The 72,089-nt window shown below is 41.4% G+C and overlaps 2 protein-coding genes and 1 pseudogene across 2 annotated transcripts; 2 read left to right on the forward strand and 1 right to left on the reverse strand.

The window, feature by feature from the left end:
* Positions 1-18,338: 18,338 nt before the first annotated feature.
* On the reverse strand, positions 18,339-29,154 carry LOC134473732 (HLA class II histocompatibility antigen, DP beta 1 chain-like). Its single transcript, XM_063239082.1, has 6 exons — positions 28,988-29,154; positions 25,566-25,829; positions 19,875-20,156; positions 19,301-19,411; positions 18,988-19,011; positions 18,339-18,587 (listed from the first exon to the last, which is right to left on the reverse strand). Exons 1-5 carry the CDS (start codon positions 29,082-29,084, stop codon positions 18,992-18,994), a joined length of 774 nt encoding a protein of 257 aa, XP_063095152.1. The 5' UTR covers positions 29,085-29,154; the 3' UTR covers positions 18,339-18,587; positions 18,988-18,991.
* A 129-nt stretch (positions 29,155-29,283) lies between these two features.
* LOC134473778 (L-lactate dehydrogenase A chain-like) lies at positions 29,284-31,368 on the forward strand (annotated as a pseudogene).
* A 4,733-nt stretch (positions 31,369-36,101) lies between these two features.
* LOC134473733 (HLA class II histocompatibility antigen, DP alpha 1 chain-like) lies at positions 36,102-48,408 on the forward strand. The gene is made up of 4 exons (XM_063239083.1): positions 36,102-36,244; positions 39,922-40,167; positions 40,452-40,733; positions 40,910-48,408. Exons 1-4 carry the CDS (start codon positions 36,163-36,165, stop codon positions 41,062-41,064), a joined length of 765 nt encoding a protein of 254 aa, XP_063095153.1. The 5' UTR covers positions 36,102-36,162; the 3' UTR covers positions 41,065-48,408.
* Positions 48,409-72,089: the final 23,681 nt, after the last annotated feature.

Genomic DNA, 72,089 nt, shown 5'->3' on the forward strand with positions numbered 1-72,089 from the left:
GTCTTGGAGTCCCAAATGCCACTGCTAAAAGGTCAGTTTGTTATTTTTCCTCCTTTTTAGTTTTATCTCTGTTGTTGAAAACATGAAAAGCCATATTAAGAAGGCCTCCCTGTGAGGCTTGAGGGCCAAGTTTAGCCTTTTGTCTTGGGATCTGGCTCACAATGGGAAGTATCTGTCTCCTCCACAGTCACAAGATATCTGGTCCTCTGTGCTGGCCCCTTTGAGGGCCTTGCCCTGTCTGACTACCTATAATATTTTAAAATGACTCAGCTACCCTTACCATTTTTCCTTCTGAAGAAGTAACCCCAACTGCCATGAGGGCTGATGGGCAATGACTGATGTGGCTTCTTCAGACTCAGTGGGGTTGAAGTTGTTGAATGACAGTCAGGGATGATCTGCAGTTTTTAACTAGTGGCCCTCAGTAGATAGCAGGCATTTTCATCTTGGGTAGATGTACAGCTTTAGTCTAGAGGGGACAAAGGCAAAGACTCGACTGAGTATGCATGGGCAAACAGTAGAATCAATGGGATAACTATGAGTACAGTTCTGGCAATGGTTTCCCATAAGGAGGATAAAGATGAAGTCCAGGGAATTTTAGAAACTGACATGTGATTGATTTCTCCTTCACACATTTAGTTTTTACAATTGCATAAGTACTTTCTGTGCTGTTAAAATGTCTAATCCCATCTGATTTTTGGAGGATGGCCTGTTTTAGTAATTTTACGTTTTTTATTTAGCAGAGACATCAGCTGTGGGGTCATTTAAGGCCTGCTGGGTATAGTTAATTATGACCCCAATATCATATAATCTTTTTCTGGAAAAGATCTGGTGGATTCCAGTAAATGAAATCTAAAAGGAATATATAATTATCTACAAATTTTAGTTGTTGGGCATCCAGAAGAAAAGCTTGATAACAATACATGTCTTAGTTACTTTTTACTCATCACTGAGACAAAATACCTGAAGCCCAAAGTTGGGAAAGGAAAGGTTTATTTCTTACAGTTTTTGGAGGTTTCAATCACACTCAGTTGGCTCCAAGGCAGGTGGGCATGGCTGGGCCGCAATTCATGGTGGCTGCAAAGAGCAAACAGGAACCAGCAAAGAGCAAGACACACCTTCTTCCTGCCATTACATCATATCCTGGCTCCATCCCTTTGTGGGTGCAGCACTGACACCATCAACCCAAGCACTAGACAATGAACCAATCACAAATGCACAATGCAAACTCATGAGGCCTGGGGGACACAGACAAACCATGACAATACAGTATAGAACAGACAGTAAGCTTAACATAGAACATTAAAGGAATTGCTATTTTTGTTAACCTTGGGTGTTTTAACATTTGAGATGAAATTTTGTAACACATTTGCTTTTTTAGTATGTTGTTGAAGAAATTTGTGACACTGCTTGAATTGCTCAATATCTAAGCATCTCTAAGTATAGTAGCATATATGTACATACACACACCCACACACCCACACACCCACACACCCACACCCACACCCACCCACACACACACACACACACACACACACACACACACACATATATATATAACATATACATTACATAAATTTTTGTTTAAGAATTATTATTTGACTGGTGACCTCATGTTGGTTTTACTTGAATCTCCTGTCTGGAGCACAAGAAAAAGGCAGATTGTGTGGATCTGAAAGAAAATGTTTAAAATAATAAACAATCCAATTTTATATTTGAAGCTGTGAATATACCATCAGCAACAATGGATTTTCTTAACCATATGAACTTTAGTTGGGGTGTCTCCCATAAGGCTATGGAGATTATTGGTGCCTCCAATTAATGATAAGAACTGGTTAAAGTCACCAGGTGATCACTTTCTTATTGATCAATTGAAGTCTTGTCCAATCTCTGTTCACCCCAAAAGATTTTGTTTAACCAGTTTTAGCAACATTTTGACCAGCTGGCAACCTAGGTAGAAGCATGCTTTTCAATCTATAAGCCAAATAAATCTTGATTAAATGATCTGAAATGCAAAAGGAAAAGGAACAGAGAAAAAATTGTTGAGCTAAATAAAAAAGGAGAGCTATTTACAGAGCTGACAAATGGACAAACATGGATAGGTGATCTGCACAGTATAAGCTGGACAAACAGAAAACAGATATACAGAGTGACAAACATCTTACAAAATCAGAGTACACTTAAACATATTTGGCCAATTTGAACTATAATAAATAAACTAGTGTAAACCTTTTTGGAGGTCAGTCAGCAGAGATTTCTTGAAATAAGAACGGCAGGCCCATGGTCATTTTTAGTAGTATTTGCTTTATGCATATGATCAGCTTTTTTTAAACTACTTGCTATAGCTAAGGCCACTCTTGTGAGCTGAAGGTGGTGTTTAGAATCACATAAACGTCCTTGAAATGTAAACCACAACACTTAGTTATAAATTTAAACTATCTAAAATAATTTTGTGGGTCAACAGAAAAGGAATCTAATTTATCATTAATCTGAGAGAGGTTGGTGAGGGGAAAAGGGACATGAATATAAACTAGTCCCTCAGAATCAGCCTGTTTCTGAAGGGGAAAAGGGACTGAGGCTGAGAAGGCTGTAGAATGGGAAGTGTAGATGGCCACTGAGCAGCCAACCACCCAGTAGGCATCTGTGGCAGTTACAGGGTGATGCACCATAAAATGACTGCTTGTCACCATGTGACAGGAGAGCACAAGATGGTGACTGGTTACCATGAGACCCATAACAAGATGGCTGCTGCCAGTTACATGGTGAGCAAGCACAAGATAGCGACTGGTCATCACGTGACCAGCAACAAGACGGCTGTTGCTGATCCCATGATGAGGGACTGCAAGATTACAGCCATTTATCCAGTGACCTATCCCAAGATGGTGGTACACTGTTACATGACAGAGGACCGCAAGATAGTAGCTGTCCTCTATGTGAGCTGCAGCAAGATGGCTGACGACCATGTGGTATGGGATTGCAAGATGGCAGTTGAATACTATGTGGCCTACTGGTGGTTGAAGTGCATGAGACCAAATGTGGTAAGCAGGCAGGGAGAATGGCAACACAGGAGCAGAGGGGAAAGAAGATGAGAGACCTTCTGATGGATAAATGGCTTGGGTTGGGGAGTCTAAGATTGTGGAGAGGAAGTAAAGGAAGCATTAGAGACTGCTGGGTGTGAAAAAAAGAAAAAGAATGAAACAGGGGGCTCAGAGACCTGTGGCTGAAATGGACGAGGGGTTTGGATTAGGAAGGAACAGTAAAGACAGGAGGTACATCATCTAAGGGATCTTGTGGGGAGGAAGGGAGAGTTCCTGGTGGAACAGACATAGAATAATGTTATCAACTTCCCAGCTGCTACTGCAGTTTCAAAAAAAAAACCCCAAAGTGTACATACACTTTAAGACACACTCTAGGTTCCTCACGGTCCTTGATTCACTAGCATCTTATCATCCCTGTGCCTTGGAAAATTGCTTCAGTAAAACCAGCCTATCAGATGCTTCAGGTGTTAATTTTAATCCATTTTGTATTGTTTTGTGTGGATGGAATGAGATTAAATTTTTTCTTTTTCTGCTTATAGAGATAGTGGTTCTATTGAAGAGACTGCCTTTTCTCTATCATTCATTTTTGGTATTGTTAGAAAACAAGTGACTGTAAATGAGTGGATTTATTTCTAGGCTCTCTATTGTATTCCAATGGTTGACATGAAAGTTTCTATACAGTACCATTCTGTTTGGGTAATGATAGATTTGTAGCATATTTAGAAGTTGGTGGTATTATCCTGATAGCTTTTTTTATTGCTCAAGATTGTTTTGCTATATAAGAACTTTTGTGGTTCTCTATGATTTTTTGGGAAATTTTATTTCTTTGAAAACTGTCATTAGAATTTTGACAGAGAATCTGCAGATCACTGTGGGAGCTGGAACTGAATATATATATATATATATATATATATATATATATATATATAAACATTATTCTATGTCTGCAGAGCCTGGACAGTTTGTGAAACCTTTTTCACCTCTTCTGTAATTTGTTAACTTGTGGGGAACTATAGAGATAACTCTCCCTGGAAAGAAGAGCAACTATCTCCATTTTGGATAAACTTGGCCCTCTCTCCATGTATTGATATGCACAGAGCTGGCCGGGCTATTTCTTTGTCCTGTCAACTGATTTTAAGCAATGTAATTTGGGCTGGCGGAAGAGCTGATCTGTAATCTCTGAAGCAAAGTGACAGGTCACTGTTAACCCACCCAGTGACTCCCCAAATATGTGATTGAGTCTGGTGGGCTGGAGAGACATGCTCCACACCTTGAGAAAGAAGCTATGATTTCCCAGGGCAAAAAGGATTACTCTATATCAGAACTGAAGTACCAGCCCAGTATTATCACAGTTGTTATGCATATTTCTGTCTCTGAATTTCTTGCCCTCTGGTTATCACTGAGGTGAACTCAGACCTGTTACCTAGCCCAGCTCACGGTAGTCATGGCAGTCGTTTATTTCGTGCCACTCTATCACTCATCCCTGAGCCAAACCATTCATGAAGAATTAATGAAACCCTGGTTGGGCTATGGTTTATGGCCTTTGTTCTGGTGAATGTCCATCTTGTCTGGACTTAGGATCCCATGGCTCCCCATAGCTGCATATATGTTTTAGTATCTTTCTTCTTGCCATGGGTTACAGTGGAAGTGGTAGATTAGAATTAACTAATTATAGTTCAAATAAGTTCTTCTTGGGATTATAATTATAAACCTTACTGGACTGTGATGAGGATGGGAAACCATTCTCTATATTAACTTGATTGTGGACCAATGTGCTTTTGTGATGCTTAAAGCTAATCATCAGTGACTGGACAGTTAATGTCTATTCATCCTGGCTTCTCAAAATCTTTTTGCTTTCTATGTTTTTTCCAAATCTTTTTCACTATTTCAGTTTTCTAGCACTTTCTCTTGCAGGCATTGGGCCTCTTAAAATATAATCAGAGAAAGCCTGCATATTTTTAAAGACAAATTTGTAATTTCTGCCCATGTAATATGGTAACCACAAATCACATGTGGCTCCAATTGCTTAAATTTAAATAATTTAAAATAGTGCTAAAGTAATGCTTCAGTCTTTTAGTTGCAGCAACCATAGACCAGTAAGGGCCCAAGAGTCACTTAAGATCAGCAGCTGCTCTACTGGACAGCCTGATAGAATGTTTCCATGACAGCAGGAATTTCTGTTGGACAGCAGCTAGCAGAACTGGCAGTCACACTCCCTGTATAGAGACCAGACTCTTACCTGCAGATTCTTCTTAGGTATCACAGTATATTTCATTATCTGTACAATGGTTGTTCTTTCAATCATGTATATCAAAATAAAATGAAATACAGAACATTATAGAACTTATCAAAACAGAATATTGAATAGAGCAGTACCATTAATCAGAATAAAGAAAAACCGTAATAAAAATATTTGCCTTCAAAGAGATGGCAGAAGGAAATCCCCCTTATTTGCCATAGTCAACCTCCCAAGACATGCTCAGATTTCTGGTTCCCATTTGAAGTGGGGGGACAGAGGAAGAGGGGTACGGGAATTGGATGATTGACCTAAGCCTTGGACAAGTAGGCTCACTATTTCTTAGCAGGGAGGCTGGCTGGTTGCTTGGTTTCCCAGTGTCCTAAATTCCAACATGGTGGAGATCTCAGAAGACAGTGATGGTTCTCCCCCTAGAAGGGCTGCAGTCTGCCACACTGCCACTGCTTATGAGGAAAGCAAGCTGCTTGCTTGGTTTCCCAGGGTCCTATGTTCCAACATGGTGTGGATCTCAGGAGACACTGGTGGTTCTCCCCCTGGAAGGGCCGCAGTTTACCTGCAGATTCTTACCCACAGTGATATTTATCCGCTGAATGTCTGTCTGCTAGTGCACTTTTTAATGGTTTTATTTTATTAAATAAGATAAAATTTCATAGTCAATAATAAAAGAATAACTTTAGTTACTGCACCATGTATCATTATCTTCAAAGTAGTTACTCAGAGTAGAATACAGAAGCCAGAAAAGATTCTTATAAAAATGAAATAAACAGATGATAATGCAAATCTTTCTTTTTAGCAAATGAACTTAAACTAGAAGTATAAATGAAATCAATTAGTATTATGTTGAAGTTCTTTTAAAAGAATGGAAGTTGTAATTTGGGAAAATATAACATTTGATCTTTTCTCTACTTTATATTTAATCCTCTACTGTTTGCCTCTACTGTTTGGTACAAATACATGTTGTGTTTCTTGAATTGTAAAAGCTATTTTAATGCAGAGAAATATTTAAAACTTATATTTCTAATACTAAACAGATTTCTAACAGTGCTCAAAGATGAGACTGGGAGTCACTGCCCATTCCCATCATTGGAGGCTACAAATGTGATGAGCTTTGACACTGGGTGTCAACTGCAGAATAAGAGATGCTCAGCCAGAAAGAAATGTTTTTCTTGTTTCTGAGTCCCAGAGAGCTGTTTCTCTTGCTTCTGAATCCCAGAGAGCTATCCCTGGAAGGACCTCTCTGCCCAGTCTCAAACAACGATGGGTTTTTTTCTATGTTGTTTGATAGTAACCTCACTTACTTGATTTACTGTAAGAGTGAATTCTGCTCAGCAATTAACGACAAAGACATGTGCAACCAACCAACTGTAGGATATTATGTCATTTGCCTTTTGTACTTCCTTTTGGGAACATACACAAATGATTGGAAATCTCCAATCAATGCTGATGATTTGGAACTGAGATTTGCATCACCCCACTAGGTACCTTCTGAAGTCCCTCATGTACCCTGTCTCCATTTGGTCTGGTCCTAAATTCCACACCAATATGACAGGAATAATGTGACGCTTGAGCTTGTGTATCAGACTCATCTCACTAACATTATGTTCTCAATTTGCATTTACCTATGATGCTTCAAGTTTATCTTTCCTTATGTCAGTGTAGTACTCTATTGGGAGATACTCTATGTATCTCCCTTATTCATTCAGCTGTTGATGGATAGATATGTTTCCAAGATGTAGCTATTATAATATGTGCTGCTGTAAACATGGGAATGTATGTATCCTTAAAATGTAATGGTTTCATCATTTTTGGGGATATCCAAGTAATGGGATAACTTGGTGAAATGGAATTTCTGGGTCAAATTGTTTTGAAGAATCCTTACACTGCTTTCTAAAGTGGTTGTCTTATATTACACTGTTACTCACAGTGGATCAGAGTTACATTTTCCCAACATTCCACCAGGATTTATTTTGATCAGATTTTTTTCAAAATAGTTATTCTTTCTGGAGTAAAATGATACCCAGATGTAGTTTTAGTTTGTATTTCTCTGATGGCCAGAGATGGTGAGCACTTTCTCATGTATTTATTGTCCATTTGTACTTCTTCTTCTGAGATGTATCTATTAATTTTTGTTGCCCATTTTTAAATGTTTCTTTTATTATGAGTGTCTAATTTTTTAAAATTCTTTGTGTATTTTTTATATTAAAAACAAAAACTAATATAAATGATGATACAGAATTTCAAAGGAAAATAATGAGAAACTAACACTTAATATAAAAATAATTGTCTATCTCATTAGATATTATAAAGTTGAACAAAACAGAAACAAGAGACATTGTTGATAACCATTGTTGATAACCTTGTACTCTGTTTTACATCATGTGCTATCTCTATCTTTGGTTTTGACTAACAGCTTTGTTTTGCCATATTTGACTTTATTCTCTCCCCCCCCCAAATGTAATAAGAACTAAGGAGTAATATAACCCAAAATGTGTAAATTTTGTTGTAAAAAAGAGAGAAAAAAAAAGAGCTCTAAACGATACAACATCAAGTGTGTTTAGGGGTGTTAAATAGCTGACCATATTAATGTTTTTGGTTGGATCATTGAACACAACTGGTTGCGTTCTCACTGTTTGAATGTCCACTTTGTTTGCTTTGATACTGTGATTTGAGCAACTATCTCTAAGATGATAATATGTAATCTATTAACTGGTGATTTCTTACTGTTTTTTTTTTTGTAGTTCTGTATTACTTGTACCCTTACACTGCTTTGTTTTGTTTTGTTTTTTCTCTTTCCTTTTAAATAATATTTTAAAAAACACTTAATATATTGTGTATTATAGTAACTTCTTTGTATGTTCTTGATGTTACTCATCTTTTCAAGGAGTAGCTGGTGTATTTTTCCATTGCTTTTCCCATTCCTGTTGCTTGTCTTTTCCCTCTGTTGGTGTTTTTTCTGTACAGAAACCTTTTAATTTGATGAGATCCCATTTGTTGATTCTCAGTGTTATTTCTTGTGCCCTTAGGGTTCTGTTCATAAAGTTTTTGCCTGTGCCTATGTTTTCAAGAGTTGCAGATTTTATCCTCTAGTAGCTTAAGTGTTTGTTTTAACATGTAGATCTTTGGTCATTTGATTTTTATGTTAGCACGTGATGAGACATGGGTTTAGTCTCATTCTTTGGCATGTGGATATTTTTTGTGCATTTTGGTGTGAGCCTGGATTGCTGTTGTTTATCAGGTATGTTTTGGATTCTCATCAGGTTAATCTTTTGTATTCACTCTGTTTTCTTAATGTAATCATGGATTGCAGTGAACTTCCTGCTTAGGCCTGTTTTCTTTGTTCACGAAGTTCTAATGAACTGCACAAACTTCCAGAAATTGAAAAATTTCTTTTCTTGATTTCTTCTGTGACCCACTTGTTGGTTAGGAATGTATTATTAATTTTTCAGGTGCTTCTACATTTTTCAAAGTTTCTTCTGTAATCAATTGCTAATTTCATTGCACAGTGGTCTGGCATGAGGTCATTTTGATTTTGATATTTATGTAGACTTTGTGAACTGTATTGGCTCTGTTTTGGAGAAAGTACGATTTACTACAGAAAACAATGTATGTTCTGTTGCAGTAAGGTGGATAATTCTGTGGCAATCTATTAAATTCACATGTTCCAGAATGTGATTCACTTCTGATATTTCTTTGTTGAGTTTTTGTTCAGTTGTTCTATTGCTTTGCAAAAGTGTGGTGTTCAGATGCTCCATTATTATTGGGTTAATATTTTTAATGTAGCAAAGTTTTGTTAAAGGAGGAAAGGAAGCATGTTTTGCAGAAGGTGTTTGGGCCAAGTAAAATTAGAAAAACTGGTATACCTTATAGCATGAGGGCTGGCTATCCTGCAAAAGCAAGCAAACTGGCCTGCATTAGCACTTATTTGATTTTTATGTTCAGGATTATTTTGTGAGTATAGACGCTCCAGTATTTGCACATGAAAGTTTATAAGTGTTATCTCTTCTTGTTGGATTTTTCCCTTAACTAGTATGCAGTGAAATTCTTTGTCTCTTCTAATCTATTTTAACATGAAGTTTACATTGTCTGAAAATAAAGTTGTTACTCTTCCTTGTTTTATGGGCCCTGGTACTTGAAATATTGCTTTATATCTTTTCATTTTTAATGTGTGAAAATCTTTTGGTATCAGCTGAATTTCTTGAATGCAACAGATTGTTGGATTCTGTAATTTTGATCCAGTTTGCAGTCTTTGTCTTTAATCAGAGAGTTGAGCCACTTATACTGAGTGATACTGCTAGGGTGTGTTGAGAATTTACTATTATTGTGATCTTTCTCTGTTGATGACTCCTTTATTTTCCTTTTCTTGTACCTTTCCTTCTTGTATATGCATTGACCTTGTTTAGTGTTTTAATGTTGTCTGAATTTTTAGCTTTATTGGTTTTTTTGTTTCTGTCTGGGATATCCTTGAATATTTTCTGGAGTGCTGGTTTCATAGCAACATATCAGCTGCATTGGTCTTTTCCATGAAATGTCCTCATTTCCACATCTATATTGAAGGAAATCTTTCCTAGGTTTGTTAATCTGGGTTGGAAGTTGTTTGCTTTTATGGATTGAAATACTTCACTCCAAGCTGCTTGGACTGTAATGTTTGTGTTGAGAAGCCTGTGTAACTCCAATGGGTGTACTGAATATGTGGTTTTGTGTTTTTCTCTGACTGCTCTTCAAATTCTGGCTCTTTTGATACCTGGTAATTTAATAAGGATGTCTTGGTGATCTTTTCTCCTCATAGTCATTTGGTATTCTGATAGTCTTGCTTCTTTGAATGTTCAACTCTTTTCCTATATTTGAGAAAGTTCCTGCTTTGATTTCTGTAAATATGTTAATAATTCCATTTGTGTATCTTCTAGTTTTTTTTCTAACTCCAATTAAACTTAGGTGGATCTTTTTAGTGTCATCTATTAGCTGCTAGATAGTTTTTTCTTTTTTTCACTCTTTTTCTGTGGCTTCTCTGAGTACTTCTTAAGAATTGACCATTTTGTTCTCAGTTTCAGACATTGTTTCTTGTTGATCATTCCTGCAATTTCTCAATCTTTTTTTTTGTCCTTTTGGCACAGGGACTTGCCATGCAGTTCAGGCTGATCTTGAGCTCACGTTGTAGCCTAGGCTGGCCTCAAACTCACAGAAATCCTCCTGCCTCAGCCTCCTGAGTGCTGGGATTAGAGGCTACCATGAGCTACCATGCCTACTTGCAGTTTTTTAATACTATATAGCTTTTTACTTCAGGTAATTCTTTGTACCATCCTCTTGAGGATTTTAATCTTTCATAAATTTGTTATGTTTTGAAGATATTTTGTCAGTTCTTCCTGTTCTTTATTTTCTTAGTGTCGTGATTTATGTCAGTGGCCCCCCAGCCTCATGCAATTATGTGTTCATGATTGGTTCATTGTTTAGCCTCAGATTGGTGGTGTGAGTACTACACCTGCCTAGGTTGGAGCCAGGATATGATGAAATGGTGAGAATTAGATCTCTCTCTCTGTCTGTCTGCCTGTCTCTGTCTGTCTCTTTCTCTCTGTCTCTTTGTCTCGCTCTCTTTCTCTCTCCTCCCTGGTTTCTGCCTTGCTGTTTGCAGCTGCCACAAACTGCAGCCCTGCCACATCACTCTGCCTTTTAGCCAACTAAATATGGACTAAAATTTCCATAACTGTAAGAAATACACCTTTCCTTCCTTAATTTTGGGTGTCAGATATTTTGTCTCAGTGCTGAGTAAAAAGTAACCAAGACAAAATTTGGTACCAGAGGAATGGGGTTGTTGCTGTGACTATGCCTGACCATGTGGTTTGAGAGGCTTTGGAAATGGCTCATTGGCAGAGTTTGGAAAGGTTCAGAGATGTTGCCTGAATGCATAGAGCTGCAACATCTTAGGATGTTCTGTAGAGGAGATTCTGGTCAGAGCTGAGGAGACCAGAAGGCAGATAAAAAGCCTGCCAGTAAAGACCAGGCTTGGGACATTTCTCCTGAGAAGGACTGCATGAGTTGTTTGACTCCAGACCATATGTGTCATGGCTTGCCAGAAAGTCTGCATTTTGCTCAGGCCCTGAGACCTTGCCTGAGAGTAAGGTTAAGGGTGGTGGACTGATTAATCAAAGCAGCCAAATGTTGACTGTCGAACGCCTATTGTTGGGGCTTTTAGCCAGATTTATTTTGTAAATCAAGAGCAAAGAGCCCAGCAGGATAGTTTGAAAGCTGTGAGTTTGGCCAGAAGAAAAACTCTAGTAAAGCTGTGGATTGTAAAGATAGAGCTGGGAGTTGGATTGCTGAGAAGGAACAGAGAAATAAAAAACATGGCCAGGAGGCATCCCAGGAAACAATGGGTCTCTGTCCTTTGTAGCCTCAAAACTGCAAAAGTGAAAGTCTTTGCTCAGAGTAGAAAACTGCAGAGTACCATGTTCCAGAATGGCAGCAGAGGCCATTTAAGGTTCCAAAATGGTGGCAACCATATTAGATTCCAAAATGGTGGCAGCCACACCAGGTTCCAGAATGGCGGCAACATAGAGAAGATTTTCCTCACAATCAGGTTCACAGAGCTCTGTGATCCAGGCACTCATCCCATATATCCAAGAGAGAGAAAAGCCTGGCTACTGCTCCAGCTGTCAGCAAACCTCGGTGGCATCCACATGGCACTGATTTTAGATGCAAGGGCAATGTACAAATTCTGAGAGTTAGACAGCTTCCACCCTAATTGCAAAAGGCCTAGCAGGCCAAGCAGTGTGCCCCTGAAAGGGCAATTTGTAAAGATGTAAGGGTGAATCCAAAGGTGTGGTGGAGACCCCAGAAGTTTAGAAAAGCCAGGAACATTGGATCATCGAAGGAAAGCTTCAAAAACCGAGCCTAAGGGTCTTATGAAAGAAGTTGCAGGAGTTGAAATCCTTGGATGTGCCATGGGGGTGGAATCATCCAAGCCTTTTGGAGCTTGCATCCAGATTGCTTCAAATGTTGAGCATGGAACTCTAGGATTTAATGTTCACCCTGATGGATGTTGAACTTGCCTTGTTTCCAATGGCTTTATATTCCCCTATTTGTAACTTTTGGAAATTTAATGTTTATCTTGTCCCTTTGCATTTTGGAAATGTTTAACATTGTTTTATTTGTACCAGCATTTATAGTTAAGGGTTTGCCATGGAGCTGGAGGAGACTTGGGACTTGGACTTTCCAGCAATGCTGAAATCATTAGGACTTTGGTAACTCTTGGAGATGGACTAAATGTCTTTTGTATAAAGGTTGTGCATGAGTCTTTGGGGGCCAGTTGTGAAATGTCCTGGTTTATGTGGTGGCCCCCAGGCCTCATGCAATTATATGTTTGTGATTGGTTCAATGCCTAGTGCTTAGATTGGTGGTGTGAGTGCTACACCCATGTATTGATGGAACCAGGATGTAATATAATAGCAGGAAGAAGGTTTCTGTCTCTCTCTCTCTCTCTCTCTCTCTCTCTCTCTCTCTCTCTCTCTCTCTCTCTTGCCTGTTTCACCTTGCTGTTGTCAGCTGCCATGAACTGTGGCCCCACCATGCCACCCTGCCTGGAGCCAACTGAGTATAGACTGAAACCTTCAGAACTGTAAGAAACAAACCTTTCCTTTCCTAACCTTGCACATTAGGTATTTTGTCTCAGTGATGAGTAAAAAGAAACTAAGACACCTACTATCCACTTTGGGCAGTTTGAGTGATGTTTATTTTTGGTTTATTTCCTTTCGAAGCTCATCTTGTTTCTTCACCTTTTTAAATAACCTTTCTGTAACATTGTACAGGCTGATAATGCTTTCCTCCCACTTTGTGCCCCTTTGATCTGCCTTGGGAGAGTTGGGAGACGTGATGGAGTTTCTCCTGTTGTCCTGCTTTTCCATGTTCCTGTGTGTGTGCTTATCAACTTTTTATCATGTATGATTTCCCAGGAAATCCAGATATTGCATAGAGGGGAAACCAATTGTCATCCTCTACTGTGTAACTTTGGCTGCAGTAGTAAGTTCAGTGATATCAATAACATTAGATGTCAACAAACCCAACAAAGAAATATCAGAAGTGAACCACATTCTTAAATATGTGAACTTAATAGATAGCTACAGAATAATCCATCTTACTACAGCTCATCCAAAGTGATGCTCAACTTTAGCATTGGCCACAACTTGTAGTGACAAAAGTGAAAATTGTATCATCCTTTTTTTTTTTTTGGGTACTGGGGATCGAACTCATGACCATGCACTTGCTAGATAGATGCTTATGCCACTCAGCAAAATCCCCAGCACCCTCCCTTCTCTTTATTACAAACATTACTAAATGTAGTGGTTCTTTAATTGGCTGTTTCTTTTACCTTCTAGTAATTATTATCCTCCTTATTTATCTTTTCCATGAGTTCTATTATGAATTAGAGGATTTTTGCAAGAAATACATGAAACAATGTAATGTGCAATAGAATACACAGCCAGGGAGATCAAAGGTAAACTCCATGTAACTTGTACCTGGTTCAGGAAATGGAACATGAGTCACCAGCATCCCTGAGCCCATGGGCCAACAGGTATTCTCAAAACTTTTCTAGATCAAACACTTCTGTTACTTACAACTCAAATAGTTCCTGTTAAATGGTAGCACTGATAAATGTGTATTTTATTTTGTATTTCTTATGCATTCATTGAACTTTCCACCTTTAGTGATTCCAACTGGTCACATTTGATGCCTTTTCTCTAATTTGGGACCTTTCCTTATCTCCTACGCTCTCAGTTTTCCAGACACATGTATCCCTGCATCTGGGGAATAGAAACATTAGTTCCTGAATTTTTAAAAGCATGGTCCAGAGAAGATTCTCTCCTTTTTGGTTACTGACCAGCCCATAACCTGAGGCCCAATGGTGAGGAGGGTTGAGAAAGTCTGGTAAGATATCTTTTCCAATTTTCAGTGCTTCATGGCTCTGAGGATGTAATTTATGTGCTCTGTGTCTATGGATTCAAGATTTCTCATGTTTTTTAGTCTGAATAAACAAGAACAAAGAGAAAAATGAAAAATACACTTTATAATATTCTTATGACCTCCCAACACCTGAAATAATGATACAAAACAAGGCAGCAACATTTTTACTGTCACATTTAATGGGAAAGATGCTGATCAGGAATGGAGGCATTTGCCCTGAAAAGCGTCATGTCTCCTGTGGGAGGACACAGCACAGTTTGGAGTGGAACCAAGGTGGAGAGCTTTATTGGCTCTCACTGAGTAGCAGCCAGAGCTGCCTGGCTGTGCCAGAGGAGGCTGCAGAGAAGACCATGCACCTGGGTGCCAAAGCTGGGCAACGCGCAGCTTTCTGAAGAGGCAGGATGCTGATCTAGATGTGGAAAAACCACATCAAGCTAGAAGCTACCTCTGCAGAGGAAGGAAAAACACAAGTGGAGGGCTGGAGTGCTACATGCTCACTGAGACCCATCTGCACTGTGCTGGGAGTGCTGTGCAGTCAGGCAATTCAAGGTTGAGATGAAGCCACAGCCACTGAAATTGGAATTGGTGGGTTCCAAACCCTTGGTGGGAGGATGTAGTGCAGCGTGGAGTGAAGCCAAAATGGAGAACTGCATTGGTTTGCAGTGAGTGCTGGGGATTGTGTCCAATGGCTGCTGTCACTGGCTGGAGGACATCTTGGAGTTGGGCAGAATCTGGCACTGTGGTGGCATCAGTCAGCCCCTCCTGGTGCAGAGAGGACTGGTGGGCTCTGCTGCTGCTGAGCTATGCCTCTGGTTGGGACCCGGGAGACAGGGACAAAATTGTCATGACTCTGTGATGTCCACAAGGTACAACATAAGTCCCTGAAGGAAAATGTGGGTCAACTGGCTCAAAGGCTCAAGGCTAGCCTGCACCATCCCTGTGTCCCTGAGTGTTCCTCAGATAACAGCAAATTGGGGAGGGCAGCAAAATCCCATTCAGCACGCTTTGGAAAGACTCTAATCAACACAAAGAGGGCCAGAGACCCCCCCCCAGGACACACCTGTATGAAAGAAACCAGAAACATGCCAAGAGGTAGAAATAAAAAAGTCCTCCAGCCTCTGACCCTAGGGAAATAAGCCCAGGAGAGGTAAATACAGAAGAGAACCAGTGCAGTACTCATGCAATATTAGACGCAGCACCAGTAGACATAAAGAAATACCTTTGTAATTTCTTAGACGATATAAAACTGTACTTCTGATCCAAGTGAGGCAAGATATAAAAAGATTAATTAAAGAAATTATAAACCCCATGCAAAGAACACAGATGGAAGAGTGGAGTAACTAAGAAAAGGAAGAGAAACCTTTCATGAAGAATATAAACAAAACCTAGAATACCTGAAACAGATCCAAAGAGATTACCAGGAAACTAAAAACTCCATTGAAAGCTGGCAAAATGCCTTGACAGAAATGCCTTGAAATTTGAAGAGAGATTTATGGTGTGTGATCATGAAAGAAAAGATCTCTTTAAAATAACAAGGAACCAGGAAGAAACAATCCAAAGGCTAGAAGGTGACAAGAGAATTTATAACATAAGAATAAAATGTTTAGGTGAATAAGCAGGAGTAACAACAAACGAACTACAAAAACTTTTCACAGAAATAATTAAGGAAAACTTCCCAACCATAGGAAAAAGAAATGATATCCAGATAAAATGAAGCATACAGAACTCCAGTCACCTACAACCAAAACAGATGTAAACCCAGACATATAATAATCAAAATACCAGAAATCCACCACAAGAACAGACTATTAAAAGCAGCCAGAGAAAAGAAGCAGATTACCTACAATGGAAAAATTATCAAAATAATGACAGACTTACCAACACAAACTCTCAAATCGAGAAGAGCCTGGGGGGAAATAGTCTAAGCCCTGAAAGAAAATAACCTCCAACCAAGACTGATGTACCTGGAGACACTCTCTCAAAATTAATGGAGAAACAAGATATTTCCAAGACAAAAAGGAACTGTGGGAGTTCATGGCCACCAGCCCAACCCTCCAAAAAACATACTGAAGGACATTCCAGAGAGGGAGAGAGGAAAAAAATACCAGGATTCCAGCAATAGTGGCAGAGAGGCTTCAATGAACAGGCAGACAGTGGAATGAAGGAATAAAGTGGACAAATAATAGCAGAAGAATAGAAAGCAGAGATGAGGCAGATATGGTAATCTATAATCTTTGATATAGACAGCCCTGATACACTAACAAAAAAGAAACACAACAGAGTAGATTGGGAGGCAGGATACATATGGATGCTCTAAATAGGAAATATACTCAACCTGAAAGAGGGTTAATAAACTGAGAGTCAAAGATGAGAAAACAATGCTCTATGTGACAGGAAACCAGTGAAAAATAGGGACAACTTGTCAGCAGCCACAGATAGATTGGTAAATTATGAGACTTTTGTGCAGTGTAGAACTACACAGCTGGCAGGAAGGAAAACCTTGTGGCTTTAATAAGTAAAGGAGTACAGCTCAAGATTAAGGTCAGGGGTAAAAAGGTTCAGCAACACTGACATAAATGAGTTGACCCCCTAGTTTAAAAACTAAAGGAGCTAGTGGGGCCCAAAATATACAAAGCATCCTGAGAGGTGAAAGTTGAGGAATTGCCTAAAAAAGGAAGACAGAGGACACTGTTAAAAGTGTATCAGGACTTAAAAGCCACAGTAGCCTTATCGCTCTGTTTAGTTTGATTATATTTTATTTTGGTCTATCTACTCATATTAGACCTGAGGGCACAAACAGCTAACCCAAAAATAGCAGGTTATACCACAGTAACTGTCCTTAGTTTCTTATTAACTTAAACTGAAACCCTGTATTACTTGCATTGTCTTACTATGACTGATCTTATTTGAAGCTGGTTTGTTAGACTGCTTTTTTGCCTTGACTGATTTTATTTGAATTTGGTATGCTTGTTGTACCAAGTCTAAGCGTACAGGCAACTATTCTGAAGATTACAAGATGTAAAAGATATCCATTCCGGTTTTGATTATTAACTACTTTCAAATCCTACAATGTCTTCAAAGTTGTGTTCTAATCAAAATAGCTATGTAATGCTATGCTTAACTATATAATGCCTGATGATGTGGGCAATTCTATTGAAAATAACAAGGGAAAGCATAGTAACTACTGTAGACCACCTAATATTGTGGTCTTATATGTCTTTTTTATGTCTTTTTGGAATTTATTTTGTTGTCTTGTTTTGATCTGTTTTTCCCTACAATACAGAAAGGATAGATATACATGTAGAGATTCACACAAGGGAAGAATTTCTAAACTATTTATTGGAACAGATTATATAATACACGATGTAATGAACAGATACTCTGAAGAAGAAGAGACACTAAGAAACCCAATGCTAATTCTGTAGCATTATGATATAAAATCTAGCAAAGCAATTATTCACTGTTCAGAGTGATATTAGTCTGGTCTCTTATGTTTAATTTCAGCATATGTAAAGATAAAGATAGCTACTACAAAGAGAATGAGAGGCATTATGGTAGTCATTTTTGACTTCCCCAAAATTATGTCTTGAAGACCTGAAAAGCTTTCATCATCCTGTAATGATTTGATTAGTTTTATAATATTCAGTATCTGTTCAATGTATGTGAAAATGGGGACAACTATTTGGAAGAAAACTAGAGACAATACGATAGACAGTGAGGATCTCCAGTGGACTTGCTTTGAAATCTGTGTTTCTTTTAAAGAAATTTAACTGTTTCCTTATGAAGTGTTCTGTTCTGTCATGTTTAATCTTACCCTTTAAGATAAAAAACAAGTGTGTAGGACTGATAACGGCATTACTAAGTTTTTGTTGGATCATTGAGCAGAACTGTTTGCAGTGCCATTATTTGAATGTCACTTTGTAAGCTTTAATTTTGTAAACTGAACAACTATTTCTCCGATGACAATATGTAACTTATCAACTAGTGATATCGTACTGTTTATTTTTCTTAATATCTGTATTATTTCTACCCTTTATTTGTGTTTTTTTCTCTTTAAATAAAAAAACAGTGGTGGAGATAACACAGTATGTATATTTAAAAGAAATAATGACATCTGATTTTATTTATAATGCAGAGGAAAAGAGAACTTGGTTGATGAGAGAAGTACATTGAATCAAAGAGCAAAACTACAGAAACTGATTTCAGAGCAATTACATGGCAGCCACATCCTCTTGGGCAGGTGGGGTCTAGTGCAGAACCAACCTTCAGTCTTTTCTAGGACTAAAGAAATAGAAAATCCTTGTTCCAAGGCTCATCTAATCTTTGCTGTCAGATGAGGGACCCTGTAAGAGTTAAGACAAAGTTACCTGATGTTATTGACACTTCCCCCTTAGTGTGAGGAAGAAACGTTGGTTTTATAAGATAAAACAGCCGGATTAAAAATACTACTCAGGGGCCTGGGGATTTAGCTCAATGGCATAAGCGCCTGCTTTACAAGCAGGTAGTCATAAGTTCGATCCCTGGTACCGATAAAAACGAAAAAGACACACACAAAAAATACTACTCATGTCAGCTTTCTTGCTCAGTGAGAAAATGTTCTTTCCTCACATTCATCCAAGGGCTGGAACTGAAGCGTTAGTCTGGGCCTGAGGACCTGCTCCCTGTAGCCAGTGTTTCAGTGAGAAGAAAGCGCTCACACTCCTCAGCAACCCTCCCCTTGGGAGAAGCAAGCAGGAACATTACCTGCTTATCGAGGTCCTCGCTGACCTGAAAGGAAAGGACAGCAGTGCATTAGCCATCAAGTCCACCTCAGATGCCGAGGGAAGCCTTCCCCTCCCACCTTCCACTGCCCAGTGTGAGTCTGGATCCCTGGAAACCTCGTGCACCTGGTGGTTTAGGCCCAGCCCAGGGATTCCTCTCTCCCTCATCTTGGCTCTGACAGTTTGATTGCAGCAGCTTCTAGAACTGTGTGGCATCACTCTTCTGTCTCATCCCTTATCACAGTGAATGGAAAGTCGGGGAAGAGGCGACCTCAGTCCAGGGCAGCTTTTCCTACCTTTCTTGCTCCTCACGTGCATGACGATGCCGACTGTGAGGAAGATGAACCCCAACAGGAAGCCCCCGACTCCAGTCAGCTTCTTGTTCCGGGCAGAATCAGACTGAGCCACTGAGGAAAACAAAATCCAGGGTTACCATCACCTCCACCAGGACATCCCTGTCTCCATCCTGTCTGAGACCCTGGAGCGGGTGTGGAACATCAGCCTGAGGCAGTGGCCAGGGGACCCGCTAAGTCCCGGTTCCAGACTTAGGCTGGTGACTCCAACCACAGGACAAATGGAGATTCTGCCAGCTGCCTCTCAGTACAGGCCAAACAGTGTGAAAGCTGACAGCAGAGAGCAGCTCCTATGTGGGAGGCCAGTTCAGGAGAGTCCCCAGAGTTTCTCATCACTGAATCCTCTAGGTCATGAGTAGTGAAGCCTCTATTTCGTGAAGTTCAGAATGACCCTCAGAAAACACAGTGTGTACCCATGACCCCAATGTTAAGACAAGAACAGTGGACCTGGGAGCCAGTGTGTGCCCTGCCTTTCAGACTGTGGGCTCTGGAAGGTCCCTGAAGGTGGGAAACTCACTCCACTCCACAGTGACAGGGCTGTCCAGGCTGGGGTGCTCCACGTGGCAGGTGTAGACGTCTCCCTGCTTGGGGGTCACTTCCAGCATCACTAGGATCTGGAAAGTCCAGTCCCCATTATGGATCAGGCCTGTGGACTCAATCCCGGCTGTTTCCTCCTGTCCATTCAGGAACCATCGCACCTCAATGTCACCCGGGTAGAAATCTGTCACGTGGCAGATGAGCTGGTTGTGGTGCTGCAGGGTGGCCTTCTTGGCGGGGGACACATGTACTGTAGGCTGGACTAGGATTGGAGGGGGAAAAAGGAATGATGCCAGAGATTATTATTTCTTAGGTGCTTTCACTAAGGAAGTGACTTCCAGATATTAAAGGTACAAATGTCGTAATTATGTAAGCAGATAGTGGTTGTACACTGTGATGGAGATAGACCCTCCAATGGAATATGCCTGATCATTAATTACATGATAAACTGAGAACATTTGAAGCAAGACCAAAGCAATACTTTGTTACATATTTAGCAGAAATTGTAACTATAGGCATTCGATTACCACTAATAGTCTTTTTTCCCCCAGTAATAGTCTTTTGAAAAAGAATATTTCTTCAAGAAATATTTCTTCAATATTTGACAAGAATATTTCTTGTCAAACTACCTATTTTTTCCATGCTCTATCTTTAGGAAAAGGATATAAAATTGCTTAAATGATGTCTTCAAGTTAAGATACATAGAAAATGGCATTCTCTTCATTTTATATCATAAAAATGAAAAGTACAAAACCCAAGTGTGACAATAATTTACTTTCCAGATCGCCTATATAATTCATGCCCCTCCTACCCCAAAACCCACAAGCTTCATACTTACAGTAATATTGTGTTTCCCAGAAAATAAGACCTACCTCAGAACCAAGTTCTAGCATGATTTTGGAAGAGACTAGAACTTATTTGGGGGAAGATCTTATTTTTAGGGGATCAGTGTACATTGAAACCTAATATTCCAAGTCCCATCTGTTTGACTTTTAGGAATTCCAATGTATTGCCAAGTTTTTCCTCTGCAGTGTCTTTCTTGGTTGTTTGAGAGAACCCAGTGCAGGTGTTGTCTCTCTCTCTCTGGCTCTCTGATGTTCTGTGCTCTCCTCAGCTTCCTGTTTCCAGGTCACTCTTGCCTGATGGTCATGTATCAGTTTCCATGCTGCTTGTGACTTACGAGCTTTATTGATAATGAGTACTTTTGAACCTCTACCACCGGAAGTTTCCTTCCCTCTAAAAACTAGAAAAGATCCATTTGCCTTAAAAGAAAACATATTCATTGCAATTTTTCCCTTCAGTGCTTCTATTGCTTAATATCTCAATTATTTTCAAATTTCTGTTTCCCAGTGAACAGAAATACCCTGAAGTGGGCCCAGGGTCAGGTAAAAGGATGTTTCCGAATTGTTTCTGGAACTGGTTTCTTTGGCAACTTGCTTTTGTGCCCAGATGTGTCCACACTGCCAGCCTTCTTCCACTTTTCATTTAACCACTTTTATAAACTCACAGTTCACCTGAAAGTTCAACTCTGTTCCGAGCTGTAATTTGTAAATGAAGATAAGCTGCTCTCTTTAGGTCCCTGGCCTCATGCAAATAAGCTATACTGGCTCCTGTGTTTTAAAGCCCAGAACATTCTGAAAGGAACTTGCCAGAGTGCACATCTGACCTCTGGGTGGCACACGCACTGAGTCTACAGGTTCCAGTGGTGTCAACTGTCACACTCATTGAATACATTTCCTATTCTCTTGCTCCTGTGAGACACTGAAAGAGTAAATAAGGTCTAAAATGTACAACAAATATGGGAAGGAATTGTTCAACAGGAAAAAAGGACCAGGATGCGTGAAAGGGGGAAGCACAGTAGGGAAAAGGGAAAAACGCAAATCAGCTACACTCTTAGTATCTTTCAGTTCACTAAAAGGGATGGCTTGTGTTAATATTCATTGGAGAATTTTTATGCCCATATCTTGTACCCTGAGCAAATATTTTGAAGATAACAACATGTAATATATTAGCTATTATTACTCTCATCTTATTTTGTTATGAAATTTTGTTTTACCTTTTTTCCATAAAATTAAAAATTCAAACAAACAAAGTCACATTTCACCAAGGGAAAAGATTTCTTTCTTTCTTTTTTTTATACCAAGGATCAAACACGACCTAGCACTTGCCAGGCAGGTGTTATGCTGCTGAGCTAAATCCCCGGCCACAAATTTAAGTGTAATTTTTATTTTATTTTTTATTTATTTTTGGTACTGTGGATTGAACTCATAACCTTGCACTTGCCAGGCAGGCATTTACACAACTAAGCTAAATACCCAGTGGGAAAAGATTTTTGTGTTCTAAGACTGCCTTGTTGAGTGCTCATGAAATATCTTCTCAGTTACTTCTAGAATGTTGTCACATATCTACATTAGAATTTTGCCAAGGATATAGTTGAATGGCACAAGCATCTGGCTAGCAAGTGCACAGTTCTGAGTTAGATTTCCAGGACAAAAAAAGAATCTGCACAGCTTTCCCCCTTCCTCCTCAATTCATGCTGTAATTGCAATTCCTTAGCCAATAATAAGTGTTTCTTGTTTCATATCTGATTCCAGTCCCTCCTCTTTCTAATTCACTTCACACTCTGAAACCACAACTCTGACTTTGTCATTTACTGTATTTTTTTTAAACTCAGTTTCTTGTTATGCCTATCTGGTTAAATGGGAAACATGGAAGAACTAATTACAACACAGACTAATAAGTTCTTAGACAAAGTTACCAAGAAATTGGGAGGAAGGGGAAACCATATCAATGTGATTTCAGTGAAAGAGGTTAAAACACCAACCCTGTGGAAAACCAGAGGATTATGAGAAACTACTTCAAAAATTTATATTACAGGGGCTGGGGATTTAGCTCAGCGGCATAAGCACCTGCCTTGCAAGCAGGCAGTTGTGAGTTAGATCCCTGGTACCGATAAAAAGGAAAAAGACAAAAAAAAGTTTATATTACAATGAGTTGGAGAACTTAGAAGAAATGGAAAAATTCCTAGACACATATAAGTTACCAAGTTGAGTCAAGAAGATATAAAAACTCTGAATGGACCAATAACGGACAATGAAATAGAGGCAGTATTAAAAAGCCTACCAACATTTAGAAGCCCAGGAGTTAATGGATTTGATGGCTGAGTCTACCAGAATTCCAGGAAATAGCTGAAGTCAATGCTCCACAAACTCTTACATGAAATTGAAAGGGAAGGACTACTGTTAAAATCATTCCTGGAGGCTAGCATGCCCTTAATAGTAGAACTATATGTGGACTAAATGAAAACAGAAAACTCCAGGCCAACATCCTTAATGAACATAGCTGCAAACAACCTTATGGGATACGTGCAAACACAGTGCAACAAATTATTGAAAAGATCACACGTCATCAATTGACTTCACCTCAGGAATGTATGTAAATCAAAAAACAAATCAGTAAGTGACATGAACAAAAGCAAGGACAAAAACCAAAAGTTCATATAAATAGATGCCAAAAAAAAGTCTGACAAAATCCAACATCCAGTCTAATAAAATCCAACATCCAGTCCGATAAAAATGAAAACAGGTATAGAATATCTCAAACTGATAAGGCCATTTATGACAAACCCACTGCCAACATCGTGAAATATAGAACAATGGAAGGCATTTCCTCTAAAATAAAATTACACCAACGATGTCCACTATCACCATTCTTTTTGCACTTAAAACTTTAGCCAGAAGAATCAGGCAAGAGAAAGAAGTAAAAGAGCTGCGTACAAGGTAGGAGGAATTAAAATGTCCCTGTACCTAGGACTCAGTGCTTTGTGCTCTTCTCCTGGCTCTGTCTCTTCAGTTGATCTCACCCTGCCCAGACCCTGCGCCCTCCAGGCCACCTGCCCTGTCCAGGAGAAAATTCACTGTCCCTCTGTTAGATTCTACTGTCTCCCCGTGCATCTTTCTTCTCCCAAGATGCTGGGCGCACTGCCTTCCTATTCACAGATGATCCTACCCCTGGAAGATTAAAAAAATGAGCTAAAATTTCCTACAAATAAAAATCTCAGCAAAGTACCAGGACACAGAACAAATACACAAAAATCAATAGCTTTCTTGTAAACCAACAATGAACCCATTAAGAAAGAAATTAGGTAAATCATCTCATTCATGGTAGCTTCAAAAATTAAATACATACAAATTAACCTAACCAAAGAAATGAAAGATCTCTAAGTCAAAACTATAGTACTCAGAAAAGAGAGATGAAAGAAAACCTCAGAAAATGTAAAGGAATTCCCTGTTCTCACATAGGTAGAACCAATATTGTGAAAGTGGTATCTAGATTTATCATAATCTCAATAAAAAATACCAGTGGCATTCTTTACAGAACTACAAAAACCTTCCTAAAATTTATATCAAGAGAGTCTAGAATAGCCAAAGCAATCCTGGACAACAGGAGGAAAGCAGGAGGCATCATGATCCCAGATTTCAAATTGTATCATAGATCTACAACCATAAAAATAACACAGTATTTACCCCAAAATAAAATGTGGATCAGTGGAACAGAACAGAGGATGGCGAAACAACCCAGGCACGTTCAGCCATCTATTTTTTACAAAGGGGTACAAAACATACGCAGTAGCTAAGATGGCCTCCTTAGCAAGTGATGCTGGGAAAACTGGGCATCCACGTGCAGAAGAATGAATTTAAATCTGTATCTTTCACCCTGTACTGAAGTCAAATCAAAAGGGATCAAAATCTAGCCATAAAACTGCAGCACTGACTGTACTGGAAGAAAAAAAGGCTAAACCCTTGAAGACAGAAGCATGGGCAAGGACTTTCTGCAAGAATCCCAGCACACAAGAAATAGCACAAGTAACAGCTAATAGTACTATATAAAATTAAAATCCTTCTGTGCAGCAATCAATACGTGGGCCCAGAAGGTTAAATATCACATAGTTTCTCTTATATGAAAAATCTCATGGAGGCAGACCTGCATATGGGAGCCAGGGATAGAGGGAGAGAAAAGGGAGGGAAATTCAAAAAGAAATTAAAAAAAGATTAAAACGCAGTAAATACATGTACCAGCTACCCATAATGAATGTATGCATTGTGTATCACAAACAAGTACAATAAAAACAATTTTTAAGAAATAGAGAAAGCAAACGGTACCACGTAGACGTAAGTTCCCGCACACTACCGGCAGGGCCCTGCCCTGGCTGCCCACCTTGTTTCCCGTTAGTGGGCGCGTTTCCCCGTTACTCCCGCAGCTTCCTAAACCTTGTCACCTCCCACAGCGACGGGGACTGTAGAGGAGCCGGGTCAGCCCCGACCCCGCTCCGGCTCAGCCTGCGGGGACGCTCTTGGCCGGGACCTGTCCTTCCTGACCGGTACAGGACCCGACCCTGGCCAGGGCCTCCCGCCCGGGGGTGACCTGCTCCCGTGTCCAGGCCGCGTCCACCCCGTCCCTGTCCTCCATCTCCTCAGGTGACCGCGCCCCGCGCTGTCCCCACGGGCACCCTCCCCTCCGTCCCAGCGGCCGCGGCTCCGGGTTGCTCCGTCCAGCGCCGGCCTAGCCTTCACCTGCCCCCAGCCCTCCTCCGGCCGGGCCACCCGAGCCCCAGCCCTGCGCCTCCCCGAGCCCCAAGGTCGCTCTGTCCCCGCCGCGGCCCCGGCCTCACCTCGGCGCTTCAGGCTGAAGCCTTCGTCCAGCTCGTAGTTGTGTCTGCACACGGTGTCCACCGCGGCGCGCCTCTCCTCCAGGACGTCCTTCCGCCCGTTCCAGAGCTCAGCGTCCGACCGCCCCAGCTCGGTCACCGCGCGGAACTCGCCCACGGCGCTGTCGAAGCGCACGATCTCCTCTCGGTTGTAGATGTGTCTCTCCACTAAGCGCTGTGTCCGGTTGCGCGCGTAGCACTCGTGCCGCACTTGGTGCAGGTAATTATCTGCAGGGAGCATGGACAGCGCTCACCCAGTGTCCAGGGTCCCCGGAGCCCGCGAGCCCACCTAGGGCGGAGCACTGAGCTGCGACCTCCGTCTCACCGGCCCTGAGGCCGCTTCACGGGGCCTGGACCCGCGCCTTTGCGTTCCTGGATCCCGGCTCGCACCTGACTAGGGCTAACAACTGTCCCGCCAGAACCTTCCGACTCGGAGCTGAGTCTCGAACCACAGAGTCCCGTGGGTCTAGGCTGCCCCTGAACATTTCCTCTCCCTCTCCACTCCTTTCTTTTTCTTAGTGACAGGGTCTCACTAAGTTACAGAGATGCGAAATTAGTTGTCCAGGCGGGACTGGAACTTGCAGTCCTCCTGCATCAGCCTCCCAGAGTACCAGGATTACACCAGGAACCTTTCTGAGCCTCGGTTTTCTATCCCCGACCTGGGAAGACTTGCTGAACAGGTGACGCCCTGCCCAGGAGGGGTTCAGTGACTTTGAAAAGGGAGGGCCTGCCGAGGTCAGAGATGGTGTCAGAGCTGGGGCAGCCAGAACTACTTCCTGCGGGTCCCTGGGCAGAGAAGCTGCAGGGGCAGCGGGGACTGGAAAGGCACAGCCAGGCTGTTTCTTGTCAGGGCCCCGCCTGACCCGCTGGGCCACACCCAGCTAGGATGTCCCCTCCTCAGGGAAGCCTTCCTGGCCTCTTTCTCTTCCCCACTGCAGTGCACTCCCTTCTGTGGCAGGGTCTTGAATACACCGTTTACTCTGTGTTTTGCAGGCTGGGAATTAGACACAGATTTCCTGCCAACGTTCTGAACGTGAATGTGAAGAAAGGCTGCCCAGCCTGATGGATGAGGTACATTTTCACTAATGTTTTGAGCACAGCTGCAGAAAGACTTGATCTCAACAGGTGTGGAAAGTATTTAATCAGTGAGGTCATTGCAAGCAGAGACCCCAGAGCTGGGCGTCCTTGCTAGAGACCCAGGTGCCCTGATCCCGGAATTCCCACATGGATGGGTGTGACCACCTCTGCCACAGCTGTTCTCAGGGCCACAGAGTCTGGCAAGTGCAGAAGTCACAGGGGCTCCTGCATTTCTGTTAGCTTCTGCAGGGCCCCTGGGCCTGCTGTATTTCCAACCACACTGGAAATTAAGGCAGTGTGGTTTCTGTGCGTGTGAACTCCATCCGCACAAATGCACATCTCAACACAGATTCCTACTGTCCTCTCTATATCCAGTATCAAGAGCTCTCAGTAAATGTTTCCTCATCAGGGAAGTAAAACAAATAAACGATTAGAGGGAGCTCTAATTAAGTTTATGAACATAGCAAGTTTTTAACCGCAGCAATGTCTCACTTCATTGAAAAAGGTATCAGAAGTTTAACTGCCAAACTGATGGATCACACAGGTTGAGACCATGCCGAGTGTACAGCTGTGGAGCTCCGCAAATGCACTGTGCCTAGGATGCTCTCTGAATTCTCACTGTGCCTGGTTTTTCCTAGCGATTTACTTGGGGACAAAAATGACAGAAAAGCAGGGTCAAAAGGAAGGCTGCAATGCACAATAATCTTCTGCAGGAGGCAGGTGAGGTGACGGGCAGGGGTGCGGCCTGAAGACCTGGCAGGGGTGTGAAGTGAGGGAGACCAGGACTTACTAAGTGCACATTAAGTTCGAAGAGACAGAGGTTGTGGCCTCAGGATTCTGGTTTCTTAGAGAGTTACATCCTACTGTGGTGGTCCCTTTATCCCCAGCCCCATAGCAGGGGAGCTCAGCCATATTCCCTGCTCTCTCCTGCCCTTCCTGTCCTGTTTAAAGTTGGAAATCTGCACGGAGTGGAGAAGTGTGAGGGGCAGTGTAGTCCGCACTGCCCACTCTACCTGCACCCCCTTTGCTCTGGAAGTTTTGTTTGTTTTGGGTGGGGGGTTAAACTCAGCTCTGGAAGTTTTTACTGATCATTTGTTCTGGGTGGGAATTGGCCTTCAGTACTGTGCATCCTCATCCCAGTCCTCCTACAAATGTTCTCCACCCCTTGCCCGTCTGCCACTCCCCTCAACTGTCCCTTGCCCCTCTGTAGTCTGTCTGCTCCACTTTGGTGGTTTCCTTGCCCGCTCCAGCTGCCTGTTATCCCACAAAATTACTTTCACTGTGGGACACTGGTGCTGGCCGTCAGTGTCCTCTGCACCCTCCTGGCTCTTTCCCTAGCCACTTCCTCTGTGATTCCTGGTTCTCACTGAGCTGTGCTGCTGCCTGGGGCTCAGTGCCCTTCATGATCCCCAAGGGCAAGTGATGCCTTCCCTCCCAGCAGGTGGACCTCAGGTAAGGACAGAGGCCCTGGGGTTTGAGAAGCTGCACTCAGGAGATTGAAACATAGTTGCCAAGGAAAGCAAATTAAAACCAGGACAGTGTATCCTAGGTGTATTCTAGGAGGCTGTGGAGGGTCTGAAAGAAGGATCTGTGAAGGAAGGGGGAAGTTAGTGGAAAACTGAGACAGTTACTTTACAGCCCTGCCTCCTGTGGTGCTGGGCACACATTTGAACTAGAAAGATCAAAAGCAACCGAGAAATGCTGGCTCACAGAAGTCCTGTATGTTCTAGCCACAGTGGGGCAGCGTGAGGAAGAGTCCTTCCTTTAGTCTCACCTTCCCGATCCTCCCTCCTCAGTCCCTTTCCACAGCCCCCACCCCTCATCGCATTCTCTCTGCAAACCTCACCACTGTGGACCTGGGCATTCTGCGGGGAGGCTGGAAGAATCCCTCAAGGAGAACAGAGTCAGAGCAGGACCACGGCCCGTCCATCCCTTCCTCTCCATCTCTGTCCCACAGCACAGGCTACATCTCTACCCTGGGCACTGAGTGGGCAGGGTGAGTGAGTCCTCAGGGTTGGGATGCAGATGTGAGGAGGCTCTGAAGACCTTCTGCTGTCTGGAAACCTTGTGCCCCAAAGTTATTCCTGGTCTCTTGGCCTATGGTCCATAAGGAGGCACATCGTCCCCACTTGGCACCTGTCCCCTGCCCACTGTGTGTCCCCATGAGAGAACCAGTTGGCTGCATGGAAAGAACTCATGGCTGTGGCAGGAGAACCCACAGCTGTTCTCAAAGTCTGGTCCCCGAGCAGAAAGTCTCCAGCAGTGACTCCCTGAGCCCGGCCCTCCAGCAGTGGCTGCTCTGCTCTTACCTGGATGGGTCCTGCTCTGAACCACTGTGCTGCCCAGCACCAGCAGAGCTATGGTCAGAGCCGATATCCAGGGAGCCTCAGGGACCTGTGGAGCCATGCTGGGGTGGAAACTGCTGGTGAACAGAGAAAGCAGTTGTCAGGGAATGAAGGACTCACTCAGTGGAGCTCCTGTGTGAAATGTCAGAGACCATGAGTCACAGTAGTCTCCTGAGATCCTGTGATTGGACAGACTCTGAGCAAAGAACGAATGGCACAGAGCTTCCTGTGAGTCATCACTCACTGGGCAGAGGATTAGCATGAAAGGTCTGGCAACTTAGTGTATGTTGCCCTGAAGGTGTGAGAGCGGGGAGAGCAGTGTCACCTTAATTATGTCTGTAGGTCACGGGGTTTTGGTGAATTGCTGTTCTCTTTGATCTTAAAGTGATCTCTAATATTCTGTCACACTGTAGTCACTGCTCGTGACTTTACAAATGAGTGCCAGATGCCAGCCCAACATGCACTCCTGGTTGTTTTTGGTTCTAAGCCCAAAAGGCCAGTCTGAAGGGCCAGCTGACTGTGAATCTCCTGAAGGAAGGACAGGTCCCCGGAACAGGATCACCATTGTCAGGGTTGGGGCTGCAGGCACAGCCCGTGCCATCAGTATCTTAATGAAGGACGGGCAGATGAAGTTGCCATTGCTGACATCATGAAGACAAGCTGAAGGCAGAGATGACGGATCTCCAGCACAGCAGCCTTTTCCTTAGAACACCAAAACTGTCTCTGGCAAAGACTATAATGGACCCGCAAACTCCAAGCAAGTTATTACCACAGCTGGGGCATGGCAGTAAGAGGGAGAAGCCATCTTAACTTGGTCCAGTGTAACATGAACATCTTTAAGCTCATCATTCCTGCTGTTGTAAAGCACAGCCCAACTGTGAGTTGCTTGTTGTTTTCAACCCAGTGGCTCTCTTGTCCTATGTGGCTGGGAAGATAAGTGGCTTTCCTGAAAAACATGAAATTGGAAGTGGTTGCAATCTGGATTCAAGCTGGTTGTTACCTGATGAAGGAAGGAAGGGAGTGTACCCACTAAGCTGCCATGGGTGGATCCTTGGGGTACAAGGAGAGTCCAGTGCACCTGTTTGGAGTGAATGAATGCTGCTTATGTCTCCCTGAGGGATCTGCACCTTGAGTTAGGCACTGAGGGGGACAAAGGGCATTGGAAAGAGCTACACAAACAGGTGGATGACAGTGCTTACAAAGTGATGGAACTAAAAGGCCACACATTCTGGACAATGGGACTTTCTGTGGCAGATTTGGCAGCAAGCATAATGAAGAATCTTAGGAGGGAGCATCCAATCTCTACCATGATTAAGGGCGTATGTGGTATAGAGGACAATGTCTCTCTTAGCGTTCCTGTGTCATGGAACAAGATGGGATCTCAGATGTGGCAATGGTGACTCTGGAGAACCAGTTTGAAGAAAAGTGTGGGTCCCCTGTGGGAGATCCAAAGGGAGTTGTGGGTTTACTCTTCTGGGCCACAGGAGGACTTAGTAGGAGGGGGTGTGTGTTGTCCTCTTCATCCAATCTGTGGTAAAGCAGTAGTATTGATCTGGTCTGGAAAAGTATCTGTCTTCCAAAGTTAGAAACAGAAATGGTTCACAAATCCCCACAGTTCTTTCCTGATGCTGGGTAGTACTTAACTTGTGCAGTCCCATTGCTAATGTCACACACGCTCCAGGTGCCCTTCGAGCCAAATGCATGTCACTCTGTAATGTAACTTCACCAAACAAGCCTAACCTGATTTTTTTTTTTTACCAACTAGTTACAGCCTGGGATCCAATGTATGAATCCAATATTGCATGCCTTATGCATAATTGTTTTAAGGATTTTATTTCATGTGTTATGTATATCAGTTGTGTATATTGCCATATGATGTAAAAAGCAAGATGTATCTGTGAGCACTGCAACCAGTGAAGTGTTATACCAACTGAAACACCAAATAAACCTTGAACAGTGGGAAAAAACCATTCTGTCAATTGGTCTGTGGGGATTAACATTCCCCTGTCCCTGCCACCTTCTGCACACCCACAGGACAGTGGGTGGGGCAAGGGCCACCTTGGGGTGTAAAAGGCCGTGGAGTGGCATGATGACTTATAGAGACATTAGAGTGCCAAGCTAGAACCAAAATGAGCCCCAGTATCTGTCTGCCTGTCCTCTGCTCACAGGTGTTCTGAGAATCATCACATCTGTAATTTGTTTTCCACAGGTCTGTATATCCTGAGAGGCACAGGAGCCCCAAGGTGCTTCCATGGGACATCAGCAGTGTGAGCGGTGCTCAGTCTGGGGACCTGACATGTGGCAGTGTGTTCTCAGCCATGGGGCCAAGTGAGGAAGCTGCTTGAGGGCCATCGCACTGTTTTGGTCTTCAGTCTTTTACTCTCTCTGTGGGACTGACGTAACCTGTTTGTGCAGCAATGTTCTAACTTCAAATGAGACAAATATATCTGAAATTGCTTTGGAAAACTAAAGTCCTTACAGAATGCAAATAGACTAGTAAGTGAATGAAATGAAAAAAAATATATTTCCTCCAAAATATCTGATTTTGTTGTGTTCATTACAAATATCTTCACGTATTTTCAAAGAATATTATTCCTACTTTAAAACTGCTACATGTGATTCTGTTGGACCACAAATTTTAATAAAGAAAATCTTAAACTGACATTACTTATATAGATACCAAAATTTAAATAAAGTAGTAACGTACAAAATTTAAGAGAAGACAACAATTACATAAGTTATCTATTAAGAATGAGAAGTCAGTATAGAACTGCAGAATAAAGGAGGTTTGTGAATAAAAGTGCTTAATTAAAACTTTCTTTGTCATTTTTCTTCTATAGACGAGGAGTCAAATACTTAGTTTCTCAACCGTCAGTGGCCGTGAGAGCTCTCTAGGTTCCTGGGGTGGGGAGAATGACAAGAAGAACAAAATAAAGATAGAGATAGAAAGCTGGGATTAGATGGAGCCCTTCTCCAGATGGGAAGAGGAGACTGCTCAGCCACTGCAATGCATTTATTTGTACACTTGTCACACCACACCCCTTTGCTTAACCAGCTCACTTCTTATGCCCAGTGTTCTTGGGGCTGGAACACCTGTTCTCCTCCAGAACCCCGCTCCCTCGGGGTGTTTATCATGTACTCCGTGCCCTTGGGAATTCCTGTTCAGTCATTTGTGCTTTTGGCTCCACGTGTGTGAACTATTACTAGCTCAGCAGCTGCCAATACTCAGTCTGTGTAATTTATATTTTAGAATGGACATTAGTAAGATAGTTTTCAAGTGATGATTGAATCAGATAATACATGTTAAGTATTAAAAATAGCATCTCTCCGGGCTGGGGATTTAGCTCAGTGGCATAAGCGCCTGCCTTGCAAGCAGGCAGTCGTGAGTTTGATCCCTGGTACCGATAAAAAGGAAAAAGGAAAAAAATAACACCTCTCTGTAGTAAACTGTTAAGACTTACTTACTGCTCATGCAAAGGAAGCCTACCACAAAACAAGATAAATATTTTTGTTCTTACATTACGCATCAAGTGCTTTGTAATCTTATATACAAATACCAAAGAAATACTTCAAAGTAAAAACATCTCAAATGAGACAAGAAAAGTAATTTCTAAAATATCATAAATAAATATAAAACAAGAAAATCTATACTACTAGTAATAAGAAAGCATTAGAAAAATCCCTAATAAAACAAAATCAGTGTATTGTGTCAACTACACAGGAGATGGAGGCAAGAGTATCACCTGAGCACAAGAGTTCACAGTCAGACAGACTGTCAATCTTGTCCCAAACAGCAGCACAAAGATTAAAAGTGCCATCAGGGATTTAGTTCAGTGATGTAATGTGCCTGCCTGGCAAGCATGAGGTTGTGGGTTTAATCTTACCAAACCAAACCAAACCAAACCAAACACCTAAAATAAAAGTACCCATTATTAACATGTAAAATTCTGCATTAGATATTCTTTTTTATTTAAAGAAAGAAAAGAAAATTTAAACAACAAAATAGAAAAAAGTAGAATACAGAATTGAAAAAAATTAACATCATAAAATTGCTGGTTGATACATTACATATTGTCATGCTAACAATAGTTGTTAAAGTTACAAAATCAAAACATAAAAAGTGGCTAGGTACTCAAATATTGACAGTGCAAACTCTTCTGTTCAATGATATAACAGAAATTTAGTAATATCATCTATCTTATACACTATACATGCTGTTATATCCTTTAGAGCATTTTCCTTCCCTTTTACTTTTACAGTATCTATTATAATTTTTGGATCCCATTATTCTGTCAGTTATTATTATTTTTTACATTAGAGACACAATGTGACATTACTAATGTGAGTCTTGTTTATTTCACTAATGAGGATATTCTCGTTTCCTCCATTTATCTATAAAGACTTTTTATAGCTGAATAGTATTCCATTGTATAAATATACTACATTTTTTTCATCTACTCTGCGCTTGATGGGCACTTTTGTTGTTTCCAAGATTTAGTTATCACAAACTGTACTGCTATAAACATGGGTGCACATATCACTGTGACATGACATTTTCAATTTTTTATGGGAAAATAGCCAGAAGAAGAGTAACTGGATTGAATGGAACTTTCAATCCTAGTCTTCAGAGAAATCTCCACACTGATTTCCATAGTGGCTCCACCAGTTTACACTCCCACCAATAGTAGAGCAGTGTGTCTTTCCCCCCCGCAGCCTCACCTACATTTTTTATCATTTGATATCTTGATGGCAGCTACTCTTTCTGGAGTAAGATGAAATCTTAATGCTGTTTTAATTTGCATTTATTAAATGACTAATGATGGTGAACTTTTCTTCATGTATATATTTGCCATTTGTATATCTTCATCTGAGAACTGTGGGTTCATCTCAGATGCCCATTTTTGCAGAAGGTCTTTGCATTTGGGGGGTTGATGTTTTCAATTCTTTATATGTTCTGGATATAAGTCCTTTGTCTGAGGGGCTGCTGGCTAAAATTCTTATTCTCATTTTGTGTGTTTTCTTTTCACTCTGTTGGTGATATCTTTTCTTTTCTTTTTTTATCAGTACCAGGGATCAAACTCACGACCGCCTGCTTGCAAGGCAGGTGCTTATGCCTCTGAACTAAATCTCCAGCCTCTGTTGGTGATTTCTTTTGAAGTACAAAATCTTTTCAATAATATAAGATCCCAGTTGTTGATTCTTTGAAGTGTTTCCCATGCAGTTTGAGTTTTGGTCATGAATTCTCTGCCTATCCCTATGTCTCCAAGACTTCTACCTACCTTGTCTCTCAGTAAATTTAGTTTTTCTGTTTTAATATTTAGATTTTAATACATTTAGACTTTAGTTTTGTGCATGGTGATAGGCATGGGTCTAGTTTCAGTCTTCAGCATGTGGAGAGCCAATTTTTCCAACACGATTTATTAAAGAGGTTATCGTTCTTCCAGTGAACATGTTTAGCCCCTTTGTCAAATATCAGGTGGATGGATGTCTTTGTAGTTGTGTTTGCATCTTCTAATCTGTTCCATTGGTTCTGAGGTCTGTTTCTTTGCCAGTATCATACTGATTTTACCATTGTGGCTTTTGTAGTATAGTTTCAAGTCAGGAATTGAGATGCCTCCTGTCTTCCCTTTGTTGGCCAGAATGGCCTTTGCTATTCTAGGTTTCTTCTGGTTCCAGATGAATTTTAGGAATATTTTCTCTAGATTTGTGAGATATGTTAATGTCATCGTGATTGGGATTGCATTAAATCTGTATAACAGTTTTGGGAGTATGGCCATTTTTACAATGTTGGTTCTTCCTAACTAAGAGCAAGGAATATCTTTCCATTTTCTAATATCCTCTTCAATCTCCTTTTTTAGAGTAGTATAATTTTCAGCACATAGGTCTTTTACATTCTTGTTAGGTTGATTCCTAGGTATTTCATTCTTTAGGTGCTATTGTGAAAGGCAATATTTCCATAATTTCTCTCTTGGTGAGTGTTTTGTTTGTGTGCAGCAATGCTGTTGATTTTTGAGTGTTGACTTTGTATCCAGCTACTCTGCTGAATTTGTTTATTACCTGTAGTAGTATTTTAATGGAGTTTTTGTGGTCTTCTATGTAAAGTATCATGCCATCCTCAAATAGTGATAATTTAAGTTCTTCCTTTCCTATCTTTATTCCTTTTATTTCTCTCTCTTGTCTGATTGCCCTGACTAAGTGTTTCCAGAACTATATTGAATAGAAATGGTGATAGTGGACATCCTTGTCTTATTCCTGACTTTAGAGTGAAGGCTTTCAGTTTTTGTCCATTGAGTATAAAGTTTGCATTAGATATTCTTATATGAAAAGGAAACTAAATGACTAGCAATACAAAGAGAAAAAATGTTATTTGAGATAGTTTACTTAACTAGAAAAAAATAAATCTGGACAATAAGCAATGTATTAAGACATACTAACAAAAGTAAACAGTAATAGAAAAGTATTTGAAGATCAATTTCATTCAAGTTAATTAAAATTTCTAAATAAAAATCATAAAAATTCTAGGTAAAAAGATAAATGGAAGATATCTCAGACAGGTGGGCCTAAAGGAAGGATTAATTTTATTAGATAGCGCTGTATCTAGTATAGATATTATTATCTAGTATAGATATTATCTGTATAAATATTATTATCCCTTGAAAAACAGCAGAATATTTTAATAAACTAGATGAAATAATTTTAAATTGTTTAGAAAAATAGTGAACAAAATGTCAAGGATAATTTGAATGCTTTGATGAGGATTAGGTATAAGGATTCAAGAAGACAAATAGCACAATATAGAACAATTACCATCAGCTTGTACCACTCAAGTCTCTCTCTAAAACTCTGAAAACAAACCATGAACTGCAGTTACTTGGCTCATGGTGATTTCTGAAAACCCTCCTCTGTTCCAACTCTCTTCAGTCTGCCATTTACCCAGCAACAGAATACATCAGCTCTATTGCTTCTCTGATTGGTTAGGGCTAACTATGCTGCTTCTTCCCATCTCTTTGGCTATTGTCAGGCTGTAGAAGACTCAGTTTCAGAGCTCTTCTCTGTTCACTCCCTGCCTCTGGACCTCTTCACTGTTTCTTTCCTCTAAGTTGTCAATTATAAACCCCTCACTTTCCCCTAAGGAAAGAATGTTCCAGAACAAAGCTGTGATCCTGAGCACCCTCTCCTTGACTTTTCTGCTGAGTCTCCAAGGAGCTGAGGCCATCAAGGGTGAGTGCTGAGAAGGTGGGAGAGGTGAGGGAAGGAAGCCAGCTAATTGCTTAGGAGACTTTAGGGAATTTATTATTTTCCTCCAAATTATTTTTCTCTGTTTCCTCAGGTGACGTTTGTCTTTGTCCCCTTTAACAATGGCCATTAGAGAGAAATTCCAATTTTCTAGGTATCTATTTCAATTGATTACATTTATGTCTTCTAAGAACATTGAATGAAAATACTATTCACTCCACTTTAGAGATTAAAACACTAACACCAAGAAGATCATTACATTAGCCAAATTAGTACCACAGGTCCATAGGCAGAGGTGCAAATCCAGATTGGGTTCTGAAGCTCTGCATCCCCAGACTTCTCCACACAATGACTTCCTATCAGAACCCTGTTGGGACCTTACACCCCCATCTGTCTGCTTTGTGTGGCTGCATTTGAGTGACCTGGAGGTAAGGGTTTCCTGTATCACAACCTAAGGGAGAGAGTTCTAAGAGACCTCCTATATTTGTTCCTCTCTCTCAAGTTCCTAAGTCTCTCCCAGGATCTTTGCAGCTGGTTTTCATACCTTCTTGTCTCAAGACAGCAGTTTTTCCCTGTTTTGTTAACCTTGTAATCTGGGTCATGAGAGACCCAGGGGGCAGTGACTGCCACCAGAGTTCCAGACTTTGGATAACCACAGGTTCAGCAGGGCATTGTAAGTCATGATAATGCTCTTTTTTCCCTGCTGTAGGCTTCAGATATCAAGTTGTATGTGATGGTGTCATCTAAAAAAATATATAATAATGTGAAGGATTAGAATTCATAACATAAAAGATGCACCTTGGCTCCCAGAGCATTTAATTTAAAGTGGGAGTCTAGGCATAAATAGAACTGAAGAGGAAGTGGGATGACAGAGAAGTAGAAGTACCTCATGTCCTGCTAAAAGTCCTTGGGTTATTTATAATGTTGTCTAACAAATTTCACAGTGAACCTATCTTCATGCAGATATGAAGGTGACTTGGGTTCATGATGTATATTACTAATTAATTCAGGACTGTCTTTCTTGCTCTGCTCCCTCCCCGACAACATAGAAATATGTTTGTTACCTTAAAAACACAAAACATGAACTTATTACAAAAACCCTTTCCTTCACTTTGCACTCTGCACTGGGGATATTTTTCCTTTTCCTCATAGCTAAGCTGACTTCTGTCTCCAGTGTGTCCTGAGGACCCTCTGTCTTGACCATCGGTAATGCTGTAGGAGATTAAATCTGGTGTGTGCTCTCCCAGGTTTCTCTGACTTGAGTCATCAATAATGTTTCTCTGCAATTCACTTCTTGCTTTCTTATTGGAACAATGTTTAATGCTCTTGTAATGTGCTCTATCCTTATTTTTCACGTACCTCTGAATCCATAGTTCTTTGAAAATGCTTTTTAGTTCACTAAGAAATCTTCCTGGAGAGCTTGTCTGTCTTTGTGTTACCCTTTTTCTTGAATATGATTGCTCGGAAGTGAGGAGGAATTGCTATGAGAGCTCATTCGCACTGTCATTGTATATAATCACAGATGGATCCCTACAAGTTGGACTGCAAACCCACAGGGAAACCCAGGAGTTAGGAGGTGAGGCCAAGGAAGCCCTGATGTCCCCTTTTATTCATACTTACCTGTCACTCTAAGCCTAGAAACTCACATATATTCATTGTTTTATTTAAAGATGATAGTTTATTTTATTCTAACTTTGCTGTTTACTATAAAGTTATAAACTGAGAAACAAATATTAAGTCTCTCAGACCATCCAAACTCAGCAATACTTACAATTCTACTTAAAATAAAAATTAAAGAAGAAAGATTAAAATGAATGTTAAATTACATGTACTATGTGTTTGAATATTATGTGCCGAAAACAAAAAATATGAAGAAAGCTATGCATGCTGCAGGTTCACATTTATAAACAAAACAGAAACCTGAAGATAATAAAGAGTAATAAAATTGAAGAATTTTCTTTTTGTGATACTGGGAATTGAACACACTGAGCTACAACCCCAGCCATTTCTAAAATTTCTTTTAAAAATTTTATTTTAAAGAGAATAAAACCTAATAAAATAAAACAGGATAAAGCCACTAAAAACAAAACATTGAAAGTGATACAGAATTTCAAAACAGGATAATAGGAAATTAACAATGGCTACCATAATGCCTTTCGTTACCTTTAAAATTGCTGCCCATACCATCAGATAGTAAAATCAAATAGAACAGAATTAAACCAATCAAGAAAGAACATTGAATATAACAGAAATAAGTAAAATGGAACAAGAACAAAAAAGTGAGAACAATATTAAATTTCAAACATAAGGAAATCCTCCAAGTTGCCATATTGCATACTGTTATCCTCTTAATAGATGCTCAGACTACCAACTTTAGGCCTGTAAAGTCAATCAAACAATAAAAGCATTAAGTTGTTTTAGTACCTCAGTTGCTATCAACTCAGACTGTCTTCTGAATCAGCTGATTGCTTCCAGGGTGGGGGTATGGTGTTCTTCACTCTCAGGCCCCACACCAGTTGGCTTACAGGAAGGGCAAAGTGGCTTTTTGTTACCCCTCACAGGTCCAGTATGGCTTCTGCCACTCACAGAAAGAGCAAATTGGCTTGTTTCTCTTCTTGGGTTCTGCATGGTTTGCCAGAGTGACCAGTTTTGAAAAGAAAATGCTGTCAACAGTAACCAAATATTTGGAAGTTTTAGTCCTTGCATGGTCTGCACCATGATGGAAGAGTCCACTGAGGAAAACTGCTTACATGCCCCAGTCATTTTGATCTATTTTTGAAACATGATCTTCATCAGTGGCTAAATTGTTCAGGCTGGGCTTAGGTTCTCAATCTTCCTGTCTTAGCTTCCCAGAGTGATGGGATTATTGGTATTTACCATCATGCTCCACTTCTGAAGAAAATTTTCTTCTCTCTCAATCTACTTTTCTTTCTTTTTTGTAATGAATACAATAATATTCCTTTTTCTCCTCTCAAGATTCTAAAAACAATTTTACATCTATGGCCCTAGAAGCATTGAGAGTTTCTGAAGAGAAAGAAAAAAAGAGAGAGAGAAACTATTTTTGCACACAGCTGTGTGACATTAAGCAAGTAACTCAATCAGTCTGCATGACCTCATTTGAAAAATATGTCAGGTATTTGCTTCAAAAATTTATGGAAACAATTAAATGAGTAAAATACATAAGGTATTTAGGAAGGTGCTGAGAACACAGTATGTGCTTAACAAATGTTCCTAGTCACTGTTGTTCTTATTCCTCTGCACAACTGGTACTCAGATTTTTTTTTTTTTTTTTTTTTTTTTTTTTTTTTTTTTTGGTACTGAAGATTGAACTCATGACCTGGTGCTGCCCAAACAGAGGCTTATGGCACTGAGCTAAGTTCCCAGCCTCAACTCTGTAGAGTTGGAAAATTCATGTTTTGAGGGCTCAAGTAGCAGCTGGAATGTTTGCTGCTCCTCTTCTCCTTTGGTTCCTCCCCCATTTTATGAGCTTCTCTGGTCTCCTTTACAGTCTCTTTTTGCTGTTATTCTTTCTTCTTCCAAGTTTGCATCCTTTGATATCTTCCCTTTTGCATTTTATATTAATAAATCTTTATTCCATGCATACACTACTTACATACTGTTTTTAAAATTTCATCACATTTTTCTCTACTTTCTTTATGCAGCGGACCATGTGTCAACTTATGCTCAGTTTGTGCAGATGCAGAGACCGTCAGGGGAGTATATGTTTGAGCTCGATGAGGATGAGCAGTTCTATGTGGATCTGGACAAGAGGCAGACAGTCTGGCGGCTGCCCGAGTTTGGGCAAGCCTTTGCCTTTGATGCTCAGGGCGCGCTGAGTGACATTGCCATACTGAAGAACAACTTGAACAATCTCATCCGGCGATCCAACCACACCCAGGCCCCCAGTGGTAATGGCCACCTTTGATTCTTCCTGTCTGTTACCCAGCTGGGAAGGGACAAGAGGGTTACTCCACCACTCACAGAGTGGGAGACCTAGGTGCTAACTGCTGAATGGCCATGGGTTCACTCCAGTGCAGCTGAGTGCCTTCATTGTTACTCAGGAGAAGGGGTGACCTGAGTGAGGTCAATCAGTGGAGTTAGCCTGGCTTCCCTGAGACAGATGAAACCCAAGGTGGGAGCCTCTGTGATTCATCCCAAAACATGGTGCTCACCAGGTTTTGTCCTCTCTTAGATCCTCCCGAGGTGACCGTGTTTCCCAAGGAGCCTGTGGAGCTGGGCGAGCCCAACACCCTCATCTGCCATGTGGACAAGTTCTTCCCGCCCGTGCTCAATGTCACGTGGCTGCGGAATGGGCAGCCAGTCACGGAGGGAGCTTCTGAGAGCATCTTCCTGCCTCGCACAGACTACAGTTTCCAGAAGCTCCACTACCTGACCTTCCTTCCCAACACCGAGGATGTCTATGACTGCAAGGTGGAGCACTGGGGCCTGGATGAGCCGTATCTCAAGCACTGGGGTACGGAGCCTCATTTCCCCTCTGGGACCTCAGTTCCCAGGGTCCGGGGTCTCAGATTCCCTCTCCCCTTACCCTAATGTGCCATCAGATGATCTGTGACCTTCACCCTCCACAGGCACCCAGGCCAGCCCCATCGCTAATGCACATCTTGACCCCAAATCTTCATCTTTCCACAGAGCCCCAGGAGCCCGTCCAGGTCACAGAGACAACAGAGACTGTGGTCTGTGCCCTGGGCCTGGTGGTGGGCCTGGTGGGCATCATTGTGGGCACCGTGCTCATCATCAGGGCTCTGCATTCCACTCGGCACCCCCGAGCCCAGGGGCCCCTGTGAGTTATTATGAAGCTGGGGATCTTAGGACACAGAGGAAAGGAATGGGGAGGGGACCTGATATTTGTTATATTAAAAGAAAGGAAGAAAAGCTCTATTTGATAAAGTAGACATTGATCTCTTACTGTATTAACAGCAGAGAGCTGCATAACCATAAAAATGTTAATTTTTTAAGTACTTCCTATGCTTAGGTGTCGATGTCGCTTCTGGCCGGCAGGAAGGACACACGACAAAGTCTGGCAGTGGACAACCTTTTTTTTTATTTTCCTTCTCCGTACAGCCTGCCCTGGGATCGCTCCCAGCCGAAGCCTCCTTTGGTCCGCTCCCCGCGGCTCCTTCTGGGCTTCTACTTTTGGGCTTCTTCTTCCCCCCAGGGGTGGCACCAGTATATATACGGATACAGTGTCCAATCATGTTAAAGTAAGCAAGGCAAGCTGATTGGCTAACATCATCAGTTGCCAGGCAGACTATATTGTTGAGCGGGTTGCTTACGCGGTAAGCAGGAAACTAACGTGCTCGATGGGAGGGGTAATCTACCTCAGGCTTTACTCTTTATTACAGGCCTCACGTTCGCCAAGTGAGGCGACCGGGCTCGGGGCTGCGGCTCCCAACATCTCCCCCTTTTTTATTTTTTATGAATGTGCGCATCGTAGCCCTTCCTGGACTGGGTGCAGAGGCTTATGCCCTATGTGTAGGCCCACCGTAGGTCCTTGGCTTAGACCCTGGTCGGCCGTCCCATGGTCCGCCAAGGCCCTGAGGCCCTCGTCCTTTTTCTAGGGCCAGGCACAAACTGGACGGAACCTGGATGCACACAAGCTTGCACTCATTTTCTCTCCGTAAAGAAATCCCCTCGGAGAGAAATTTAGACCTGGGCAGCATCTAACAGTCCAGCGGCCTACGTGCAGAATGGGGTAGGGCCTGGCTTAGGTTGAGTCGCACCGGGGGAGTACGCTCTTACCCGTCATTGACTCTCCTACCCAGCTATGTCATAATTTTTTAGAGGAGGAGTGTGGGAAGCTCACCGTCCCTAGACTCGGTCGTAGGCTAGGTGAGCGAGCCATGCATATGCCTGAGGATCTTCTTGTCCATTTCGGGCTACCGCTATTTCTATTCATCTTGTTGGTTGGTCTGTGATGGATCTCCGGTAGGGCAGGTCTGATCTTCAGTCGAGGGCTTTGTTGCCCGTGTCAGTCTCTCCGGTACCCACAGTGGTTCTCGTCCCGATTCCTGTGGGAAAACACAAACCGCGCCTCGGTTCCAGCTGACCACTGGATCCGGGCCCATCCATTGTCCTGTCAGGACATCTTTCCACTTCACCCACCCTTTATGGTTGGGGGAAGGGTTGCAGTGCTCCACGGCTGGGGAGCAATTATCATTATTTAAATTTAAAAAATTGTGTGTGAATAGTGCCATGGATAATCGTGCCTTTGGGGCCAGGCCTTGGCCTACTCCCCCTTTTTGTTTTTGTAAAATTTCTTTGAGGCTTCTATGAGCCCTCTCAATGATTCCTTGACCTTGGGGATTGTATGGGATACCATGTTTTAATTGAACCTCCATCATTTTGCAGAACTCATTGAAGGCTTTGCCTATATAGGCTGGTCCATTATCAGTTTTTAATATTTTTGGTTTGCCCCATGCGGCCCAAGCCGCCAGGCAATGATTGATCACATTAGACACTTTTTCACCTGTTTCTGCTGTTGCGAATATGACGTGAGAACAGGTGTCTGTGGAAACATGAACATATTTAAGAGTCCCAAACTCCTGTATATGTGTGATGTCCATCTGCCAAACATCACCAGGGATCAAACCTCGAGGGTTTACTCCCATCGGTATGGCAGGTTTGTATGTGGCACAGGAGTCACATAGTCGCAGGATATCTCGTGCATCTGCTCTGGAAACATGGAAATGGTTTGCTAGTGTCCTGGCATTGACATGAAACTTATCATGGAAGGCACGGGCTCGCTCGATTGGTGTTAGTAAGGTAAAAATCCATAACGGGCGAGTGGCAGTATCAGCAGCCGCATTCCCCTGTGCCATAGGCCCTGGAAGAGATGTATGTGCTCTTATGTGGGTGGTGAAGACCTTATGGTGTCTGTTCTGAAGCAATGTCTGGATAGACAGGAACAGCCCAGCCACTGTGGAAGTGGATCTAATTAAACCGGCAGTCTCAAGCACTTGCATAGCATTGACCACATACCTAGAATCGGAGACAATATTAATGGCTTCTGAGAACCGTTCAAGAATCATTTTAACGATCTGCAGTTCTACCACCTGAGTTGACGGCTTAATGTGTCCTAATCTAAGTTGTGTACTGACTATTTCTGACAAGGCTAATAGCTTCTCCTTAGGCAGGGGCCACTGAGGTACCCAAACCGGATCATTTGACCTCCAGGTGATTTTGATCGAAGTGGGTAGGAGAGCTTCTTCAGCGGCCCCTAAGAAAAACCCAGCCCTTGTCTATCTTTTTTGTTCTCTACTGGTATTGGGGATGTCCGACCCTGTAGGGCATTGCCCAAGCCTTTGCTGGGGGTATATCCCTGGTTCCTGAGTATATCCTTAGCCTGGGGGGAGCAGTTTGACGTAAGCGTGACATCCATCTGAGTGAGGATGTCCCTTCCCCATAGAGACACTGGCAACTGCAACACAAATGGTTGGAAATGGCCCTGATGACCCTCCTCATCGCACCAGAGCAGGGTTGAAGCACTAACCTGAGGAGCTGACACCATCCCCAGGCCCTGCAGCGTGTTATCTGCAGTGTTGGTGGGCCAGTTGGAGGGCCAATCCTTTCTAGAGATAATGGAATGGTCAGCTCCTGTGTCTAGGAGCCCTGTTATATTCTTGCCATTGACCTTAAGTGAGAGCATGGGCCTTTTATCAAGTATTATATGGAGTCCCTCGAAGACTTCCCCTGAGGAACCGAAACCTTGACTTTCTCTAATTTTCTGCTTTGAGGGAAATCTCTTGTGGAGACTGGGGAGCAGCAAGAGCTGTGCTATCTTGTCTCCTTTATTGATTACCATAGTACCCACAAGAGATTGAACCATAATTTTAATGTGTCCTGTGTAGTCTGAGTCTATGACCCCCGGGACTACTATGAGACCCCGAAGGGCCGTGGAGGATCTCCCGATCACCAGACCCACGGAATTTTCGGGTAACGGTCCCTTAAAGGTGGTTTCAACCACTTGAACACCCATATCAGGCACCAATATAAGTCTGGAGGCGACACTGAGGTCCACACCTGCTGACCCAGGGGTGGCCCTTGTTGAAGGCTGCCATCCTGAGCTGTCCTGTCTCTGGGGCGGGGGCCCGCCTGTGAAGGGGGCCCCCTCTGGCCGTTTTTTGGCCCTCTAGCATCTCGTCCACAAATACGGTTGCCCTGAGCATCAAAGACCGACCTACACTCCTCAGCTTTGTGTGATCCCCTCTTGCATCGCCCACAAACATATGGTTCTTCATTCCTAGGGCGAGGCCTAGCATCTGCATTGTTTGGGCAATGACGTTTAATGTGTCCTGGCTCCCCGCAGGCAAAACACCCTTTAGCCTTACATTCCCCTTCTAACCCGCGAGGTCCCCTCTGCTGTACAGCCGCGGCCAGGAGAGCAGCCACTCCCGAGTTGGAGAGTGGCCCCCCTATCTCTCTGCATATCCTAATCCAGGCGTTGAGGTCCTTGTTCTTATGAGGAGCTATCGCTGTCTTGCACTCCTTTGTATATTGCTCAAAAATCAGCTGCCTTACCAGCGGTCGAGCCACTCCCGGATCAGAAAATATCTTATCGGCAGCATCTTGCATTCGGGCCACAAAGTCAACAAATGGCTCTGTGGTACCCTGAATTATTTTTGAAAGACACAAGGAGGCTGTTCCGGCACCACTTACCTGCTTCCAGGCGCGGAGCCCTATGGCATTGATTTGTTCATAGACAGCGCCTGGGAACTGAGTCTGATCATCAGCGTGCCGACCTTCTCCCATAAGCATTTCCTTGTTCCACCCCCGGTTTCCCCGATTGGCCTTTCTCTCAGCCTGCTCTGCAGAGAACTCTGCGTACCAGGCTCGCCAATCCAGGTAACTACCCGAGGGCAGACACGCCTTTGCCAGCTGAATCCAGTCCGCGGGGGTGAGGGGCCCAGAAGACAGGTTCTCCAGCATGGCAATGGTGTAAGGCGCAGTCGGCCCAAAGGTTGTAACTGCATTTTTAAGTTCTCTAATCTGCTTTATCTCAAAAGGCTCCCATGCATTACGTCCCTGGCCCATAGCTACTTGTACAGGAAATATCCCGTAGGGGCCACTATCTATCCCAGGTGGTGGATGTACCTCATGAGACAAACGTCCCCCCTGCCAAAGCCGCCTGTAAAAATACCGACCCGCCGGCGGCGGAGCATAAGACGGCGGCCATGATTGGGCGGAAAATGGGGGCCCGTGCATCACTTCCTGTTCTGGCGAAGGGGAAGGGAGCTCCCGGGCGGCCGCCTCGCGGCGAGGGATCGCCTCCGGGAACAGCCCCCAAGGTGGGGCGGAAGGCTTCGCCTCCCTCTCGCGCCGGGGAGCGCTCAGGAGCTCTCTACTCCTCCGCAGACCAAGTTGAGCGGAGTGCAATTCACGGCGCAACGCTGGGAAAGAACCCTGCGACTCCTTATCGAGCGACTTGGGCTCCTGACAGCTGGTCTCTTTGGCCTCCTTGCCATTCAACTTTCCCTCGTCCTCGGAGTCAGACGACTCCGAGGCTAGAGCCCCGTCCTTCTCCTTAGCATCTTTGTTCCCCTTGACAGGCCCCTCTCGGGAGCTCCCTGACTGGGCCTGCTCAAATACCCTGCGTACTTTTGTAAGCTCTTGAGAGCTTTCTCCACAACCACCCTCGCTCTTAGTGTTGCTACCTAGCATGTTTCCCATTTTTTAATATGTTACTCACCGCGTGAGGCCCAAGGAATCCGCCACTTACGCGTGAGCCTGAGGGGAGTCTAAAAGCCCTGTAGGTGCGCGCCACCCAGAGCCCAGGCTTATCCCCAACTCACCTGTCTCGCAGCTCTGTACTGGAGCGTTGTCCGCTGTCACGTCTCGGGGGTGATCAGTCCCCGTGCGGACCGCCAAATGTCGATGTCGCTTCTGGCCGGCAGGAAGGACACACGACAAAGTCTGGCAGTGGACAACCTTTTCTTTTATTTTCCTTCTCCGTACAGCCTGCCCTGGGATCGCTCCCAGCCGAAGCCTCCTTTGGTCCGCTCCCCGCGGCTCCTTCTGGGCTTCTACTTCCGGGCTTCTTCTTCCCCCCCAGGGGTGGCACCAGTATATATACGGATACAGTGTCCAATCATGTTAAAGTAAGCAAGGCAAGCTGATTGGCTAACATCATCAGTTGCCAGGCAGACTATATTGTTGAGCGGGTTGCTTACGCGGTAAGCAGGAAACTAACGTGCTCGATGGGAGGGGTAATCTACCTCAGGCTTTACTCTTTACTACAGGCCTCACGTCCGCCAAGTGAGGCGACCGGGCTCGGGGCTGCGGCTCCCAACACTTAGGTACTATTCTTTGCATTTACATTACCTCATTTTATACTCACAAATAATCTATGTGAGGTAGGTACTGCTACCGTCTTAACAGGCGAGATACTTATATCTTCTTATATACCCTGTGGCATTTAGCAACTAGATCAAGGTCACACACTAGAAAGTTGTGAAGCTGGAATTCAATCCAGGAAGTTTACACCAAAGCTGTTGGCTTTATCATTGTCCTATGCTACTTATTTTATCAGTAAAATGCAAAGTCTGAACTCCACATGAGTCAGATCAGTGTCTACACTCAATCACAACATGGTGTGATAGGCACCTAGTACCATTTGCTATCCCTCTTTGGGTCATTGAGTGGCAAAACTCACACTGCATATTTGTAGTTTTATGTTTCTATAGTTCTTTTCCCATTAGACAGTGATCTTCCTGGGATGATGACATCTTATTTATCATCATCATTATTACTCAAGCTGGACCCCAGGTGCAAAGGGCTGATTCAATCACACCACTTAGTGGATGATTCTGTCATGATGAGCAGCTCCAAGTACTCTCTCTTGTTTTGTTTATTCTATCTTCAGTCTTCACATGCATATCTAAGCTCATCCTCTCTACAGTAAACATTTGAAAAGGTTTGATGAATTTATCTTTATTTGTGTGTACCCTGTAGAACACGTAGTATTATTCAAAATGTATGCTTTTATATAGATTTTATTATAGATCTTTTTGTGTGCATACAGTCTGCTCCTTTCTGCTGTTCCATAGCCTTTTGCTTTGTACACCCACCTGTCTGTTTTCCACCTGGAGAATATGCATTATTTTGATTCTGTGCAGTGTAAGCAAATGTTCGCATCCTCATAGGGACCTGCATTCCTGGAATGTGTTGTGCCCCAGAAGGCCTTGCAGGGTGACTTAAGGCAGGTACACATGGTTCACACACTACCAAAAGAAAAGTAATCAAAGAAAAAAAAGAAATAACAGAGGCAACAGAATGAGGTGAATGTTGTCACATAAGCCAAGGAGATAATTTACAGAAGGAAGGATTATTGTGTGTTCAGATGTTCCACAGAGGCACAGTGAGGAAATATGCATTGGTTTTGAGTCTCTTTCCCAGAGCAGATTGACACAGTGTGAGCAGTGATTCTGCCTTCACAGCCATCATTTCATACTTGAGCTTCCCTGGCCTCAACAGTGTGGCTCTGTCTTTCTGAGGGTGTTTTGGAGACTTAAAGCATGTGGGGAATCTCTCAAGTCAGCCTGGGGTTGAGTGTGGAGTTTGATGTCAGGATGCTCCTTGACTACTGACTGTGGCTCATGTGAAGGACCAGGGCACGTGCAGGGAAAGTCACCTTCTCCCTGGTCTTAAGAATGGCAGAGGAATATGGAAACTAGATATAAAGCAGATAGGAGAGTTGTGTCTGAGCTAGGAGACCTGAACCCAAGGGTGACAGTTGTAACTGTGTGTTGTTGCAAGTGACAAAATTCCAAAAAGAAGATTTCAGAGAATTTGAATTCCAGATGTCCTACAAACTCTAGTCTTGGCTTAATTCTCAACTCCTGTATGCTCTATTTCAATGAGCAACTTACATGAAGACCCTTCAAGTCTATGGCCGTGCTATGCTGAACTTACCTGATCTCGTTTGAAGACTTTTTGAGTCTTCATTTGTGACTTTAAAGCTTTTAATCCTTAGTAAGATTCCCAACAAATAGAAGGCAGTGGATCAGTGTTTATACTGGTGTAGAGATCACTCGTGCACTGGGGTTCATGTCCTTGGGTTTTGTCTGAAAAACTCTTCACTGCTGTCTTCCTGAGAATACTGAAAAATAAATAAATTCTTCAGTATTTCAGAACCAACCGAGTCTGAGTTCTCTTTGCTAAAAATCTTGGGCTGGGTCATATGTGACCAATATTTTATAAAGGTGAGGTTTCAGGTGGCTTATGGATATGATTGCCATAAGTTCTCACTTCATGAGGGTTTAAGGATGTGAGAATTTTAATTTAGACCTGAGTTACCCACTAAATACAAGATGGTTTGGTGAAGGGAGGATATTGGGAGAAATTTTTCTTGGATTATGATTTGATTTGAAGTAGTTTGAAGGCTGAAGTGATTGAATCTCTAAGTGAGAGATTTTGACTGTCTGAGCTGAGATATCAGGCTGATCTGGAGCCATCTACAATTCTTGGGTTTTCTTCCCATGTCTAGATTTTAGTGATTTTTTTCCATGAACATGTTTTTCAAATGATTGTGAGGAACTATGAGCTAACAAAGGAAATAAAAAGTGCCTTCACTCTTTGCAATTTGTAATTATCAGAGCTTAGAATTAAAGATCTGAGAAAAACTGCTGAAAATTGAGTAAAAATATTGAGAGATTTTATTTCTTTTTTAAAGAATGTTTTCTACATGCTAATATGAAAGCATAAGATAGTAAAGATGGAGCCAAATATAAAAGGTTTTTCTATTTTTGTTTTTAAAATTTTTTTAAATTTGAAAATATAACAATTATGACAATATTTTTCTTGTTCATAACATAACTAAGGCAAAACTAATGACAACAACACTGCAAATAAGTCGAGGTAGTATAAATATCATACAAAATGTTTTTGCATATTATTGTTTGAATGTAGAATTATTAACTTAAAGATGAATATTTTAAACAACACAGGAACTACTAATAGCCATGAAGAAGATAAAATGGAATAGTAAGCACAACTTATCAAAAAAAATGAAAGAGTGAAATCATAAAATGGTAGAGTGAAATACAGTGTTAGCAACAATTGAAATAATTGTACCCCAGTTAAACACTAGTTAAAAGGCATAGTTTGTCAAAATACAGAGAAAGTCTAATCCAATTGTATGCTGTCTATATAATCCCAACCTTTCAAATGACAAAAGCAGCAAAAAATACAGAGCCTTTGTGAGAGAAACAGCTCAGATGCTGGTATAACACAGCCTAAAGAGGACCAGGTGGAAGGGAATGAATCCTTAGACTCAGGAAGAAACTAAAGGGAAAAGGGAAAACGTGGACGGAGGACTGCTGCCAGACATACTCTCACTGGAGCTGGTCCCATTGCATACAAAATGCTGCTGGAATCTACATGCCTGGTCGTGGTGAAGTTAGGGGTTGGCAAGTTTGAGGGCCTCAGCAGGACAATGGGGTCACAGAGGGGAGTGGCGGACCAGAGGATGGTGCTTGCCTAAAAGATTTGTACCATCTCCAGGAAAGTGCAGAGAGGTCAATTCTCCCATGGGAGTAGGCAACTGGCTGGGTGACATGTTGGAGTTGGGCAGGTTAAACCCAGAACCAGAATGCAGCAGCTTCAATCAACCACTCCTAGCGCAGAGCAGATTGGTGAGAAGTGCTTGGACTGAGTGCTGTGCCTGTGCATGATCCAAGAGCCAAAGACAAGGTCTCCCTGAAGTTATAGCTAACCATCCCTGTCCACACAGCACATACTAACATAGTGAAGACTCCCAGTGCTTGACCAGCTCAGCAGGGAGGGGCCAGCCTTTACTTCCATGGTCATCAGCAGAATGGAGTAGTCAGTGTACTTCAGAGTAATCATAGCCAACATAGGAAGTGCCGGGGCCCTCCATTTTCCACTCCTCTGGAAGAAATCAGAAACATGACAAGAGGAGGAAACAAAAGGAAGTCTCCAAACCGCAACCCAAGCAATACTGGCCCAGGAAATGTAAACACAGAAGAGATCGGGGGTTGCACACCTGCAGTGCCTAAAAAGCAGCATCTGACATAAAGAATTATCCTGGTGACATTATACAAGAACTTAAAACAGAAATTCTAATACAGGTAAAGGAAGATATAAGAAAAATAATAAAGGAAATGCTAAGTATCTCTCAAGAAGACATGGATTAAAGAATGGAGGGGCACAAAAAAAAGAGGGAAACCTTCAATGAAGAATACAAAAAAAATCTAGAATACATGAAACAAACTCAAAGAGATTACCAGGAAATTAAAAACTCCATTGAAAGCTGGCAAAACTGCTTGAAAGAAACTAAAGATAGACTATCAAACCTCGAAGACAGGTTTACAATGTGTGATCGTGAAAAGAAAGAACTCTGAAAAATAACAAAGAACCGGGAAGTAACAATACAAAGGCTAGAAGATATCAAGAGGATCCATAAGGTAAGAATAAAAGATGTCAGTGAAGAATCAGGGGTAGACACCAATGAAATACAGAGGCTATTTACAGAAATAATTAAAGAGAACTTTCCAAGCATAGGAAAAGGAAATGATATTCAGATATATGTGGCATACAGAACTCCAGCCAGCTATAACTGAAATAGATCTACATCCAGACATATAATAACCAAGATCCCAGAAATTCAACACAAGAACAGAATAGTAAAAACTGTCAGAGAAAAGAAACACAACACCTATAAAGGAAAACCCATCAGAATCATGAGAGACTTCTAGACACAAACCATCAAATCAAGAAGAGCTTGGAGTGAAGTATTCCAAGCACTGAAAGAAAATAACCTCCAACCCAGATTGATGTACCCTAAAAAATTGTGTTTCAAAATTAATGGAGAAACAAGATGCTTCCATGACAAAGAAGAACTGGGGGAGTTCACGACCAACAATTTAACCCTACAAAAAATACTGAAGTACATTCTAGAAAGAGAGAAAAAAAGACCATGGCTTCAGGAATAGTGACGGAGGGAGCTCACTGAATGGGGCAGACAGTGGAATGAAGGGGAAAAGTAGATGAACAACGCCAGAAAAATAGCTGGCAGAGATGAGGCTGAGAAGGCTGGCCATAATTGCTAACATGGATGGCCTAGATACAATAATAAAAAGAAACACAGGAAGAATGGTTCAGGAGATAGGGTCCATCCAGATGCTCTATATAAGCAATATAATCAACCTGGAAGAGGGTTTATAGACTGAAAGTGAAGGATGAGGAAATAACTCTCAATGTGACAGGGAACCAGAAAAATGTGGAGGTGGCTTGCTCTTTAGCTGCAGATTTGTTGGAAAGACATAACACTTTTATATAATGGAGAACTACTTGACTATAAGGAAGGACACCTCGAGGATTTTATAAGTAAATGGATACAACCAGAGACCAAACTAAGGGGTAAAAAGGTTCATTTAAGCAAATAGTGTGTTGCCTCCCTAACCTAAAAACTAAAGAAGTTAATGGGATACAAAATGTACAATGCACCCTGTGAAAGGGAAAGGAGAGGAATTGTTTAAAAAGGGAAGGCAGAGGACATTGTTAATCTTGTATCATGATTTAAAACCCACATTGTTCTCATTGTTGTATTTGGTTATAATCTGTTCCAGTTTGTCTACTTGTGCTAGATTTGAGGGCATAGACAACTATTCCAAAGATATACTGGATATACTATGGTAAACATTTTAAATCTCCTATTAACTTAATCTGAAACCCTGTATTGATTTCACTGCCTTGTTTTGACTGATGTTATTTGAATCTGTCTTGTTCAATTGCTGTCTTGCCTTAACTGATTTTATCCTAATTTGTAATGTTTGATAGTGTCAAGTCTGAGAGTACAGGCAACTACTCTGAAGACAATAAGATTTACTATGATACCCATTCTGGTTTGACTATTATCCTCTTTTGAAGTCCTATAATATCTCCAATGTTTTGTTTTTATTGATTTTATTCTGTACCGTTATGTTCAATTGTATTGTAACTGATGATATGGACAATTCTTTTGAAGATAACAAGAGACACCACGGTAACCATTATAGATCACCTTGTATTGTGATTTTAAATAATGTACTATGTCCATCCTTTTGTTTTCAATGACCCCATTTTTTTCTTTTCTCATTTGGTTTTATTCTTTAAAAATAAAAAATAAACAAATAAATAAAATGAAGAAAAAGATGAGTAGAAAGCTTTTTTTAAAGATGGGAAAATAATGCTAATTGTGGGAATGTTGGAAGCTGTGTTAATGCCAGAAGTATAGAAATTCAGAGAAGGAATCTCATCATGGACAAAGAAAGACAGTTCATGAGTATAGAAAGTAGTCTGTCAAGAGCATATTACAATCCTAAATCACATAGGTGCCTGATTAAAAATGCTTCAAAGCATGTGACACATAAAATAAAAGAAATTCACAGGTATATTTTAATATTCCAGCACAACTGTCTCAGTAGATAGAACAACAAACAACAAAAAATCAGTACATAGATATTTAAATGCCATAATCAACCAATAAATATTATCTGATGACATCTATTCTGTTGTTATACATGACAATAGCAAAATATCCTTTATTTTCAAGTGGACAGAAAATATCCAGATGAGAGGCCCTATTCTGGTCATGAAAATAAATCTCAGGAAATTTAGAAGAGTCGAAACTATATACAATATATTTTTTGATCACTGCAGAATTGAATTGGAAACCAATAACAGGAAAACATCTGGAAAATTCCTGGTATCCAGAAAATGAAAATCAAACTTCTAATTAGCACCTGCCCTATATAAGAGTCACAAAACATTTTGAATTGGATGAAAATGAAAATGTACTATATCAAAATCTGTGTGATATGTAACTGGAGGATAATTTAGAAATTTACAAATGTAGAAAAGAGGAAAACTCTAAAAATCAATGATTTGTGGCTCATTTGTAAGAAGCTAGACAAAAGAGAAGATGGCTGACTAGAGGAGGAGTCATATCAGAGATACTCAGGGAAGATAATGATTTTACACATGTAACAGGCAAAGTGGGGAAGGGATCCATATGATGATATAAAACATTAATTTGAAAAAGATACGTAAAGATCAAGCCAAACATCTGATAGCAGTTAAAAAAAAAAAAGAGGAAGCAGCTCTTCCAGGATCAGTCCAAATGGTCCCACCCTCATCAGTTCCAGGAGCAGCCATCTTTTTTTAAATTTTATTTAAAAGGAAAAAAGAGAAAAACACAAAACAAACCAAAGCGGTGTAAGGGTACAAGTAATACAGAACTACAAAAAAAAAAAAAAAAAAAAAAAAAAAAAAAAAAAAAACCACAGTAAGAAATCACCAGTTAATAGATTACATATTATCATCTTAGAAATAGTTGCTCAAATCACAGTATCAAAGAATACAAAGTGGACATTTAAACAGTGAGACTGCAAACAGTTGTGTTCAATGATCCAACCAAAAACATTAATATGGTCAGCTATTTAACACCCCTAAACACACTTGCTGTTGTATCCTTTGGAGCTCTTTTTTTCCCTCTCTTTTTTACAACAAAATTTACACATTTTGGGTTTTATTACTCCTTAGTTCTTATTATTTTTTGGGGGGGGAGAGAATACAGTCAAATAAGGCAAAACAAAGCTGTCAGTCAAAACCAAGGATAGACATAGCACATGATGTAAAACAGAGTACAAGGTTATCAACGATGGTTATCAACGATGTCTCTTGTTTCCTTAAAAAGAATTGTCTATCTCATTGGATATTGTAAAGTTGAACAAAACAGTAGAGAACAAGACCAATGAAACTTAAGCATTGTAAACATTACAGGACTTCCAAAGGAGACAATAGTCAAAGCAGAATGGGCATCTTAGTGAATCTTATTGCCTTCAAAGTAGTTGCCTATACCCTCAAACTTGATACTATCATACAGAATGGAACAGAGTCTAATCAGTCAAAACAAGATTGTGGGAGTATTACAGGACTTCAAAACAAGTTAATAGCAAATCAAAAAAAAGTTACTCTTATATATCCTGCTAATTTTTAAAATTTTTCCCCTTAATTAAAACAAACATAAGAAATAACTAAATAATTTTTTTAAAGAATAAGGGAGAGATTGAGATAAAAGAGGACATAACAATATAACAATGCAGGTCAAAGCATGACTGTTTCAGCAACCTAGTGCTTCACCACCAAATAACCCGACTTAATAGTAGTTACCATAGTGTCTGTCTTTTTCCTTGAAATATTTGAATAAAACTTCATATACTATAGCTTCAATATTTCCATATCAAGAAGCCCAGAATAAAGCCTTTCAAATTAATAAGTGAAAACTTTATAAGGCTTCAAGGCCACATAATGGGGAATCATGATTACCACATATTTTTATATATAAATTATTATTTACATTAGGGAAACTATTCAGTATTCACACATGCAAGATTGATTTATTTCACTTATGAGTATGGTCTCAAGCTGGGAGCAGCCATCTTGAAAACTTCCCTAGTATTCTGAGGTAACTTGCTGCAGAGACTGGTGTCTTGGGGTAGGTGCTCGGTATGCAGGCTTTTTCTCCCCATCATCTTCTCTCTGAACACTGAGGGCACTTCACCCCCACAGCATCCTTGCCAGTGCTCACCAGAGCATGGGAACATTGTCTTGCAAACCACTCCTGGTTCTGTGCAGTGACAGACTATAGAAGTGAACAGGGACCAGAGTCCACCCATGGCCTATGTCCATGTGACCTACAGAACAGAGCCTGGCCTATCTGAATCTCTCTCTGAAACGTCATATCAGATCACTCCTGGGCTCAAGTGAGTCCCCATTAAGTGCCCCGAGTGCACCTGAGTCTCTGCCTGATGTCTCAAGTTGATCCCAGGCCTGCATGAGTCTCTGACTGGCTTCTAGCACTGGTCCCATGGTTGTCTAGTCTCTGCTTGGTGCCCTGGCCCTGCTGGACTCTCACCTCAGCTCCATCTGCCCCATGACTTCCCTCGCACCAGTCATCAATCCTAGGCCCTTGTGATTCTACTCTGAGGGCCCCAGACCATCTGAGTCTCCTCTTAGTGCTCTGAGCTGCTCTCACATCTGCAGGAGTCTCCATGTGGTACCCAGCACTTGTCCTAAGCCTATTGGTGCCCTGGGCCCAACGTGAATCTCCAACCGGTGTCCCACACCTTTTTTGTACCTGAAAGGGTTTTGCCCCAGACAGGACTCTGTAGCCAGGAAAGCCTCAACCAGAACCAGGAAGCTCCTATCTCCCCCACCCCTAGGAATTTACCTATGGCGCCAAACCTAGGACCAATGGGCTGCCTGTGCATCCCTAATGCCCTCCTTAGGTTCCACCCCAAACCGAGGCTACTTACATAACCCCCATGCCACGTGTCTGATGGAGAGATCTCCGGTCGCCAGCAGCGGGAGGTGCCGGTCATCTCTCTCCATGTTCTCAGACTAAAGGCTACTTTTTGTTTTATACTTCTCATCTTTTGGAAATATTTTTCATCTTTTGGAAATAATCCTATCATTTGGTGCCATGACTCGATTGGCAAGCAATTGACTCCTGAGACACACCCAGTTGAGTCCCCAGCCGATTCACAAGCCAGATAACATCCTGGATTAATTCCACGTGTTTTCCTCTCCGTAGACACCCTAGTTGCCAGTTGCCTGTGCTCACCATCAGCCAGATTGATTTCAGGTGAGAACTCTCCAAGGAACTCTTGGCACTGGGCAGCCCCAGTTCACTGTTCTCCCCGTTTGCATGGGTCTGTGGCATTTTCATGTCCTTAGTACAGCCCAGGGTAGGGTTCTTTCTGGGCAAAGCTGTGTCCACACTCTAAAATCTCTCATGTTCTTTTGGTTCGGATAGCCCAAAGTAGAGATTTTTGGACTGCCCACACTGAAAGACCCTCATTTCCCTTAAAGCCTCACGCTTTCACGGGCAAAACTGTTACTGACCCCACGTGAACTCCACTCATAAATCTCTCAGTGATGACTGGAATATACAAGTTTTTGGAACCTTAGCCGCCATGTGGTGCCGCAAATGAGTGACAGCTTGTTTTGGACCATGGCTTATTTCTTGCCTGAATCAGTCGTGGGAAACATATTTTCTAACTCCCAAAAGATGCCTTTACAATGCCATTTTGGTTCCTTATTTCTTATGTTCTATTAATGATCATTTTTACAGCAGGACTCTTGACAGTCTTTCCTAAAGACTCCCACATCATGCATAAGATAATCTACATAATGTTATATATGATAACAGTTGCAGTTCCTTCTACCCTCAGCTGTCTGGTTAAACGTGACATCCCTGAAAGCCTAAGGCCTTACCTTCCCTATACTGGTACAGCCACCACCTTCCCTGCTCCCCCTGTTTTTTCCAGTTCAACTCCTGGACCAGAGACCAGTTTTACCCACTTACCCTCTTAACTTTTACACTTTCAGATGGGGGAGTAATCACCTCGAATAACATCATTTCCCCTAACCTCACACTTAATTTTCAGTATTCTGCCTTACCGTGGAAATGTTTCTACCTTACCGTCATTCTGATATAATGACATGTCTAAATCAAAGGCACCTTTCCCTCTACCTCACCTGGGTCCTTAAATATGACAGTGCCATGTCTCCTCATAACATTTGTCTCTTTGTTTTTCCAGTCTAACATACGTGCATTCACCAGTGAAGTTGTCCTGGCTAAAACACCTGGTACCACCTTCTACCTGGGCATCAACCTTTATCCTGTCAACTCCCCTAGGCTCCCATACAGCACCCTCTGCCAGCAGGAAGTAGTTAAAGAGAAAAATCTTCACCCCTTTTCATAATAATAATCATAAGATGGGATATGAAAGGGTTTTGGCCCAGACAGGACTCTGTAGCCAGGAAAGTCTCAGCCAGAACCAAGAAGCTCCTATCTCCCATGCCCCTAGGAATTTACCTGTGATGCCATCTTCCCGCCCCTGAGAATTTACCCATGGTGCCAAACCTAGGACCAGTGGGCTACCTGTGCATCCCTAATGCCCTCCTTAGGTTCCACCCCAAATGAAGTTACTTACATATCCCCCACACCATGTGTCCACCGGAGAGATCTCTGGACACCAGCAGTGGGGTGTGCTGGTCATCTCTCTCTGTGTTCTCAGAATAAAATCTGCTTTTGTTTTATACTTCTCATCTTTTGGAAATATTTTTCATCTTTTGGAAATAATCCTACCAGTACCCCCGTGAGTCTCCCTCTGAAATCCCACAGCCATATGAGTCTCAGCCTGGCACCCCATACCTGCCAACTCTGCTACAGCTCCTTGAGAGAAAAGAGTCCTTAAGCCAAGGCAGGGGTCAGGGTCAAATCCTGACTTCTGGCTGGGGGTGAGGGATTGGGAAGAGGAGCGTTCCTGTGGTTACATTCAAGCAGACCACACCTAATGTAAGAGGGAACTGTTTGGACACATAGGCCACATGGCAAAAGGAGCACGTGGTAGTCACATGGATGAGCTCCTGTTGGAGCATTTGCATTGGGTCTTCACTGGATCTTTGTTGTTACTTTGCTTTCTTTCTGTTTTCTCCTTCTTTGCATTGATTTAGTAGTTTTCCTCTTCTCTCCTCCCAATTCTTACTCCAGTACTAGCATCTGTAGCACATTTTGTTTATATTTTAATGCCTTTTTTCCAGTTTTTAACTTTTGATCAAGTTCTTTTCATATTCTCTGCTCCGTCTCAGTCACCTCACCCATTCTTTTGTATTCTTCTTCTGGTCTCCCTTTTGTATTCTTTTCTTTCTTTTCTACCTATCTTCCTTAGCTCATTCTCCATCTTTTTAAAATCATAAGCATCCTTTTATTTACTGACTGCCACTACAAAATCCAACTACATTAGCAACAAAAGTGTCTTCTTGAATTGAAGTCAGAGGCAGCTGTTCCCCTAAAGTGTTAAGTAAAACTGCATACAACATCAGTATTAAAATGTTAAATTTTACATTGTCTTTATCACTTTGATCTTCCAAACAACTGAATTGAGCAAAATAAGGTAAAAGAATACACATTTATTTAATCTTCAGGAATATAAAAATATAATTATTCAACCAATTTTTATTATAAAACTAAACTCTGAAAGTGTCTACAGAGTTGGTTACTTTTTAAAGTTTTCTGTTTAAGTCAGTAGTCTAACAAGGATTAGGAAAGACAAAACTGCTGACAGTAGAAAGAATAAAAACATAAATAAGGCTTTTATTCTCCAACTTACAGGTGCATAAATATATCAGCAGGTTCTGACAGCTTTGTAGCACCCACAATCCCACGTTACCACCCCTGCATTTGCCCCCCCTCCCCCATATTTTCTCTGAAGCCTCAACACTAATCTTGAATACCAAATATAAAAGACCTCCAGCGGAACCTGACCCCGTCCATTTTTAACCTTTCATTATTTCTGGTATCTACTTCTCCCCCTGCTGACTCACACACCCCTTTCACCCATCCCTCCAGCTCTTCCCTTTCCTTCTCCCACCACACCTTAGAGTACTAATAGTGATATAGTATAGGTTACAAAGGGTACGATTAAAGGTAGATTTGGAAATGAGGAGTATTACACATGTAAGCAATTGATGACTGGATTTGTTGACACTGTTATAACTGGCAGTAGTTCCCTCCTCATATCACAGTGTCATGGTCCTAACCATTTAAATTAGATCACTGAAGGAGTGATGCGCTGTAATCAAATAAAGCAGCAAACACATCATCAAAGACAGACTCAAACTGAGAAGATCCTCGTATCAACTACAACCTCTCCTCACTCCACTAGATAGCAACCACCAGCCTCAAAGGGAAAAATGTGTCTGCATGTGCACACACACAGGACCGTGGGGGAACAAGGCAGCAAAGGCCCCCCAGGTCTCTCAACTCCCCCAAAGTAGATCTAGGGATGGAGAGGAAAGCAAATGCCAGGCATTAGAGTTCTATGATGGTTTAAAAAGATTAAACCTGAAGACTTCAAAGAGGATATGACCTGAAACTTTATGAAATTATCACTTAAAATGCCCAATGTGGATTTATTGTAAACGAATAAAAAATTAGAAAAGCTGACTAAAACAGTTTAAAACATGATAGGCAAATTCATCAAAGATACAGAATACATGAAAATGTATCAGATAAAAATACTGCAAATAAAAATTTATAGAAACCATAAATTTCAGAAATGGCCAATGTGAAGACAGAGTGTCTCCATTTAAGAACAAAATGGTAAACTATGGAGCAGTCAGACAAGATGCAGGAATTAAGAGAATAAGAAAGAATCACTTAGCAGCTACTGGATGGCACCAAGAAGACCAACCTAAGGCTAAGCTCAGTTAGAGAAAACTTAGAAGGCAACACAGACTGGATTATTAGTTTACAGAAATCATAATAGGAAATTTTTCAAACATGAGAAAGTTCAACATACAAGTAAGTGAGGCTTTCAGAACACTAAACACCCACGATGACATCGAAGCTCACCAAAGCACAGCATTATTAAATTTCCAGATGTCCAACAACAAAAGCAGTCAGCAAATAACAAAAAATCATATACAAAGGTAAAGTCATCAGAATTACAGCAGACTTCTCAGTACCAACTCTGAGGACCAAGAGAGCTTGGAGTGAAATATTTCAAAGTCCTAAGAGCAAACAATTTACAACCCAAACCTACATACCCAGTGAGGAGTTCCCACAAAATAGGTGAAGAAATATGGACATTTCATTTCATGTAAAAGAACAACTTGAGAAATGTTTGAATACTAAACTTGCACTCCAGAAAATGGCCAAGAATATCTTAGACAGAAATGCAGGGCACGGTGGAACAAGCCTGTAATCCCAGTACTCCAGAGGCTGAGGCAGGAGGATTGCTGTGTGTTCAAGGCCAGCCTGGGGTACAAAGCGAGTTCAAAGCCAGCCTGAACTGCCTAGAAGAACGCTGTCTAAAAAAGACAACTGAATAAATAAATAAACAAAACCAACAAGTAAAGCTAAAATCCAAGATGGAATGAAAATACCAAGCAAGAACAACAGATAATCAACAATAAAATATGACAGGAAGAGAAAAACAAAGAAATCACCAGCAGAAAAAGAGCACGAAGATAGTAAATAATCAAACTTCTAAGTAATATGTATCAATGTTAAGGCTTCAAGTTTCCAGTTAAAAGACACAGATTGGCAGACTGAATTTAAAAGAAGTATCCAACAGTCCACTGCACTGAAGAAACTCATATAATTCAAAAGATAATCAGACTAAAAATCAAAGGATGGAAAACAATATTCCACTAGGAACCCCCAAGCAAGCAGGGGTAGCTATTTGAATATCAGACAATGTAAACTTCAACCTAAAGCTGATTAGAGGACACAAAGAAAACAAGGCTACTACATCCTAGTTAAGGGAACAATCCACCAAAAAGAGACAACAGCTATGAATATTTATACACTGAATAGTGAGCATTTATCTTCATGAAACACGTACTGCTAAACACAAAAGATTAAATAAATACACAATCTCAGTGGGCAAACTTAACATCCATCCTACTTTTGTCAAGGGATAGAACAACTAAATGAAAAAAATCAATAAATAAATATCAGAGCGGAAGCATATCCTTAAACATATGAATTTAACAAATATCAACAGAATAGTCCATCTTACTGTGATGGGGTACACATTTTGTTCTGAAGGACATGAAACTTTCTCAAAAACAGATCACAAACATTTCAACAAAGCCTGCTTATCTATAAAGGAGTCAGAATCACCCGCTATCAGACCACTGTGCAATGAAACTAGAAATCAATCACAGAAGAAATCACATAAAATTTAGAAGTACCTGGAAGAGTATTAACACATTGCTCAATACACAATGAGTCACAGAAGAAGTCAAGGAAAAAATTAAACAATTTTTGGAAGTTAATGACGATACCTGTGTCACACACTGGAACCTCCGGGTCACAATGAAAGCAGTCCAGAGAGACATGTTCATTGCAGTCAATGCTCTCATTAGGAAAACAGTGAGCTCACATAAATAATGTTATGAAGAATATTTGACTTGAGAAACAGCAACAACCCAGGCCCACACCAAAGGGCAGGAGGGAAATCATGGAGATTAGAGCAGAAATCAATAAAACTGATACTAAAAAACAATATAAAAAATTAACAAATCAAAGAGCTGGTTCTTTGAAAGAATAAAACTGAGAAACCTTTAGCCAAACTTATGAGGAAAATAAGACTAATATCAGTGCAATTAGAAATGAACAAGGTGAAACCACAACAGACACCATCAAAACCCGGAAGATACTTAGCAACTAATAGGAAAAACTCTTCCAACAAAAATGGGAAACCTTGAGGAATTCCCCAAATATTCCTCCATGTTAAGGCGTTTGTTCCAGGGTGGGGTGTTTGAAGTGCTGGTGCTTTTAGGAAGTTAGATCTGTAGAAAGGGAGGTCTTTAGATCATGGCTGATGCAGCCCTTGACAGCATAAAGGGACCTTGCTCTTCTTCCATTTCTGATTCTGGTCCTGAGGTGAGCAGTTTCACTCCACCATGTGCTCTCAACACGCTGTGCTTCCTTGCCACAGGTACCAAATGGTGGGGACCAATTTATCATGAACTGAAACTTCCAAACTGTGAGCCAAAATAACGCTTTTCTCTTTTATGTTGATGATCTCTAGTATTTTGTTATAGTGATGGAAAGCTGATTTAACATGCACAATTAAAATTTTGGGCAAGTATGGTCAGGAGAAGAGAAAAAGGCAGAGTCATGTTTGATTTCATGAACACTAACTCCAAATACCTATAGTTCAATTATGGAGGTCCCAGGAAAATGAGAAGGGCATTTTGCTTTATTTTTGGAAAAAGTAACTTAACATACTTTTATTTAATTTATTTATTTGTTCTGGAGATCGAACTCACAACCTTGTGCTTGTCAGGCAGAAACTTACACTTATGAGCTGAATCACTGACCTATATATTTAAAAATGTAAAATACACTATTGATTTCATCTTTTTGTTATAAGTAGAGCTATCCGTTCTTGGTAAGGTATAGATGGGGCACTTGTAAGCTCCAGCATTTGTGTAAGGGACACACAGAAAGCTCTTCCTAAAGGTGAGAAAACATAAAGGAAGAACATTATCTCAGGCCATCCTCCCTTTTAATTTATCTTCCCACATTTCCAGTTCCCATTTAAAAGAAAAAAGATGTTGTTTGGTACTGAAACTCAGTTGGTCTTACTATGGGATGATCAGGGGTAACGTGGGAGCCCCATAAAATTGTTTGTCTCCTTGTTTCCTGCACTTCTTCTCTGCAGAGAGAGCCCCGCAGCCACTTCCCTCACTTCCTGTTTCCCTCTGCTCTCAGCTCAGAGTTAATTGCTCGGGGTTAGCATGAAAAGCAACTGAAAAGCTGTCCCCAAATTTGGCTGTTGCATATTTAACTGTCTGTGTGATGATCAGAGTGAGGATCTAAGAGTGAGAAGGTTTAGGAGAAGCCACGAGGACAGGAGCTATGATCATTTCTGTGCAGTGACTCTCCCTCCAGCCAATGAGAAATGAGATGAACACATCGTCACTGGTGTCCATCTACCAGAGGTGCTGCGACTGTCCTGAGCTGAGTTATGGAGAAGGCAGAAGTGTAACAGAGACATTTTATCCTTGTGTTCTGTGAAGAGAAAGTATCTGAGAGCAGTTCCACTTAATAGTGGGAAAGTGTACCAGAGGTGTCACATGCACAGAGAGGAGAGGGAGCTGAGTATTTCCGTGGGTTCTTGGAGAGGACGTGTCCTCCCTGGTTGATGTGATCCAGAGCAGATGCCGCTGTGGTAGGACTGCTGTCTTGTAGGAAGAGTCAGCACTGTCCCCAGGCAGAGCCATCCTGCTGGGGTTCTTTCAGAGCTGTAGGTTTGAGAAATGGGTGTGCGTCAGAAATGAGCAAACTCATTGAAAGGAAAACTAAGGAGGGAAATTGATGACAGTTCAGGGAAAGGAGTTGGAAAACAGTAAAGCAGTTTACAAGTGCAGAGCCTGATGGTCCCTCCTAATGACATTTCACTCTGCCTAAGCAGGAAAGTCAGATTGTTCTCCTCACTTCCATAAAGGTCAGTCTGCAAAATCTAATCCATCCTCACTGCTAATATCAATGTGTTTTTGCTAAATCATTCTACCCCTAGTATTTCTCTGCTTATAAACTTGCGTTGAATCCCAGGGCTACTGAGTGAATTCCAAAATTCCCAACTTAACCCTGCAATCCTAAGCCAGTGCAAGTTTCCAACCTCCTCTTCTTCCACTCTCCCCCCACATGATGTTCCTGTCTCTTTATTCCATCATCTCAAACCATTTTTAGCTCTAAATATTCTCCAAGTCCCATGCTATACAAAGTACATTTGTTTCAAATTACTGTGGACTTCACAGTTCTCAATTTTGAGACAGAAAAGAGCAGCTAACAACTACATTAACAATAGCTTTCTACATTCATTATCTGTGGTCCACAGACTTGCTTTCAGACATTCACAGTTAGTACTATATTGTCACCCTGTGTTAAAATCATATTCTTAAATTTTATGGGAAGAAGGTAACCAACTCACCTGGGGTTCATGTGGCTGGCTGTACCGCTGTGGTATCCAGCTCAGTAATCTCACCCCTGGTTTTCACTCTCACTGCATGTACCAGTGCAGCTCTGTGTGACCAGTGGAGTGGGTCAGAAATGACAGCAGGCCACTACCAAGGCCGGGTTATGAATGACACTGCAGCATCTGTCTCCATTGTTCCACATTTCTCTTGGGTTGCTTGCCTGAGTGGAAAGGAGCTGCTTTGTAGCCTACAAAATGTGCATGTTGTGGGGAACTAAAGCTTCCTTCCACACCCAGATAAGGCTTGAGGATTGCAGCCAATCATGTGGGTGAGCTTGGAAGCAGATAGTCTATCCACAGTCAAACATTCAGAAAATTGCAGCCTTGATCAAAAGTTAAATTGCACCCCAACAGACACAACTACCTCTGCTTAGCTGTTCTTAGGGTCCTGACCCTTAGAAACTATGTAAGGTAATAAATATTTGATTTCATAGTCTGTTGAATGTGGAACAATTTTAATGGGCCCATAGACTGTCAATAAACACATCAAATTAACTAGATTCATGTTGAATAGTCCTCTTTTAAATTTTTCCTTTGGATTCCAGTTCACACACCATTAAAACACAGTTTGTATTTGTGACCTATGTCTCATTAATCCAGGGGTGGGGAAGTCCATGCTTTGGCCTTTAGGTCATGCACTGTAAATGCAGGTGATTCTGTGAACTCTTCCTGAGGTCTTAGGAGCAAGTCACTAGGAATCTTACCTGTATTCTGGGCTGTCCTCATACGTGTTGCCCAGTAGGTAAATAGTTTTAATGTGTGTTAAGTGGTGTATTTTTCTTTTCTTTCATGCTTCAGCCTGTACGTTGCTAAGGAAAATCTGTTGGATGCTGGACTCTGGACTCTCATCTCCTTCCTGGTTGTAGCTCTCAAAGCCTATTTAGTGGCTTAGAACCATAATGCAAGTTGGTTTCTCAGCTAAGTCTCCTGAGAAACATGGTTTCCATATTTGTCTTTATAATTTAGTGTTAGATCAAAAAGACAGGCAAGAAGTCTAGGATCTTTTGTAGACGCTACTTAACTGGAAATTGTTACTCAGCTGTTGTCTCTCTGAGGAGCCCTGGATTACTTGTGTTTTTATATAAAGTAAGAGATGCATTTTAGCTGCATTCTGCCCTTTAAATGAACACTGCTAACTCCCTTGTGCTCTCTAGAACTCGTATTTTCAAATGATAGCACTTCAAGTAAAATCCATAAATGCTTAGACGCAAGAGTTAACATGTTTTCCAAGAAGAAGGTGTAAAATTTGCACAAAAGGAAACAAGTTATTTATTATTTCCTGATATGGGTTGATAGGTTCTGAAATTTCTGTAAGGAGACAGGTAAAACAGAAAAAAATGAGACCAGAGAGAGTCTATGTATTTTTAAATGGCCTTATTGCCAATATGAGCCAATCTGCAGATCTCACTACTGAGTTTTGAAAAATAAGTCAGAGGGAGCAAGATGAAGGTGAAATACACTGCCTGTGTGACCTCCCCTAGCAGTTCAGAATGAGAGATGAGTTTGCATGTGAACAGTGCCCATCTGAGGGCAAAGGCTCCTGTGGGGCTGAGGCTAACGCATGAGGACAGATGAAGAGTGTGTGTGGTGGGGCAGAAACAGGTAAGGGCCACCGCATCCTGGAAGGTGGCTTCTGAGGCTCAGCTTCATCCTGCACAGTGGCAAAGAGAACCTAGGCAGTGATGCTGACCTGGATGTAGATGGGTGGGTTCATGGGAGATCACAACACACAGAGGCTGACGTCCCCTGCACAGGAGAGGGGCACCAAAGGATGGGGAGTCTCTAGGATGCTGCTAAATGGTGGCCCTCCCATCATCCTAGTCACACCTGAGTTTTCTAAATGAGCCAGTGATGAGATGCCATCCACCAGTGATGACTAATACGGCAATCACAAGGCCATGCAGAAAACCTACGAAAACTACATCAAAAAAAAAAAATTCTCCAAATATTCCCCTGAGACCACAATGGAGGCATTGGAGACTCAGGTCCTGGATCCTAAATGACAGCAGTCTCAGCGGGACTGATAGGAACCCTTTGCCTGCATGGAGAAGATCAAGTGAATGGCTCTTCTTAAATGTAGAACTATGACCTCCACATTATTTACTCCGGGCCCTGTCTCCATATACTGATACGTACAGAACTGGCAATACTATTTTTTTCTCCTTTCAACTGTCTCTAAGCAAATAAGGCTGGCTAAGATTCTGATGTGTAATCTCTAAGGCCAACTGACAACTCCCCATTTCCACATGTTGCATTCTCTGTAAAACAGTTGAACATAGTGGGATGTCAGAGCTAGATAGCTTCAGGAATATCAGCTGGATGCAAGCCTCAAAATAAGAGGCTATGAATTTCCAGGGTACAAAAGTTTGCATATCAGAAACTGAAGCAATAGTCCCCTAACTTCACTCATATGCTATCCCAGTTGATCTATGCAGACTGGTCCTCCTGCGTATCTTTCTCCCTGCCTATTGCCGAGGTGCTTGCTCTCTGCCTGGCCAGCTCAGCTTGCCTTGCTCATGTAATTCCCACCACCCTCTCTGTCATTCATACTTGAACCACTCCCTTCTTCACAAATTAATAAATTTTGGGAGAGGCCTTGGATCAAGGCCCTATATCCTCACTTGAAGCAGACTTAAGACCCCTTGGCTGCCCATAACTTCAAAGATGTCTTAGTTTCTTTACCTTTGCCATGAATTGCATTGGAGGTGGTAGACTGGAGTTGACTTGCTGGGATTCCAATTACATTTGTATGGGGTTACAAATGTAACTTTCTGGATTGCAGGGTAGACTAGAAAAGGTATTGCAATACTTGAATTACAGTATACAATATTTGGATTACAATGTCTTCATAGACTCATACTTGACATCCCAAATGTGAGTGCATTACTGGCAACTATATTGTGAGCAGCGCTGGGGTGCTAAGAAGCTCTGCCCTCGGTGTAAAATGATCAAAGGACCTGGAGACCTGTGGAGGACCTGCTTGGGTGCTGGCCATCCTGCTGTGCCTTGTCTTGAGCATATGAGCTGCCTGCAGCTTCTGTGTGATAGTAGCCCTCTCTCCTTGCATGTATTTTGCACACAGGTTCCTTGTGTATACACACACATGTTTAGTAAGCACTTTGAATCATACATGAGGCTTTGTGCTTTCAACAGATGTTATCTTTCTGCAGGGAATGCTCTCCAGTTTTCTCCCTACATAGGTCCACAAGATACATAACGGGAGGTATCCTGAAAGACACTCCATGGATCCTAGAAACATCACCATTAGGTTATATACATTGATCCTGGAAAACAGTGGGCCCTGCTCACCTGAAGAAAGAACAACTTATTCACTATTGGAATAAGATTTGTGTTCCATACCAAATAATAGATAGTAAGAGATTGGTAGAAAATCACAGTTTAGATGGTGACCCTATTTTATATTACACTTTCGAAAAAGAGCTTAAAAATAGAATAAAGCACCTTATATTCACTCTCATGTCTCTTTATTTCTGAAAAAGCCCAGAAACTGAGGTATTTAAAATGCCCTAGAGTGAGAAAATGCTATCACTGATGATCCTATCCTCAGATTCCCACCTATCTCTTGAGGGGCTATTGGTCTTCTCTATCTTTAAAAGAGATATCGTACTGGGGAGTCTCTTCATTCTTTTCCTCAGGACAATAAATCAGTCCCTCTCTCTTCAGGTTTCTGTGGAAGTCCACCAGTGCCTACCATCGCAGAGGAATGCAGTGCTCTCCAGACCCCTCACGTGCTCCTCACTGTGGTTTAAACTGTACAGGACACACATGGAGTTGAGCTTCCTACTCCTCTAAAGGCTCATCCTGCTTCTGAGAAAAGTCCAGGAACAGAGGGGACTGCTCACGTCAGGTGCCTTCTTTAGTCACAGAGATCCAACAGTGAAATTTACCATACAGTGAGGCCAAATTATAGAGGATTGTAGTAGGTTTACAAATGAATTTCAAATTTTGCCCTTCATCTTAACCTATCAGGATTACATGGTCACTTGCTGTACCCCAGATGAAAAACAAAGAATCCAAGGAGAGGTTGGGAAATATTGTGCAAAAAGAAAAATCACCCTGGAGAAGTTGTTGTCCTTTCAACAGAGCGAAATTTGGAGATAATAATAGTGATGGCCTACAAATGTTGTCTCATATGATATAAAAAATACATCTAAAACATGTTAATCATAAACAGATGAGAGAAATTAAATGGGGCAAAGAAAAAATCTATCTGTCTTTATGGCCAATTAGCCAAATATTTCCATCAATATACAAAACGAGATTGATGCTTCATGGAGGGACAGGCACAGATGAGACGGCATTTTGTTAATCAACCCTAGATAGTTGTCATAAGTTACAAAAACTTCAGATGGGCCCAGGGATTTCCCTGACATGACTGATGGGCACAGTCCTTTCTGTATTCAACAATCAGGATTTAGATGAGAATCAAAATTAGGAAGGCAGAGACAAAAGTCAAAATTATAGCTATCACAAAAGACGATGCTTTAAGCACACCCAAGGTTTCTGAGGAAAGACTCAAGGATAATTGAAGAAAAATTGTAGTTTTAGTTATTTTTTTATTTTTAGGAGAGTGGGAAAAGACACATACTAGAAAAACAAAAAGCAAAAGAGATAAGCAAATAACAACAAAAAACCCCAAACAATAATAGTATAGGTTTTCAAAACAGGATGCTAAGGGTTTAACAATGGTTGTTTTATTGCATCTTGTTACCTTCAATAGTTGCTTAGATTAGCACATACAGAGATGCCAAATTGATCTAATGTTATGAGTATTAACTGTTCTGTCCACAAACTAATATACTTAGTAGTATTGTCATTTGTTGCAGTCAGGTGTTGCAGGGAGAACAATTACATGCCAGAAACAGAATTTATAACATTATTTTATGATGGCCACACAGAGTTACATACAAGAAAGTGCAGGAAATCTTTACACAAAACTGAGACCTAGAAAGTATAGCTGAGGGCCTGGATGCCATGGCAATAACTTGCATGAGTCCAGCTGAAAACTCAGAGCAAATGAGAATGACCCATGCCAGTCTACCCTGGCAAGGGCCAGAGGTCAGCAGTGGAAGCCAGAAAGTCTGTGCCAGGGGTTGAAGGACCTGCAGGTTTAGTGTTCTGCAGTGGAGCTAGGACGCAATGCTCACAATAAGGACCAGGGCTCCTCTAAAAAGTACCACAGCCAGCCACAGTGACAGTGAGGTCCCAAGCTCCTCTGATGATGAAAACAGTCAGTTACATATCAGGAAGCCAGTGTGACAAAGTTCTCCTGGAGATTAAATACCACACCTCTTCTCTTCTGGAGCCGGGAAGTAATGCTCAATGTAAGGACCAGAGCTTCCCAAAGTGACCCACAGCCATTCTCAGCAATGAGGTCCTGAGGTCCTCCTATGATAAAGGCTGAATTCATATCAGGCGAGTCAGCATGACAAGTTTCTCCAGGAGAACTAACGGCTCCAAACAACACTTGGGAGAACCCAACAACACCAGTGCTTTTCCTTTCAATGTCTGCTTTTATGTTGGCCCACTCTCCTCAGGTGGGCCGTCTACACTCAGCACCATGCTGATTTGGCTCAGCTGGCATCAGGTTGACCACCAGTTTTTCATCTATAACATCAGCTTAGTTATCATCTATCTATCTATTATCTACCTATCTATCTACTATCTATGATCTATTTCTTTTCTCTTCCTTTTTTTTCCTTTACCCTATCTCAGTTTTTTCTCTCCTTTGAGCAGTTTCTTTCCCCTTTACAGTATTTATTGTAGATTTTTAAATTATTTATTCTTTCATTTTCTTACACTAGGGAGAAAATACGGTATTCAACATATGAGTCTGATTTATTTTACTTATAAGTATGGTCTCAAGTCACAAGTGTTTACTTATAAAAGCCTCAATGTGATCCTTCTCTATAGCTGAGTTATACTCCATTGTATAAAATACTACATATTTCTTATCCATTCCTCAGTTCAAGGGCATTTGGGTTGTTTCCAAGGTTTGGCCATTACAAGTTGTGCTGTTATAAATATATATATCTCTGTCATATGATGTTTTCAATTCTTCTGTGCCTAGAAGCAGGATAGCTGGGTCAAATAAGACCTCAAATCCTAGCTTTTTGAGGAATCTCCACACTGACTTTGACAATGGTTGCACCAGCCTACACTCCCACCAACAGTGGAGAATTCTTTTTTCACACAGGCCCTTCAGCATATGCCTTTGGTTAACTTTCTTGATCTTGGCCATTCTTTCTGGAATGAAATGGAATCTCAGCATTGTTTTAATTTGCATTTCTCTAATGACCAATGATGCTGAACATTTTTCCATATGCTTATTTGCTATTTATATTTCTTCATGTGAGAAGTATGTATTCATCTCAGATGCCCCATTTTGGATTGGGTCTTCGAATTTTGGGGACCTGATTTTTAAAAATTCTTTTTTTTTTGTCTTTTTCCATTTTATTGGTACCATATATTCTAGATGGAAGTCCTTTGTCTGAGGAACAATTGACTTTTTCCCCAATTCAAGAGATTTCTTTTCACTCTGTTGGAGATTTCTTTTGATATGAAAAAAATTTTAATAAGAGAGATCCTAGTTGTTCATTGTGGGAAGTATTTCCCATACAGTTTGATTTTGCTCGTCAATTCTTTGCCTATCCCTATGTCTTCAAGAATTCTAACTACCACTTCTTCCAGCAGATTTCGTGTTTCTGTTTTAATATTTAGATCTTTGATCCATTTTGATTTTAGTTTAGTGCATGTTGAACACTTGGTTCTAGTTTTAGTTTTCAGCATATGGAAAACCAGGTTTTCCAACACCACTTATTAAAGAGGTTATCTTTTTTTCAGTGAATATATTTGGTCACTTTGTCAAAGATAAGGTGGCTGAATGTGTTGGTAGTTGTGGCTGTATCTTCTAATCTATTCCATTGATCTTCTGGTCTGTTTTTTCCCATTACCTTGGTGATTTCATTACAGTAGGTTTGTAGTATAATTTCAAGTCAGGGAGTGTGATCCTTCTTGGCTTGCCTTTGTTGTCCAGAATTGCTTTTCTATTTTAAGTCTCTTCTGGTTCCAGATGAATTTTAGGGCTGATTTCTTTAAATCTGTGAAGTATGATAATGGTATTTTGATTAGAATTGCATTAAATCTGTATAACAGTTTTGGGAGGATGGCTATTTTCACAATGTTTGTTCTTCCTATTCATGAACACCAAATGTCTTTCCATTTCTTTTTTTTTATTTAAAGAGAAAAAAACAAAGGTCATAAAAAAAACAAAACAGTAAATGGGTACAAATAATATAGTATTTCAAGAAAAAAATATACAGTAAGAAATCACCAGTTAATAGGTTACATATTTATCCTCTCAGGAACAGTTGTCCAAATTACAAAATTAAAGCATATAAAGTGGACATTCATACAGTGAAATTGGAGACAGTTCCATTCAATGATCCAACAGAAGCTCAGTAATATGGTTTTCCATCCTACACATTTGAATGTACCTGCGGGTATATCCCTTAGTCCACCTTCCTTTCCTCTCTTTTTTACAAAAACAATTAGACTTTTTGGGTTTTATTATTCCCATGGTTCTTATTACTTTTTTTTTGAAGAGAATAAAACCAAAGGTGACTAAGCAAAACAGAGTCAGAATAGAAGGGTGGGCATAGCACATGATGCAAAAATAGAATACCAGGTGATCAAAAGTGGTTACAATTGTGCCTCTTGCTATTTTTAAGTTGAGTTGCCTATATCGTCAGGTATAACAGAATTGATCAAAACAGTACAGAACAAGACCAATAAAATCTACACTGGAGACCTTACAGGACTTCAAAAAAAGGATAATAGTCAAACCATAATGGGCATCATAGTATATCTTATTGCCTTCAAAGTGGTTGCCTATACCCTCAAACTTGATACTATCAAAAAAAATAGAATAATCAGACAGAACAAGATGGAGAGAGAAATACTCCGGTTCAAGTCAGGTTAATAGGAAAACCAAGAAAGTTACTATAATATGTCCCACTATTTTTAAATTTAGTTTTCCCTTAATTAAAAAAATGAGAAGAAATAGATTAAATTTTAAAAAGCGGGGAGACTGAGATAAGAGAGGACATTGTAACAGAATAGCGCAGGGCAGAACCAAACCATTCAAGCATCATGGTGTTTCACCACCAGATAATCTAACATAATAGTAGTTGCCATAGTGCCTCTTTCCTTGAATTGAATGTAACTTC

Source organism: Cavia porcellus, unplaced genomic scaffold (genome assembly GCF_034190915.1).
Source record: "Cavia porcellus strain 051 isolate PalLab524CR breed Dunkin Hartley unplaced genomic scaffold, mCavPor4.1 scaffold_28, whole genome shotgun sequence".
NCBI classification, from domain to species: Eukaryota; Metazoa; Chordata; class Mammalia; order Rodentia; family Caviidae; genus Cavia; species Cavia porcellus.

Coding starts and splice junctions, on each gene's coding strand:
- LOC134473732 (XM_063239082.1), bottom strand. CDS start 29,084: ATGGCTCCACAGGTCCCTGAGGCTCCCTGGATATCGGCTCTGACCATA. Junction 25,830..28,987: donor TCAGAGCAGGACCCATCCAG/GTAAGAGCAGAG, acceptor TGCTCCCTGCAG/ATAATTACCTGCACCAAGTG. Junction 20,157..25,565: donor CTTCAGCCTGAAGCGCCGAG/GTGAGGCCGGGG, acceptor CTCCAATCCTAG/TCCAGCCTACAGTACATGTG.
- LOC134473733 (XM_063239083.1), top strand. CDS start 36,163: ATGTTCCAGAACAAAGCTGTGATCCTGAGCACCCTCTCCTTGACTTTT. Junction 36,245..39,921: donor AGGAGCTGAGGCCATCAAGG/GTGAGTGCTGAG, acceptor TTCTTTATGCAG/CGGACCATGTGTCAACTTAT. Junction 40,168..40,451: donor CCACACCCAGGCCCCCAGTG/GTAATGGCCACC, acceptor GTCCTCTCTTAG/ATCCTCCCGAGGTGACCGTG.